The 72089-nt window shown below is 39.9% G+C and overlaps 1 protein-coding gene across 1 annotated transcript; it reads left to right on the top strand.

The window, feature by feature from the left end:
* Nucleotides 1-31367: 31367 nt before the first annotated feature.
* SLC44A5 (solute carrier family 44 member 5) lies at nt 31368-70191 on the top strand (the record flags this gene model as incomplete). The annotated part of the gene is made up of 22 exons (XM_082287415.1): nt 31368-31557; nt 33747-33795; nt 35236-35309; nt 37310-37394; nt 41299-41383; nt 43789-43917; nt 44694-44754; nt 46389-46512; nt 47407-47490; nt 50092-50204; nt 50632-50763; nt 53568-53667; nt 56397-56489; nt 57433-57520; nt 59189-59451; nt 60422-60516; nt 60883-60986; nt 62248-62321; nt 64263-64333; nt 65388-65476; nt 66103-66187; nt 68129-70191. 22 exons carry the CDS (start codon nt 31368-31370, stop codon nt 68239-68241), a joined length of 2301 nt encoding a protein of 766 aa, XP_082143541.1. The 3' UTR covers nt 68242-70191.
* Between the last annotated feature and the right edge of the window lie 1898 nt (nt 70192-72089).

Raw genomic sequence — 72089 nt, 5'->3', positions numbered from 1 at the left:
TATTTACTTCATGTCCATGTCCTGGAACACAGACAGGCATCTTGGGTAGCTAGGCTAGGTAGGTGGCCTAGATGATAGGGGGCTAGGTTAAAAAAGAACTCTTATCAAATTTGTAGACCACAAGCAGTGCACAGAATCATAAACCTCTGCCCAGGTAATACTCTGATGAAGTGAGATGACTGAAGGAAGCAAGTACTCATTTGAAAATACAGTATTTAAAAGTATAAATTCTAACAATTCAGTATATGGGGAGGGGGGAATAACTCCCCCCAGTATTTCCACTACTAGCAGACAAAATTACATATGTGAAATTCAGTAATTGTTGGAGCAATTGGCCTGAACTGAGACCTCTGGGAGGATGGATAAGGTCATACATATGCCTGATTTAGTTTTCTTGAAACTAGCCAAGGCAGCTAGCTCTACAAGACCTGATGATGCACGGACCATGTAAGAGTCATGTACCCTCACTAATGCACGGGTGATTGGTTTACGTTTTAATACAAGCATAGCAACAACGTCCATGATCTGTGGACATTAATTTACTCATAAATAAATGAGTTGTGCTTTTTAGGTCTTAGCCAATTTTTGAAAGGGTACCTTTATTTGCAAGCCTCAGAAAATAACTTTTCCTCTAAAGGTCATACCTGAAAATCTAAGTAATGGCCAACAGGTGCACTTCTGTCATTTCACAATGTTTTCTTTTACAAAATATTCTGTGTGTTGGACTTAGTGACAACAGACTAATAGCATTGTGACATCTGTGTATAGTGGCCTTTTGCTGTAGTGATGATTTGTGCTGTCACGACTGTAAAAGAATCTCAGCAATCAGACTAATGGCTCGTAAGTGTCCGTTGCCCCATTCAGATACAACGCAGGGAGGAGGATGTCAACTGAAGGAAAGTTGATGACCAGAATACTGTATTTCTCAGTATTGAGGATGTTTTTTGACTGAATCATGAAAATGCCCCAACCCAGAAGCAACAGAATTCCCCCCCGTCGGGAGACAGTCGCACTGTTGCCGGTGAGCACACAAGAGTGCTTCGCCCTCCTCCAGCCCCGGGAGCCCGTGCCGGCTGCTGGGCACGAGACCGCTGCCCGCGGGCGGCCTGGCCGGCCCGGCGCTCAGCACGGGCGGCACGGACAGCTCCGCCAAGGGAGGTGCTTCCCGCCGGGGCCCGGGCGGGAGGCGAGCGGCTTCAGGGCCGGCCGGCCGGCCGCTTCCCACCAGCGGCAACACCTCCGGGCTCTGCGCAGGGCAGGGGCACAGACGGGCAGCGCACCCGGCTGCGGGCAGCGGCGGTTGGCGCGGGAGGATGGAAACCGCCCTGCCAGGTACGGCCCCGCTGGGTCTGGCCCCGCTCTCACCGGATGCCGAAGTTGCCGCGGGGCCCAAGCGAAGTTGGCGACGCGCGGCCCATCCCCGTGCCCCTCGCCGGCCCTCGGCGCGGCCGCTCCGCCCGCACCCCCCTCCTCGCGACCCGGGCACCGGCACCGCCCCCGCGGGTCGGCGCAGGCGTCGCCGCGGAGCCGGCGGGACGGGAGGGTGGGCGCGGAGTGCGGGCGGTGCTGCGGGTGGCCGCGGCAGAGCGGAGCTGGAGACTGCCCGGCCGCCGCTGCCTCTCATGCCTTCACGGCAACAAAGAACGCGCTGAGCGGCGGGCGGAGGCGCCGAGCCCCTGGCTGTGCCCCGGCGGTGCCGGCGCGGAGGGCACCGAGAGACGATGGCGAGGAAGGGCGAAGCCTCCGCGCATCTCTACGGTGAGCGCGGGGCACGGCGGGGCGAGCGCCGGTGCTGGGGCGGGGGCCGCCGCCGCCTGCGCTGCCCTCCGGCCTGTTTACAGTGCGGATCCGCCCGGCGGGCGGCGGCGGCCAGAGGCAGACGGAGTTTGTTTCCCTTGACGAATGTGGGGGCGCGGTGGGCGCAGGGTCCCCCGTGTCGGAGGTAGACCCCGGGACGCCGGAGCACCTCGCCCGGCCTGGAGCAAGCAGGACGATCGGTTCAGGGAAAGAGCCGGTGGGCGCAGAGATGGGGGCGGGTAGACCTGGAGCTTCCGCCGCCGCCCCCGCCGCGGGAGCAGGTGCGTTGTAGCCGCTTTGTCCGTGTTCTGGGGCAGAGAGGGGCCAGGCGGCAGGTGCGCGAGCCGAGCCGAGCCGACTGTGGGGTGCCTGAAGCGGTGTGCGGGGCCGGGGGCCGTGGGGTGCCCGGAGCGGTGTGCGGGGGCGGAGCCCGCTGAGATGTGGTACCTGTGGGCTGCTGGTGTTTGGGGCGCGTGCAGCGGGAGCTTCCCCCTGGTCCTGCCAGCCGGCGCCGCGGGAAGGTCACAGGGGGCAGAACTTCATCTGCGTGATTGGGCTCTGCTTTAATTGCTCCTTGGAAGGCGATGTATTTGCGATGGGGGACATGGGGTTTGCAAAGCTGCTTAGGCTGTTTGAAGGTGTCGCTACAAAGCCGATTTCCTCTTCCAGTGTGCGCGAGATTTCCATGGCAAAACAAACGTGCAGAATGAGCAAACCCTCTTAGAACAAGTCTGCTGCTCCGGGAGCCCTGGAGGCCTCCAGCAATGAGCCGAATTACAGAAAAGGGTAAACGTGGCTTGGTAAAGCAGCCTTTGCCTCGGTGGCACAGGCATGCTATGTGACATGTTTACACCTTGGAAAAATCTGGCTTTTAATTCACTGCCATGGTCTGAACCTTGATCTGACTAAAGGAAAGATGGCTTGGCTTCCTTCGAAAAAGGGAAATGAAAAGAAACAAAAAAAAACCTTTAGAGAGGGAAGACAAGCCACAAAGCAAAGGTGAAATCAAAATTGGTGAGTCTGAAATAATTTAACTTCCGAGAGAACCTTTTTCTACTCCTATGGAATTCAAATGGTTTTGCAGGTTACTGCAGAGAGACTGTAGGCCTAGGATCATAGATATTCAGCACTGATGGTAGAAAGTGGAAGTATTATTCTGAAGGAAGAGCAGGAACACAGTATTCAGGAAGGGAAAAATAGCTTCCAAATAGAGTTCAGTAAGTGCTACGTATGCTTCCTCAATTGCCATTTGTAAGAAAGAACACTCTGGTAAAGTCATGGTGGGAGCTACCAAGTGTTTTACTATCATAATACAGTAATTTTTTAAACTTCATTTTGAAAGCATGTTACATGGGTAAGAAAGGGTGAATCTTTTTATTCAACTTTAGGGAGGAAGACAATATTCTGAAGAATTGTAGAATTTTTGCTATTTGAGCTGTTCCATCAGTGCATTTACTTCCTTTTAGTTTATCTACATGTATGGATATTAATAGGGGTAATGTTTATTGTGTTACTACATTTGTAAAAGTCTTGAGCAATTACTCTATTCTTGTGTTGGGAAGCAAGGTTTTTTCCCTTGTTAGATCCCATAATGTTAAGGACTTATAAAACAGAAAGTGCAGCATTTTCAAATTGAGCATAGATAATATGGTTTTCCTTTTAAATTAGGTTGTTGTAATAGTTATCCTCTTGACTTTGCTGTCTTTGCCAGCAACTGGTTATTTATTAGCTGGCACGTATATTTTTCAGAGGTATAGATGTCCTAAACTTCCCTCTTTGGAATCTCAAGAATTCCTCACAGCATTTATAAATGACAAAGGCAAATTCTTCTCAAAGTTTTTTAACTTGTGGCATCAGTCTGATTCTTTCGAAGAGATTACTCCAGTGCATGATTTATGAGTGTGGTCTTTATTTTTTAAGTGAAGTAGTACTTTTCTTTTATGTGACTGCAATATTAAATGCTGTCATATGAGTGTTGAAATTATTTTTTTCTTCATTGTAGAATCAGTGATTGTCCCATTAACAATTTCCTATAGCAGTGAACTGCAGTTCAGTTTTACCTTACAAATGGACACTGAAGGCCAAAGGGATGATGACATCTTTAAAAAAATCTTTTAATCATTATTTTAAGAAACATTGAGAAGGTTATGAAGTGCCCAATTTTATTACTCCCAACTCAAATTCATCTGGCTTTTTTATATCTGCATGTTTAGATCTTCTCTAGGAAAAACTACCTGCCTATGATTTTTTTGCCAGTAGTGGATGCAACCAAAATTTGAGTCTTATGATTTCCTAGTTACTGCTGTGAACTGATCATGTTAAGTTTCTCCTAAGAAGAATTCTATTTGTTTATGTTCCCAAGTTGGGGAAGTTCTGTTTCACTTGGGAGAGTTTTTGAGGAACTGTGTAACTTCTATCAAGATGTCATTCTTGTCACTTGGCCTGCATTTGCCATTCTTAATTTCCTCCAGTTACACGTATGTACCATGCAGGAAGGACATCCTCAATCTGAGGAAAATGGGCTATTTAGCCACAGCAGTGTCATATGATGTGGAAGCTATTGCCTGTGACACTACTGCAGATATAGCTTCCTTAGCTCCTGCTGGTAAATCCTTGTGCATGTGGTATGTAATTCATTTTGCCTTCTGAGGTTCAAATTTCATACCAGTGGGGTAGGTTCATGTCAAAAATGAAACTCAGTTTAACACTTTTTAAATATTTTAATATACTTAGAAGTATGGGAAATACGTGAATCGCAGATTCAAATGGCTTAAGCCTTTCTTTGACATAAATTTGGTCTGCTTCGTCTAGGCTTTGCAGTGCATGTTTTAGGCGGGATGGATCATTTACTCTTTGAGCAGATCTACTGAACCTAGTTACAGAGCTTCAGACATACCTGATTTTGCCAACATCCTAGTTTTACATAAAACAATTCACTATGGAATAAATTTGGGAGGCTGGGCAGAAAAACAGAGAAATAATTTTAAAAGCAACACTTCGTAATATTTTCTACGGGGTTTTTTTACTGCAGACAGGTCTTTTTGAGTGAAAACTTTCTCTCTTAGCATGCCGCTTCATTTTTCTGGTTCTGTGGTCCTCCACAACATCCTTGTCCCAGGAGTTATAGTGAGTTCAGTATCCAAGTGGGAACCAGTAATGAGTGGTGTTTGTACTGAAACCAATGCTATTTGGTATGTACATCAACAAAATAAATGAGATCAAGTGTACCCTCAGCACAATTGCAGATGACACCAAGGTGAGTGGTTCAGCTGATACACTAAAAGGAAGGGATGCCATTCAGGGGGGCCGTGACAGGCTTGAGGAGCTGCAAGCTGCTTGAAGTCAAGCACGGCCAAGTGCAAGGTCCTGCACTTGGGTCAGGTGATCCCCATTATCAGCACAAGCTGGGAGATGAATGGTTTGAGAGCAATGCTGCAGAAGAAGGACTTGGGGTACTGGTGGATGAAAAATTGGCCATAACCTGGCAATGCGCACTTGCAACCCAGAAAGCCAGTTGTGTCCTGGGCTCCATCAAAGGAAGTGGGACACCAGGTTGAGGGAGGTAATTCTGCCCCTCTACTCCACTGTGGTGAGACCCCACCTGAAGGTACTGCATCTGTCTCCAGCATTCCGAACACAGGCAAGACACGGATCTGTTTGAGCAGGTCCATAGGAGGGCCATGAAGATGATTAGCAGGCTGGAGCACCTCTCCTATGAGGAAAGACTAAAAGAGTTGAGATTGTTCAGCTTTTTGATATATATAAAGAGGTAAAGGGGGTTTGTAAGAAAGATGGAGAAAGACTTTTTTTTTTTTACCACCTCTTTTTTTTTTTTTTTTTTCCTTTTTGTTTCCCCCAAGGTTTCTATAGACAGGACAAGGGGCCATGGTTTTTAACTGAAAGAGGATTTAGGTTGGATGTAAGGAAGAAATTTTTTATCACAAGGGTGATTAGATGCTGAAACAGGTTGCCCAGAGAAGCTATGGCTGCACCATCCCTGGAAGTGTCCAAGGCCAGGTTGAACGGGACTCTGAGTAACCTGGTCTAGTGGAAGGTATCCATGCCCATGGCGTGGGGTTGGAATGAGATGAGCTTTAAGGTCCCTTCCAAGCCAAATCATATTGTGGTTCTATGAAAATATGAAAAGTACTGCATATCAGAGATGGTTTGGTCAGTAAGTGAATAGTGAACACAACTGGCAGGATTTAGGTAATACAATTTTTGCTCATCTAGTGGTCTAGTACTTCTTCATATTTCTCGAGCCAAATTAATTACTGCATTTTCCAGTCCAGTTAAGATTCTAGAGTATCTGAAAGCATCCAGGTTATCCATTTGTTATCCTTTAGCACTTGAGTGTTGTACATTTTTTAGCTTATTGACTTAAGCTGAGCCATTCTTGGTAGTAAGGTATTGCTCAGCCATGAACAAGGATGATATAATCAGAACATCTGTAAGTAAGGAGATTAATGTTATATGCTGTTGAGTGGGTTGTGTGTCACTGTCACTGAACATTATCTAGAAAGAGTTTAATAGGCTAGGCTTCTTGTTGACTAATTAAACTTTGTATTATCTTTTAACAAGTAGGATACTAATACACAGTTGAGGGGAAGTTCTCTCTACTACCATCCCAAACCTGTATAGTATATTATCATCCAGTCTTGCATCTCTGCTTCTCAGAGTCTCTCCTGTCCTACCAAGCCTGTATTTCTCTATGCTGTATCCTTATATTAGAGTCATAAATACCTCATTCTGCACAGGCTAATTAGTTGTTACATAACAAGCGAAAATAAAATAAATTGGACATGATCATCTGGTCAGAAGAAAAAATGCTGTTAAACACACAGAAATGTGGAGGTGATTTAGTAAATTCAGTAACTGAACTTCACTTAGATATGAGAAAATCTGTTTGCTCTGCATTCACTCCTGAAATGTAAAAGCACATCACATTCACAGTTGCTTAACTGTGTTTATTTGTGTTTCCTGTTGCTAGTATCTGGCTCAGAGGCAGGCTCAGAGGCGGTCAGATTTACAGAATCTGCTAATGTGTTTCCCAAGCATCTGGGTATTATGTCAGGAGGCAGTGTGTCATTAATGTCTATTAGTCTAATAAAATAGTACAGAAGCATCTAGCAGGATAGTGTAAATTATGTTAACTTAGGACTATTAAAGCACATAAACGTAAAAGCTTTCCTGGGAGGTTAGGAACAAGATGTGTTTTATGGAATACTACTCTGATTTGTTTAATACAGTGAAGATAAATACCCAAATTTGTTAACAATCTATCTTTGTTACAGTGAAGGCTAAGGAAAATGTGATGGCTGTGCACTGTACAACATATATGTGAACCTGGACATTTAGATTTCCATATGTCGTCTTTTCCTTCTGAACTTGTACTGATTAATTTGGGACTTTGAAGAAGGTGTTTCAGTCAGAGGTTGAGGAAACAGTGAAGAAGTATGCAAGAAATCCTGGAAGAAGACTAACAGAATAACCTCTCAAAGTTCTTTCCAACTTTATTTTCTGTGAGCACTTACTTGGGAGGTGGTGCGATACACAGGATTCAAAGTCCTTGAAGGTGTTGTGGGAAAGTGGTGACAAGTCTAATAAGTAACTACAGGGAAAAAGTAAGTTTATATGTAAACCTGTGTTTTATTTTTGCTAGGATGACAGGAAATAAATGCCTGGCAGCTGTTAGAGTTAGATGGATGTCTTAGATACCTAAGTATTCTTAGGCAACAGATCCCAACAGTGACTGAGTATAATTTTGGACAAAAGACCCGTGCAACTTAAACTTTATGTGAATGTTTCTGCTTTTTTTTTTTTTTGCCTTTTTTTTTTTTTTTTTTTTTTTTGCTTTTATGATACTGGAATTCCAGACTGTGGAATTCGCTTCTCTCCAGGTATAGATATAAATGGCTTTATACCTGTCATTCCAAATAATAGAGCTCCAATCCATATAAAAAATCTAGAGTGGGGGTTTTTTACTTACCACATTAATCTGCTGTGGCACTTCATAGCAGCTGGGCTGCTATAAGCACCCAGAAGGAAAAGTAGCCAGGAAGGACTCACTCTCGCTTGTGGGACAATCCCACAGAGCCTACTGCTGATGTAGAAGTTCAGTGCTGTCCACATGCCTGTACAAGTTAGGGGGAACTTGTCACAGGCAGAGATGGGATACATCTGACTGTTCCTTGTAACTAAGGGATATTAGCATTTTTCCAGCCTCATTCCATATAAATGAAGTCATCCTTTCCCTCCTAGACTGTGCTGAAGAGAGCTGCAGCAAGTGACTATACTCCTTGAAGGTACTCTGTTGAACAGTCACTTTGAAGTCAAAGGTCTTCTGTTTTACTAAAACCTGGAATGGTGCCTTTGATTGACCTCTGACATGTGCCAGGACAAGGAAGTTTTGCCTAAAGTGATACTCTCCCTAAAGTGGACCACTGATTAGAGTTCCCAAAAGATGTTTGGTGGGTTACTTCTTCAGCAGGAAGTCCCATGCTTGTACCTGTTTTTAACCCGTATCTGTTAAAATATATGATTTAGTGTGTACTTCTGATGTGATAAGGGTGGGAACCCATTTGTACCTTAGGAGTATATTTCACCAGAAAGAGGAGCTCTGACATGAGTGGACTGGGATACCACGTAATTACCTCTTTTGCACAGCTGATTGTATATAGAAGAAAGTGAGTATCTATTGCATGCAGATCATCTAGACTTGTACAAGCTGATGTGCTGTGAAATTTGGTAGCTGAATTAGTGTCCTTTATAATCAGTGTACTTCGAAATAAATGAACATGCGGAATAATACCTCTGGTATTTATTATATAAGATTATTTGTAGTGGATATTACATTAAAATTAACTGTTTTTTTCATCATTGATATTTTTCTACAAGAGTTATAATTTGTTGGGTATGATCAGGTTGCTAAAAACTAGCTAAGTGTAGCAAAATACGGTAGTTATTTTTAGATTTGCCCCCCACCCTGACAGAATGATAAGTAATTCCTATGCTGTTGCTTTACTCTGTCTGACAAAAGACAATAAGCTGTATCTGTGAATACGCCTTTTTGTTGGTTTCAGTACAATGCAATATCTGTGCTAGCATCTAGGCAACTGCTGTAAACAGGGAAATGATGTGCCCTGTGACCGATACTCTTGAACTCTTGTAATATTTACCCCATAAGTAATTTAAAGGTTTGAGTAGGATTTGTGAGGTAACAGAGTGCTTTCATACATATATATATATATATGCATGTGTGTATTTCAGTAAATATGTATATAGTATGTACATATGTATTTCCTTGTTAGTATTTTTCTGGTATCTGTGCAGGTCCCTGCTACACCTAGAGAAAGTATTGCTAACAGATTTGTAACTAGGAGTACATAATTTCATTTGGAAAGCAAGTAACATAATGTTACATTATATCATATTTCTAGTTGTGCAGTCCATGCAGAGCAGATCCTTGCTAATTTATGCTGATGGGCTCTTCACGAATGACCAAGTGTTGTGGCAAGAGCCACGTAACACCAGTCCACAAGCTTGAGGTTAGCCACCATTTTGGTCTCCAGTCTGAGGGAAAACAACTATCTTGGCAGCTGTGTGGAAGTTTATTTTGGAATTGTAGAGAAGATAATAGAGAGCTCAGATACTGGAAACTTGGCTTTTTCTTCTAATCCTTTTATAATGAAAGGTTTTCCTTTCAACTGAGGAAATCAAAAATCTGTAGGTAGTGAATGAGTGGTTTGGGATACTGACAAACAGAATAGGAAGATAAATCAGTGAAAGTTTCTCAACAAAGTGAAAGTTCAGCAAAAGTTTCTTAACAAAGTGAAAGTTATCCCAAATCAAGTGAATCTGTAACAGGATGGTGAACAAATAAACAAACAAGCCCACTAGAATTCTGAGCCAACGACTACCAATGAAGTTTTTTAGTGCACCTGGAAATGTGGCTCTGCAAGCAGAAGAACATAAACCCCCCAACTGCCAAGAGCTTTTTTCCAAGACTCTTCCCTGTTATGTACACTGTAACCACTGCCAGAAGAAGATATATGAGAAAACCTACAAATGTTGTTTATTTATGCTCTGTCTCACTCAAAAGTATAAGAAAAATATGGTAAGAAAGAATGGCATGGTAAAGGAACAATCTGGGGAAGTGTTTCTTTTTTTCCCCACAGACTGACTTCTGGGGGATGTGGATGGTCAATTAATGTATTTTTTGTCACCTGTTTTTTGACTTGTTTTAAGCTGTTGGGTCAGTTAGTGGGATCCCACAGTTAGTGGGATCAGTTAATGATAATATTACACTCAATGTGGGAATGAAAGTTTATTAGATTTGACTAGTCCTAATGGGCTTGTGCTAAACTATGTTGTCTCTAACCATTTTCTGTCGTACTTTAAGGTAAATTATCATAGTTTTGTGTCTGTACCAAAGATTTGTAATTATCTTTTAAAGGCATCCCGCAGTGAATTTGCTTTAAAGTATTGCATTTGCCTGTATTGATTTTGCCTTTAAAATAGTAAGCCATAGTTACCCAACTAAACAAGGGCAACTGAATGGCAGTGGTCCTTAATACAGACTGCAATGTATTTGGAAAGATTCTCTTGTTTATGGGTAAAATTCTGCTTGTAGCCTGCATAATAAAAGAAACTGAAATAGGAAGTGGATTCTGTTCTCACTGTGTGAGCCCAAGAGCCTTTCTGGAGCACTTGTGGAAGGATAGGACTGTAGTCTGTATAGCGGTGCATTTCTGGACCTTTGAAACATGCTTGTGCTGTCTTGGCCTGTCTGCTCATCCTCTCATGCAGACCCTTGGGATAGCTGGGCAGTATCTTAAAACATGTTTTCCTGATGTTACGGTATTTTAACTTTTATATCAGTCATGATTAGTGTAATGAAGGGCAAAGCCATATGTGTCTGCTTTCCCTTGCTTTGTCACTGTAGGATACGGTCTTGTACATGATTTCCACTTACAGCTGGGATTGGTTTGCTCTTCACCCATGTCCTTACCTTTTCGTTTTCAAAGATGGATGAAAGATAAATATTTGACTAGAAGATTAAATTATGTACTTACATTTTTGTGAGCTATGTTTACATTTGTTGACAACTACATATTATGTTGTCTTTCTCTGCTGCTTTGGCTGTACTACAAAAGCTGTGGTCAGTTACATTGTGGTTACTCACAGCTTCCTCCTGCCCATTTGACACAATCCCTCAACCAAATGCTGCTAATGTTACTAATATAGCTTCTAAGTAATTGTGAAGTTGCCTGCCTGCAAGGATAAAGAAAATTTATGCAAATTATTAGTACAGATGTCAAGTTCTTGTACAATAGTTGTTGTCATTACAGGCATCTATTTTGACATCGTCTGTGCATCTGGCATCTGGAGTATGTGCTTTGTCTTTCATTATTATCCGTCTCTGTTCTATCAATCTGTCTTTCTGTTACAAAATACAGTTTTAGTTTATCGCATCTTCCTTCATTGTTGTCCTCTGTTTTAGAGGAATTTTATGATTTTTTCCTCCCCATTCTCACTCTATTGGTTTCAATTCTACAGATCTGACCTACACCTAAATAAATATGAGCAAAAGGCAAGGAATTTGAAGCTTTTTTCTGTGTTACATTTGCAGTGTATTTCACCGTCAGAACTTTTTTTTTAAGGGTAATTGCTGATTGCCAAAATATAATTGTATTTAGAACACAAGATTTCTCTCAGGAGGAGTCTGTACTTGACTTCCAGCTGTGAATCCTCTGTAATGCATGATGGACCCCTGTAGGAAACCTGCCATTTTCTTTGCCAAAACCTCAGTAGTGATAAACATTGATCAGGAAGTTGTTGGAGGTGATTTTGTTCATTTGCTTTGCAGCTTTCATAGAACTAGGTAGAAAGTACTTTGCAGCAGATTTTCTATACAGCTGAAAGTTGTTTGCAAATCTTTTCCAAATCTTCTGATGAGTTAACGTGCTGAATCTGTAATAAAAGAAACATTTTGGCCATGAGAAAGTCTTCCTCTGGAAGTACTGAGTAAGAAGAATGTTGCCGTGTACTATCACATTAGAAAAAGATGAGGAAATGTTTATTTGGTAAAGGAAGCCTCTTGTTTGTTAGGTTTTAATGACTTGTGTGTTGCTCAAGATGGGAAACTTGCATAATGTGTGAGAAGTTGTTCATGCTTCAGGACCATTTCCCAGTAGCACTCAAAGCAATTGTAAATGTAATTGTATTGATACTGTGACAAAATAATACCTAATGATCAAGCTCTGGTTGGCTTGATGTATTTGTTCCTGGTGATGCACCATGCCAAACAATTGAAACACTTCTATTCTGGGAATACCAGTAGGATGGAATGTGCACTGTGGGACAGATTTTTGCTTGAATTCTCTAGTGGGTGGGAAGTATTTAAAGAGTGGGGGGCCAATCCACTGCCATCTTTTTTTTCTTTTTCTTAAGTCTGAATGATGGCTTTTATGTGTTCTGTGAAGACACATAGCTGCTTCAGTGTTCCAGCACAAGCTGCATAACAAAGTAGGACTTAGCAGGGTAGGTATCCAAATCACAGGGAGGGCAAGGGGGAACATGTCTTGGCATAAAATAATCAGCAAACACATAGAAGTGTTTTGCAAGACTATAGAGTCACTGGCAAACTGATTTAATTTTCCTATTTTGAGATTTTTGAGGATAGTAATCCACAACTCAAGCAGTTTTTTACTTTTTTTCCTAGTCTGTAGTGAAGCAGGAAGAGAGACTGAGGATAGTTATTGGTATGTCTAAAAAAGCCTGGGACTGAAAAGCAAAGGCTTCCATCCTTAGAATAGAACAGTAATTTGAAACAGCCTTCTGGCACGTGACATTAGAAAGTCAGTCTTCTGTGTCCTGGTATACCCAACTTGTCCCATTTAATCTATATTAATCCTTTCCATTTTTATAGAAGCTTTGATTAGGTTTAGTGATTAAGATCTCTCACAAAAGGTACTCTAAGAAGAAAACTCATTTGTTACCCTTCATTTTGTCTATTAATAATAGGAAAAGACATGGTTGTGTTTCAGGTAATTTTCCTTCAGTCAAGTTCCTTATTGCATTTCCTAAAGCATTCAGGATATATATGTACTATCACCTGATTCTGCATTTTACCAGTACATGCTCATTATCTTTATGGTTTTGTCTTTGTTGTAAGCATTCAGGAATCATTTCATTAGTGTATTATCCAGAACTCAAAATCAAGTAATAACATATTGTAACTATCAAATTCTCATTTATGCACAGTTTACTGCAGTTATGTTTGACTTACATGGATTCAATGGATGGGAGTGTACTGTTAGTTAGAAAATGTTTAGGTGCATTAAAAGAAATTATTGCTGATGGTTAGGATTCAAGAAACAATTACTTGTAAATCTTCATATGAATTGTATCTTGAAAACATGCTAGGATTTGAACTTCTTTCAGTTCACACACTTCCTAATTATGAAATGTCTGTGCTTTAGATTCAAAATTTTGATTCAGAAATTGATTTTTTGAATAGTTTATTCCATTTCGCAGCTGTCAGGATAACTGAAGTCCAATTTTAACTTAATGCCTTTAGGTTGCCTACTAAATACAACTTGTGGTGGACTTGTCTTTAGTGAAGGACACATGGATAATCTGCTGCTGTACTTGGATACCTGATCAGTCTTATAAACTCTCCTTCAATTATGCTACAGTTTGTTCTTCAATTTACCCTTCTGCATCATCTTGTTCCTGTTTCCCTTGCTTACCTGATTAAGTGTTTCCATTTCTACTTGCTTTCCATTCTGTTTTTCATTCCTTCCTTTTTTCCCCTCCAGATTTTTTGTTCCACATAATCATTAATCAAGCCCCATTAATTGCAGTTTAGATGGACATCTGGTATTGTGTCTTTTAAGCTGAAGAACAAATACTGCTGTTGCTTCATTGACAGGGAATGAAGTCTGGGAAGCCAAAAACATTAGCATTCTAAAACATTTGATCAGTCCTATTTTAAAACCCAACCAAACAAAAAACCCCACAGTCCTGCCATCCTGGGAGCAGCACTCATAAAAAAAAAAAACACTGCTATTGCACAGACCGCATATTTTCTTAGCAATAACATAAGTCTTGTTGAGGTGATTGGGGAATCTAAATAGGCAAACACTCGGAAGAGCTCTACTGCTGTAAAAATCTCAACAGAGTGGTTCCCGTATGAGGATGTTCTGGCTAAGAGGCCAAGGAAAGTCCTGAATAAAAGGATCTGTCTCTTCACCTTAGGTGAGCCCAAACTGGGTTACTCCTGTAGAGAAAACCTTCCAGAAAATAGTAAAAGGGCAGTCAAGAAACATCGCATACTTATCTTTGGCATCAGTTTCTCTAGCATAAGGTCTGCTGCTTAAAACATGAAAGAAATTCAAGATTTCTTGCTATTTTTAGTGCAAATGTTTGCAGCTTTTCTTGGAATTTCTGTAGTAATTGCCACACAAATTTAGATTGCTCTTTAAGAACTCCATCTGTCATATAGAAAGACAAATGAGAAGATACAATTTAGAAGCAGCAGAGAATGATGAAGTTTCTGAACCATTATTTCAGACTAGTTCAAGTCTTATTCTACTTACAGTAAAGACTTAACTTGGTCCCTTTCCTGTGGAACCTATAGAGATACCTGTCTTTTTAACTGAGCAAGTTAAAAAAGATTTGCAAGATTTAGAACATCAACTTTCAAATTCATAATGCTGAATTGCACCCAGGAAAGGAGTGTATATCAAAATCAGTATTTTTCTTCTTATAACATAAACATTCCTTTTTTTGACATTTCCTTTTATTAATCTCTCTGTCAACACAGGGTTGTTTCTACAAAACATCTCTTTCTTTTCAAATTAGTTTCTGGTTACCTCACATAATATACAATATTGTTGGAATGTTGATTTCACTCTTCACAGTTATTTTCTATGATAGGCTTCCAAACAGATTGACTCTTGACTGGCAGAATGTTTTAGGGGACATGAAGTGCTGCTTTTGTTTTTGATGGTGCAGTGTAAATGACACCAGTTCAGAGGAGACTACACAAATGCTGCTGCTCACTGAGATATTTAAGTAGTGCTATGCATTCTAAGGTATAGAAAGCAGATTTAGTATGCAGTAGTCCCTTTATTTGACTGGTCTTTGCGTACCTTCTTAGGTAGCCTTTTGATTTTTGGACCAGCTCTCCACATAAAAAAATGTACAAAACATTTTTATCTCTAAGGGTGAACAGAATGGAAACCTGTCATTCAGGAGCAGTCCTGTTTCATATATGGCAGCAGAATGGCAATAAAAATGTGGTTAGGAAGAGAAGGGAGAATAATTTGGGATTCAGGATGGAGAATTATTTAAGAATGTGAACTAGGAAATGAGCGTTGAAGGACATTGACAGTACAGAAGGAAACAGATTACAGGACCTGGAACATTGGAGATCACAGATAATGGAAATAGCACTTATCCTTGAATCCTTGAACATGGTCTTCTTACTTTTTAGCCAGAAGAATTCCATGAAGATCTCCCTATTACTAAGGGATTGCTCTTCTAGCAGAACAGTCACTTCTGCCCAACTGGAAAGGAAGTATGTAGTCTGCTAGCTAAATATAGGTGACAAAAAATGTTGTTATGCAATAACACTTGGACACATGTCACCCCGGAGTGTTAGAGTCTTGCATTTCAGAGTCACAGTGAAGAAAATTCTTCCAATTAAAATTTAAAATCTATGTGTATGCTCACAGACACACATGGAAACAAACAGTAGGTAAGATACAATTGCTGCAAAATTGCTAGTTAATAGTTTGGGGTGTTTTAGCTTCTCCAGAGATTTCAAATATTTAGTGAGTGCTGATAATAAATTCATGTATTTAGCATTTATACATAATATAGTACAGATATAATGTCTTTCTCCTCACTTTCCTTTCTTTAAAGAGATGAGTGGATTAACAGAATGTAAGGAAAAAGTAGGGTATAAGCATGCACTGTGAATTCTTCCCTCTATACCCTGACACTTCAGTTTTGCAATACCTTTTGTTTGCATCAACCAGAGGTTCATCAGAATGAATACTGTGGTGTGGTGGCTCACCGTAGAAGGCAGATTCAGACTGCACACCATAACATTTCTGTTGATGTGATATGCAATTCCCTCAAGGTATCAAGAGATGGGATTAGGTGTCCTGTGGTAATGCATTCTGTAGGCTCAGTCATAGTTTAAGCACAGTATCTAAAGGCTATAAAAACAGTGATGTGACCTGCACTGGCTCCAAGTACACATGTCCTGAGGACATTCGCTAAGAATACCATTGGGAAAGGCAGAGTAGAATTCTTCATGGCACCAGTAGCAGTTACTAGCCACAGAAACCTTACTGCTATAAATTCCATGTAGCAAAGCATGTTAGCAGCACCTTCATAGCTGAATGTTAGGCTTATGTGCTTTCAGTACACCTGTTTGGTATCTGTGTACTAGCAACTGGCTTCATACATTGCAGAGAAAAGTGTCACTAACTTGGGTGTTAATGTGTGCCACTTTAAAAAATAAAAAATGCAGTTTTAATGGGAATATGTAGCAACAATAACAGTAATAATAACAATGTAGTAGTTACTTATTAGTAGTATAATATTTCTTGACTATACTTTTCAGTGCCAGATAACCCTAAGTGAAAAGCACTGGAGTTGATTCAGTAGTAAAACTGTAATGCTAAAGGCTCAATTTTCAAAATTTACTTTGCTTCCAGCTCCTAGGATTTCACAGTTTTCAGAGGATATTACAACCTCATCACATATAAGAGCAGAAACTGGTTTCCAGTTACAATTTACATGATTATTAATATTTACCAAATACAAGACATCAATTTCCAGGAATAAATTGGAGATTAAACCAGAGATTAACTTTTAAGCATCTCGGCCTAATATTAAGCATTTTCAGCTGAGAAAATAGTACCAGAACTTCTAGTCAGCAAGTTCCTATATACATTATGATTTTATTGCTTACTGTTACTCTCAAAATGCTAAGGTACATCTGCACTGTATAAAGCTGAGTCTAGGACTGTAAAATGCTAGGTTTTTGTGACTTTTTGTAAGGAGGTAAAACTTGTTCTACTTCTGAGACTGGGAAGGAATTTTCTGATCTTTCATCAGAGTAAACCAAATTCTTATCATATAGCTTCCATCTTCTCATATTTTTCACAGCTCCCTAAAAGCCTTCTCGGTGTTGCTAAGATTAATACGTATTCTGGGAATCTCCCTAAATACCCCAAATCATATTTTGCCTCTTGTTTTGGTCTGTGTCTTTGAGATGTTTTTTCTACACAAGTTACTTGTCAGGCTGTTAAATATTCATGTGTTAAACATTCACATTAAACATTCACATCTACAGTGGGCTGCGATTTTCTCCTTCCTTCCTCCCTCTCCCTCCAGCAGCTGGAACACACTTTTCATGTCATTTATGTATAAGGAGTGTGTCATATTCTGGAGATGCTGCAAAGTCTGTAAGAATATCTCTTCCCTCTTAGAAAACAGTGAGGGTATGAGCTAGCTTTTGGATCCTGAACACTTTTTAAGATGCTACCAAGGCCCATAGCCCATTCCTATAATGAAGCAGATATTGGGCTGGGTTATCACTGAATACCCTTTCTTTTGAAGAACAAGAAGCATGGTGGAAACGTTCCCAGAGGGCTTTGTCTTTTGTAATCACGTCTTCATTAATTCCACATATAGCTGATACACATCTAATGATTAATAGATATCATTTTATATATATATATAATATATATATATAATATAGGTTTTAGTCCTATAATAATTTCAGTCTAGACTGAGCATTCAGGACTGTCATTTATGCCGCTGTGTCTTTGGATTTACATCTAGGATTATAGTTTTCAGTTGTTTGTTCTACATTGACACACCAACAGCAGTAGAAGACACGTTCCAAATTAGGGTTAGGTTACTGATCACAAACTGGAAAATCTGCAAACTAGTTATAATAAACCTAGTCTTACACATTGAGCATATCATGTATTTTTCTGTTGAAATGGAGGGGGAATCAGCCAGTTCTGTGCTTTAGACACTAACTTGACATCTGCTTCGGCAGAAACAGGTTGTTTCCTAGAAAGACTTTTCTTATGATGCACAGTGCTCGGTATAGTGGCATTGCAAGTCAGTCTGTGTATAGGTTTAGGAGTCACAGTGTATCAGTTTTTACAGATGCCTAGCTAACGTGAAATTTTCCAGACTTTGTCCTCTTACATCCAAAATTATTCAAATAGTTTTCAGATCACCATTCAAATAATAATTTTTTTTGTTGTAATACCTAACAGCGAAATGTATGGAGACATTGTTTTCTGCATTAGTGTGTAACAATATCGCATTAATTGTGTATGTTGGAAATGCCAACAAGTTCCTTTGAGGAATGAAAACCTGTTACTAATATTGGATTATTTTTTTGCTAACAGTCCTAGGAATAGAACCTGGCTCAAAGGATGCAGACCAACTTAGCATAATATATTGTTCCGTTAGAAGCCTATAGAAACAGAAAACATCAGTAGTCACAGTCCTCTTCTTTTGTCTAAGAACACATTTGGCTCTGTGTAAAGTCAAGCTTTTGATTCCAGATGATTTTTTTAATGAAGACAAAATAGAGAATACAGTGGAAGTCTGTTTTTATTAATAAGTGAAAAATCTTGGAATAAAGGGTGGCTTCTGACCATTTCTAAGCAACTGTATTTGCTCGAATAAATTCTTAAATAATACAGGCATCTGTCTGTATTATAATTTTGAGAATATATTCACTGTTCCAGATGCAGGGCCATTGTTGACACTGCTAAGACTACAGAGCGCATCCTACAGTAAGTGGCAGAAGTCTCAGAAATGAAGGCAAAATAAATGAAAATGTGCCTGCCTGTTAAAATACTGGATCTAATTAATATAGCCTTACAAACTCTTAATTGTCACTGTATATCTAATGGTTCAGAAAAAACCAGGGAGAGCTGGTGCTTTGTTCATTATACCAGAGAGTATGCTGTACAGAGACTGTACAGAAAGACAGGCATTGATAATAATGCATCTTATGTACAGTGTTCAATAGACATAAATTTTAACCTCTGTTAAAGCAGCAACAGTCATGATTCACCAAATCCCCATCTGAATGGTTTTATTTTTGTATTCTAATACCATACTGAATACTAGTAACCAAGTGCAAAAGTTGGTCACGCATGTGGGCAGCTGAAACTGTGGGTGCTTGGTTCAAAGCACGGGCTTTGTAAAGGCAAAATAAGACATTTTCTAGCTTTGGAAATGCCTTGAACTAGCCCATGTCATATGTTAAATTGTCCAGCTTTATGTAGTGTAATTTACCAGACACTGCTCTGCAGACATGATCTATTGGTATTCAGCAATGTTTGGGTGAAACCACCCTTCAGTTGCTGTGGAGGGTATTCTTTTGAGAGAAAATGTTTTACTAATGTTAAAGATGCTTGAACTTCTGTTACGTTGTTCTTTGAGAAAAATTAATTAGTCACTCTCTGTGTAACCATCCTGCTGCCAGATCAAAGTTTGCCTCGAGAGCTGGGCCACGCGTGCCGGGACTGGGCTGGCAGGCAGGGCCTGTTGGATGGCGCCCAGCGAGGCCAGCAGGTGAACGCGAGCCCGGGGCTGGGGTAGCCTGCGGCCGGGAGGCAGGGCTGGCGCAGGGCAGGGTAGAGCGGGACCACGGGCCCCGTGGGCTGAGTAGGGTCGGACGACTCCGTGGCCTCGGGCAGGAACGCGAAGGGGCCTGGGCTGTGCCTGGCGAGGGCACGGCCGAGCTGGGGCTTGGGCGGGGCTCCCGAAGGGGATCGGCCCCTGCTGAGGCGTCCTGGCGGCTCCGGAGCCTTTCCATAGACGGCTGACGGAGGACGTGTGGTGGCCGTGCTGAGCCCAGGCCTGGGGCAGAGCAGAGAGCTCACAGGGCTTGGCATTAGCACTTCTCTCACTCAGGTGTGCACCGAAAGGGGATGCCTGAGGCGTAGACCTGAACTAGGGCAGGAAAGGTCTTGCTTTGCCTCCAGTTTTTCAGTCTCTCTAAGCAAAAGAATGGTTTTATTTCAGATACAGAATGCAAGGAGAATGGTGATGACACCCACAGAAAACGTGTTGCAACAGCTTGTCGTACAATAATGGCATCCAAGGACTTGTTAAAGAAACTGATTAAAATTTTACTAATTCTCCAAGCTATAAAGGGATATTTTCTGGATGGTTTTCTGTCTCCTCTAGTAATCAACCATCATAGCTGGGTGTGGTTCCCATGCCAGATTCTCGTAGACTGTAGGGCTAAGAGTTTCTGGAAGCTGTGCATTTAATTACTAGCAACAATTTTTCCAGAGACTTTGTGCTACTTTGTAAGACCATACTTTATAGATTTGTGTCCCCTTTTCCCTCAAAGGACTGTGGGAGTGGATATTTGTATATTCTATTGAAAAACAAAGGGTGAGAGACAGTAGTTTATCTTGAGTGAATCAGGATGTCTGGCTTACAACTTTAATTTTTTTTTTGTAATTTCTTAATGTTATTTTAAAAAGCAGAACTTTATGTGTATATTTCTTTTGCAGAATAGTCTCACGTAATTTCTCTGGTTTTGAACTGACCAATGCTACAAAGTTCTTACTGAAATGCTTCTACTTCAATAGAAGGAAAATATAATTTGTAATGCCACTTCCAGTATTCTGTTTGCATTTAAAAGAAATTTTAAATTTGCTACAAAAGTTTTAAATGGAAGGTTCTAACTCGGTTATGATAGTTGTTTTCCAGTGGATACTTGTTAGTATAAAAATCAATAGGAAATAAAAGACAATTTAAAATTATTATGTGTTCTTAGTTCTTAATAGACAATTGTGAAAAATCTATGAATTGTCTACGTTTTGGAGTAACTAATCATGTAGGACCAAGCATCCATCTTGCAGAAAATTAAAGTAATTAGCAAAGGTTAGAGTCCACAAGATGTAAATGTTTTGTGGAATTTGAACCTTGTGCTATAAAGATTTAGTGGTATAAATTGTTAGTCCCAAAAATGAATTGTGAAAAGGTATTAATAGTCTGCTTTCCCCTTAACCATAAATCATAACTGGTTCTAGAGATAAAGGTTATCTTATTTATTTTACGCCTTCCATTTGATTTCAGTATCAGACTCATTTAATTTTGTAGTAATAGTGATGAGGGGTTTGTTGTTGTTGTCTGAAAAACCAGAAGACAAGCTAGAGGACTGTGCAGTCACCAACCATATGAAGTTCGACAAGGGAAAGTGCCAGATTCTGCACTTGGGATGGGCAACCCTGGATGTATGGACAGACTGGGGAATGAGAACCTGGAAAGCAGTGCTGTGGAAAGGGTCCTGGGAATCCTGGTTGACAGAAAGTTGAAGTACGAGTCAGCAGTGCCCTGGCAGCCAGGGGGGCCACCCATGTCCTGGGGTGCATCAGGCCCAGCAGCGCCAGCCAGGTAAGGGAAGGGATTGTACCGCTCTGCTCTGCACCGGCTCGGCCTCACCTGGAGTATTGTGTGCAGTTTTGGTCACCACAATGTGAGAAGGATATTAAGCTCTTAGAGAGCATCCAAAGAAGGGCAACAAAGATGGTGAAGGGCCTTGAGGGGAAGCCATGTGAAGAGCCACTGAGATCACTTGTCCTGGTCAGGCTGGAGAAGGGGAGACTGAGGGGAGACTTCATTGCATCTACAACTTCCTTGTGAGGGGAAGAGGAGGGACAGACCCATATCTCTTCTCTCTGGTGCCCAGTGCCAGGGCCTGAGGGAATGGCCTGAAGTTGTGTTAGGGGAGGTTTAGGTTGGATATTAGAAAAAGGTTCTTCCCAGAGGGTGGTTGGGCACTGGAATGGACTCCCCAGGGAAGTGGTGGCAGCACCAAGCCTGACAGAGTTCAAGAAGCATTTGGACAATACTCTTGGGCACATGATGTGACTCTTGGGGATGGTGCCATGCAGGGTTGGGTGCTGGACTCGATCCTTGAGGTTGATCCCTTCCAACTCAGTACATTCTGTAATTGTGTGAAGATTATTTTCAAATTCCTATGTTTACCTGCAGGAATACAGTTCCTCTTAAAAGTGGGGTCCTAATTGTAACAGTGAAGTCACCAGTTTCTGAATGTGCTCAGCAGGCACTTCCTGCTGAAGTGGAAGTGTAGTACATGTGCACTACATCAGGAACAGGGTAGTGCACACCAGGTACAGAGTCTCTGAGACATGAAGAACCACAAGAGGAGATAAAACAGAGGTAATTGTCTTTAAAATTTGGATGCCTGATTCGTTGTCTTCAGGACACAAGCTGCATTTCTAAATGTTTAAAAAGGCCATGCAGGGAGGAGGGGAGGGAAAGGATAGAACCTGATCTTATTATTCTGAGACTTGTGTAAGTAATACTGACTGACAAGTATTGGAATTATGGAACAACTTGAGACATATGATACCTATGTTCATTTTATATTGAACATTGTACCAACATGTTACATTAGGAATTTTGATGTCAAGCTTTCAAAAAAAAAAACTCAGCTCATTAAACAAATACAGGCAACCACTGACCATTCTTGGTTTAATACACAGCCATTTGAAAAGGCCTGATATACAGAGAAAGACAGATCTTCAAAATTTATGCATTGCAGTTAAGGCTCTGATTACTGCAGTTTCAACATGGCTTTTGTGAATTAGACACTAGTTTATTCATAAGGTTGTGAGTCTGACTGTTCTCTTGTTTTCAAAGTAATTGAATGCATTTGTACAAATAAAAATAGTGGCAGATAGATGATGTACACAAAATCCAGAATAATCCAGCTCTTGTTTCATCCACCTGGCATTTTTATATCTAAAAAATGTGTACAGTTGCACTTTTTTTCCCAGTAGCAACAGTGCTGTGTTGTGGTTATTAATAGTAGATGCTGAAGATAATACCCTCCCTCTGAGATTATGAAAGTGCTATTTTAATGACTTATAGAAAAGATCTTGGCAAGGTATCTGCATGCAGCATTTTACAGCATAAGAATAAGTAGAAAAGGTTGCAATGATATGTAATGGTATAAAGTATTTGGGGTTAGAGACTCTGCTAGGAGAAAAAAATCATTAGCTGTCATCTGTCATTCTAGGTCAGCTGGAGTAATGCAGCCTAGAAACAGAAAACTCTGGCATTTTCTGATCCTGGGTAGGAAGCATCTGATTATTTCAAAACATCCATTTTTCCGGGTAAAGCATTGTCAAAGACTGTATTTTAGATGCTTTTTTTTCTGAAGCATGAGAGTGTGTTTCAAGATGAAGAGCCCTTTCTAGCTGGATTAATACTTCAGAATTTGGGGAAAGGAAATATTTAACAAAACAGTTACATCAAACATAACTAATGAACAGAACTTGCTTTGTTCTAGAGTTCACCCAGTCTCCTGGGCCCAACCTCACTTGGAAAAAAAAGTCTTGTGGAATAGTTGAGTTTGCAGAGAAGTACTCTTCCCACACATCATACCATTTCAGAAGCATCTTGGTAGCTGTGTCTTTGCTTGGATATTCCATGAAACTTGTTGCTGCATTAGTCCCAGAGCAAGAATAAGAAATGGAAGCTGGGAAAAAAAGAACAGGCAATTTCAGCTGCAAAGAGGAATTTGGGGGAGCAGCTAATAAGCGCATTGAGATGGAAACGGTAATGAAGCTCTGTACGTGACCCAAACTGCTTGGAATGTTTTGTTTGTTGTTCAGAGAACTGTAAAACTTCCACTAACTATTGGTGACTTTGATTGCATGGCAGAATTGCAGTTCAGTGATAATTTGCTTGTAATACATTAACTGTATACATTTTCAGTTCCCTTTCTGAGGGTAGTTGTTTGACAACTGGTGTATTTCAATACCTGCCTAATAGCCTGTGCCATCGCTACTTTTAGGACAATGTTAGGTGTGGACCTTTGACATTTGATTATATCATGCTGGTGATGTTTTGTCTAATGTTAAGTGAACATGGACAGCATGTTAATTGTACAGTCCCCATCAGGGAAAAATATTGCAGTTTTTGGCTGATAGTCATCTGTAAGTATGATGTGTTGTCATTCACTTTGTCCTGTGGCTGTGACATGGAGTATATCATACTTCTTCAGATACATGACTAATTAGGAGAATGCAATGATAATAATTTCATTCTTAGAGTTTGATTTAGGGTTTTTTAACCACAGTAGAAAAACGGTCAGCCTTTTCCACTGAACTGTCACTGACCTCAGGATTCCTGGGCAATTCTCTTTATGTAGTGCACATGACCCGGACTGCTTGGGAAGCAAAGGAGTCTGAATGACGGGTCAAACTAAATAGCACATAGTAGTTTGGTCTGCTTGAGACCTTAAACCCTTGCCTTTCACTGTGTTGTGTTTTTTACCTCCTCTTCCTTTATTCTGTCCTTTGGTAAGACTTGCAGCAGTGGCACTTGGTCTGTGAGCAGTGCTGAATGCCCTCAGCTTCACTGTAAGTCAGCGATAGTCACTTTTGAAACTTGGACTAAGTGTGAGTAGGAAACTGACCTGCACATTAAGATCTGTGCCCTTGCAGCTGTGTAAAGAAAAGGACACTTAAGTGGCCAGGTGACTTGTCTCATCTATCACTTCTCTTCCCTCTTCACCCTTCCATTTTTTGCAAGTCATGAGCCAGTATCAACAGCATAATGGCAGTCCATAAAGACTTATACTGGCACATAAAACATATTTCAAAGGCAGCTACCATTTAGTATGGTTTATTACACAGGAAAGGAATCATAAGTGTATTTTATTATAATTGCAATTTATGTGTGCATGATCTTATAAGAAATAAGTTGTACCTGAATCTTTCAAAGAGGAAAAACCCCCAGCATGCCAGTAAACCTGGTACGAGACTTACTGAAAGAGTTGTTTTTCTATTAATGTCAACCTTTTGACTTACTAGACTGCTTCAACAAATTTGTGTCTTACAGTAGTAATGTATTATTTTACATTACTAGGATTATTAGGCTGTGTCCGCATAAGGAATATTACAGGTGGTTTAAAATATACCTTAAGTTTACCTAAAAAATCTTCTAAGTAAAATTAAATTGGCTACCACTAAACAGCAGTACATTTCAAACATTTATTTGGATTCTTTGCAAAATTAAGACTGTTAACCTTGGAAAGATTAGGCTTTTATATATGTTCAAGAAGTTGCTGCTTCTGAAAGGGGTAGATCAGTTGTGCAGGAACTTGTGTTGTTTTTTTTGTTTTGTTTTTTTTTTTTAATAATCCTGCCCAGAATAGATGGGCAGAAGCATCAAAATCTTAACGTGGTTTTTTAGACAAACATAACTGGGATGAACCTCTTTCAGTCCTACTACACCCCGTGCATTTGTTAGCAGCCTAGTTCATTGTCTTGTGCACTTGCATCTTTGAGCATCAATTAGCAGCTTGAGTACGGGGAGGCATTACTGTTGCTGAAGCCTTTTCTAGCAGTACTTTGAATTACTTGAACTGACTGATGTGCTCCAGTAGAGGGGAGCAGCGCCTGCACATGCAGCTCCAACGGCTTGCTAATAAAACCACTATTCTCTTTAAAAGCTGTACCTATTCTAGTCACTGGCACGTGTCATTGTTGACCAAACACCAGGAAAAAACATGAAGAAACTAATAGTTATCAAACTAGAAATAGCATTTTATTGGAGTTGAGTTACATATTGCTGACCAAATGCATGTTAGTTACTGTGCATTTTTGCTTAGCACTGTTTGTTCAGCACCTTCTGATCTTTTACTATATTGAGATTTATTGAAGCAGCCCTTCACAGAGGTGCAAACTTGAGTGGGAGCACAGTAAAATCAGTCATGTGGCTTCACTGCATTTCTGGTGCGTGGGTTTTTGTTTGTTTGTTTGTTTGTTTGTTTTTTCCTAAGAATGACGGGAAGTCTTGGGAGGTAGTTGAGTATGAGAGTTCAGTCCACCGTTAATGCTTTGCAGGAGATCAGCCTACGTCTTCAACGTGTTACTTTTACCTTGGTTGCCTGATACTGGTTATACTAAATATCTCATTCGGTAAACATTAGAGCATTGTTGCTAAGTTCTGTGATAACAAAATGGGCTGTGACTTCGTATCACAGGCGTCATTGGTTAAACTGTCATATGAGATTATTCTTCTGTGTCATTGCGTACTACACAGTGACAGGGCTGACTTAAAAATGTTGGTTTTTTCGTACCAGCATGTAGTTCAGCCCTGTCTTGTACATTATCATAGGAGTGCATATAGAAGTGTACACATTTCTCACTACAGAATTCTACAGTTGATGTTTTAATCATATTCCACAGAGAATGGAAATTTCATTCTGGTCAGGATCACCACATGTAGATTCTGTTCCTTTGTGGCTTCAAAGGAGAGATTGCCTCAGGCTTTCGGCTTCACAAATTGAGTATAATGCCTTGTACTTTGTTTCACTATAAAAACATTACAGTATCAATGTAACAATGCTGAGACCTTGTAGCGCTACCTCTTCTGTTTTGCACTTTTGTGCTGTGCAGAAATACAAAAAGTACATCTTAGTAAGGATATAATTTAGTAAATTATGACTACTTCTAGAGATAGATTTCCACTTGACAAGATCAGAAATTTGGTATACAGCAGACATACAGTTTACATTTTAGACTTACATGACTTGAACTTTGGGGTGCTAGTCATATGTATAGAGGAGGAAAGATGTGGCTACCTGTTGCATGTAAAGACTATTCACAGTAGCACAGGCTACAAAAAATGTAGCCAACAGTGCTATACCTTGTTTTCAGTAAGCAAATCATCAGAATTTTTTTTGGTTGTATTGACTTCCATATGTTTATTTCACAAATGGTGTTCAGGTGCAGCTGTTTCCCTTTTGCGTATACAGGGTAGGTTAATGCAAGCTGATAAGAGTAATTTCTCTTTGTTCAGACTGGCTTGGGTAGGTGGCCAAGGCACTGAGCGATAACTTTCTATTCACCGAAAGTCCTGCCTACTTTGTGAATGTCTGTTCTGGTTGGAGAAGTCCCTGACAATCAGCTTTATTTTTAAATCTATTTAAATAGCATTTTTTTGTATTTCTGCTTGCTGGGGAAAGTGTGCTAACTAGCAACACAGAAGTTCACAGTCAGTATCTCACACAGACAGCTTGCTTAACTGATCCAGGTACAGTAACATGGATAGAGAGGAAGAAAACTACTATGGAAAACATGGTAATTTACTTGCTTTCTTAGGACAATTCAAAACACCTGATCTAAATCTCACGTATTTCAGCTGTGTTATTTCAGTTGTCTTAAATGGGGCTGGATCTAGACTCAAATGGTTTTCTGTAACTTCTTCAATTATTAGCAATATTCTTATTTTTTCCTGCATGACATTTGCTAGTTTATTTAAATTGCACATCAAAGGTAAATTTTACATGCGTATATAGTTGATTTTTATTTTAGGTAAGTAATTTAGAGTTGTTTTTTAAAATTATTACAGTGATAAAGTGTAACAATCAACTTCATATGGTGTTTGGAGTCAGAATTGGTAAATATCTTGTGAGTTATTTCTTTTTATGATATTATACTTCAACATACACAAGTTCCATATTATAAGGCAGCCTGTAAAATAGATGTCTTATCTGCAAAGAACGAATATAATCCCAGTTTTTAACCTCAGCAAAAGGTGTCAGTCCCCCCTCACCGCCACTTTCTTCCTTATGCCTACCAAATTCCCAAAGCTTGGAATTTGCTTTCTAAATACATTTGGAGTTTTGCAGCTGGGGAAGTGGTTTGCTTTTACTAGGAACTGTGTAGATACTAGAAGCATAAGTAATTCACACCCAAAAAATCTTCTGAACTTTTAAAGAATAGTAGTAATTAAGTAGGGAATTTGAATTTAATTTAGAATTAAGTTAGAAAAATTAGATTAAACAAATGGCGTTTTTCTTTTTTTTTTTTTTTCTTCTGTTGTTCCATGAAACTGATCACAGTTGTGATCAGCTGTGTCATATGTTTTGGTAATGAGTGTTCCAGGGATCCAGACTACTTCTGACAGTGAATTCTAGTGTATTTTGGACTTAGACTGTTGTTACCATTTCCTACCATATTCTGTAATGAATTTATAGCAAGAGCTCAGTGGCAGAGAAGGCGGTTTGAGCCATGTTACTCTACACCATGCCGCCATAAGCATAGAGATTGCTGGTGTGAGGAACAGTTCTTTGAAGAAGTTTGCAGTACCACAATAATCTTACAGCTGTTAGTGGCTGTTACTATCTCACAGTGTCCATCTTCTTGCTTGTTGGAGAAGAGAATCTCCATTTGAATCAGAGCTCCCTTTCTGGAGTGCTTTGTTTTTATCCTCTTACTTTTACTAGATCCATTTGGCTGTCTCTGTGCTGAGATGTTACGTTTTCCTGTTCTCTTCCCAAGAGGTATTCGTGTAATCCTTTCTTAAAAGCTTAGGGTGATGAAAATTCCAGTGTATGTTCCAGTGTATAATTGTGTCCTGAAAGATTTCCTAATGCCTAATCTAAACCATCTTTGCCATAAATGAAGTTAGCTTCTCTAACTGGTAGAGAAAACAGAACTACTGATCATTGTCAGTTTTGTATGGTGATTGAAGACTGTTATTTTGTGCTGCTTTGCTTAATCACAGGCTTTGAAGTTGCATTCATTTACGGCTTTCTGTAAACCTCCCAGTATCTTCTTTTTAATTAGTCCCTCCACTCTCTCCAATTTGTATCTTCTGAAATTCTGGTGCCATGATCTAGACATAGTTGTTCATCTGAGGCCTCATGTGTTCCCAAGCACAAGGAACGGTGACTTTTTTTGCAGAGATTGCTTGGCTGGCTCATTCTCTCTTCGTAGTGTGCTGTAGTCCTTTAGGATTCTTCTCAATAGTGTTTTTGAATGCAATTATTCTGTATGGATTTCTGAATGGAGTTTGTCTTTATAACTTTTGTTACTTTGCAAAAATCACTTTGAAGTGTTGTTTATCAAAATCCATTTTGATAAATACTTCTGTCTCCAGAAGTATTTTAACACTTGTCACCTGCACAGTTTCAAAGTGTTCATTCTACTTCATTGTTCGAATTTTTAAGGAAAACACTGAATAACTTTGGAGAATAAGTTCCTCTAGTAGTGGGATTAAGCTAACTACTAAAATTCAAGAGTGAGAACTTGGAATTTTAATGGATGACTAAGTAAAAATGTTTGCCATTGAAGCAAATAGACTGTAAGAAAGAATTGTTAGGAATGGACGGGGGTCAGATAGAAAGAGTCATTATAGGATTATATAAATGACATCCCGTATTTGTGGTGAATATCCTGTGCTGTGCTGTTCTGGCCCCTCCTTTCCTAGTGATCTGTAGTAGCACTGTAAAAGGTAAGAAAAGGAATATAAGCATCACCAAAACTATGAAATGGCTTGTGTACAAGAAACATTTGAGCAGACCAGGACATTTAAGTGTAATAACTTGTAACATTTTTGGTAGCATAACATGCTGCCATGTTACAAAGTACAGTTATAAACTGACTGATTGCAAGCTTAAAACAGATAAAAGGAGGTAGCACTTCAATGCCTGATTAACTTGTAGTACTCTGGGATGTAGGGCATTGCAGATTGCTAAAGTATATGCAAGGTAAATAGAGATTCCTTGAATCTCAGTTTTTCAATGAATTAAAAAAAAATTCACTCACAGCTATTAAATGCAAATTGAGTACTTTTAGTTAAGAAAAATGCAGTTGCAAATCTCTGTAATATCAGTGTTAGGCAAATACTACAGTGTTTGCCTTGGCGTTGCATTCCTCCTCAGATATGGCTCCTTTTAAGATTCAGGGTGTGAGTTCAGTGGATTTTTTTGTGTGATCTGGTGTGGCTGTTCTTCTGTGCTAAACAGGTCCTGTATGAGCGATGAACAGAGGTTCAACTTCAATGTGCCTTAAGGCCAGAATTTGTCCATAGGCCATGATGTAACAGACAGATTTGTTCTGGTGGTAAATTATTTTGTAGTAGGAATATTTATTTTGTAGACATTTGTGTTCAAAAAGATTCATTCAATATACAGGTGTTGGCCCAACATTAGGTATTGTGTGTGGTACACTTGATTTCCCGATCATGTATCACGACATAGCTTCTTCCACTCCCCAGCATTGCTGTCATACATCACTTCTCTAAAGTTTTAATTTTTTGGTCTCTTCTGTGTTAAGATATTTCTGTTGTAGGAGCTTGCTAAGGTGGATGTGAATACCTCACATGAAGGGCAAATAGGATTTTATTAACTACTGTGTTTATTGTACCGGTCTGTGTGTATTTTGATAAAGTTTTTCTGATACAAACCAAGAACAAAGTCTGGCATTTAGTTAATAAGTAAATTCTGCTTTTGAGATGTTGCTGAAGAAATAGAAGTTCTCTAATTGATGAAAATAAGTATTTTTCTTTGGGGCGCAGGGGAGGAAATTTAGGCTGGTAACATCATGTAATACCAGGGATATTCAGAAGAGAAGATCCTTAAGAAAGCAGTGAAAATGAACTCTGAAGCAGTAATTTGTATTGTAGTGTTGACATTTGAATGAAGAAGTAATTTTTCATTGCACAGAGTTTTGTTCAGTAGGTCTTCATAATTACTGAACTTTGATAAGAAAAAGTCCCGTAAAGCTGGATAGATAGCTTCAAAAGGAAAAATCCTAATTTTGGTCTGATGAATGGAAAACTGCTTGTTTCTCTTCATACAGTAGCTCAAAACTTGAAAATTCAAATTTGACCGTAATCTTTTGTTACTCTTTACCAAGTGAAATCATACTGTAATTTCTCTTGTTCAGTTCCACATTGGGAGCACAGGTTGGTGGGTTAGTATTTGGTAGGTTTTTAGTATAGTTTTTTTTATGTGTAGAGTAAATCAGTTGGAACTATGCTAACCATGATAGCTACATTAAAAAGATGCATCATGTTTGATTCCTTCCATCTGTAAGCTGTGGCCAGATGTTACTGCCTGTTTCTACAAGGAACCTGGCTTCACCTTCTGATCATTCTGAGATTCATTGAAAGCAGCAACGATCTCACGGATGTATGCATAACCAACTTCAAAACCTGGTTTGCTTTCTGCACTGGGATATGTGGTGGGTACAGTCACTTGAGAGTTAGAGAAGGCACTTGAAGCATGTGCTCTTCTGCCTGCTTTGGAGCACTGTACCTCATCTCTGCCTTTGCAGAAGCTGATGCAGTTACACCACCTGTTAGAGGATAGTGTAGAGCAAAATCAGCATGGCATTTCTGCAGTCTCCAGTTGTGCTTTGTCATCTGATAAGCCCAATTCAAAATGGGGAAAACCTGCATCTCTGTGTCTATAAAGTCCTGTAACATAAGCAGTGGGAAATAAGAATAATTCTGAAAGACCTGTAAGTATAATGTTAAGTACAGACTGGGGAATGTGATGCTCCAAGGCAGCCTTGGCTCCAGTGACCATGAGGTGGTAGAGTTTGAGGTCCTCAGGGCAGTGAGGAGGGCATGCAGCGAGCTCGCTGCCCTGGACCTTAGGAGAGCAGATTTTGGCCTCTTCAAGGACCCATGGGATAGAGCCAGGAGGGCAGAGTGGTCCAAGAATGCTGACTGATTTTCAAGGATCACCTCCTCCAAGCTCAGGAGCAATGCATCCCAAGAAGGAGAAAATTGGGCAAAAATCACAGGAATGGGTGGATAAGGAGCTGCTGAGCAAACTCAGAGCAAAAAAGAAGCTTTCAAGAGGTGGAAATGGAGACAGGTGTTGTGAGAGGAATACAGGGATGTTACATGGTATGCTACAGACAAGTTTAGGGAAGTCAAGGCCCACTTAGAATTGAGTTTGGCCAGGGATGTTAGGGAGAACAGGAAAGGCTTCTATAGATGGGTTGCAAGCAAGAGAAATACTAGATATTATGTGGGCCCTCTCCAGAAGGAAATGGGAGACAACTTCTATGCCTCAGTCTTCAACAGCAAGTGCTGCAGCCACCCTGCCCAAGCTGGGAAATGCAAATGCAGGGACTGAGAGGATGAAGACCCTGAGCTCACTATAGAAGAGGATCAGATTTGAGACAATCTAAGGAACCTGAATGTGCTCAAGTTCATGAGACCTAATGAGATTCATCTGTGGGCCCAGAGGGAGCTGGCAGACAAAGTTCCTAAGCCACTGTCCATAATTTTTGAAAAATTGGGATAGGTGACGTTCCTGATGATTCGAAAAATGGAAATATAACCCCCATTTTTAAAAAGGGGAAAGCAGAAGACCTTGGAAACTACAGACCAGTCATTCTCACCTCTGTGCCAGGCAAGATTGTGGAGCAGATTGTCCTAGAAACTATGCAAAGGCACATGGAAAACAAAGAGGTGATTGCTAACAGCCAACACAGCTTTATGAAGGGGAAATTGTGCCTCACAATTTTGGTGACCTTCTCTGGTGGGGCTGCAGCATTGGTGGATGGGGCAGAGCAGCTGGCATTGTCTGCCTGAACTTGTGCAAAGCATTTGACAGTGTCCCTCCCGCATGATAGCCTGGTCCCCAAATCAGAGAGACATAGATTTGATGGATAGACCACTTGGTGGCTGGGTGGTCACATGCAAAAAGGTGTGGTCAACAGCTCATTGTCTGTGTGGAGACCTGTGACGAGTGGGGTCCCTCAGAGGTTGGTACTAGGGCTGATACTGTTCCACATCTTTGTCAGCAATGTGATTAGCAGGGTCAAGGCACCCTCAGCACATTCGCTGATGACACTGAACTGTGTGCTACAGTCATATGCTGAGGGAAGGGATGGATCCAGAGGGACTTGGACATGGTTGAGATGTGGCCAATGGAAACGTCATGAGTTCAGCAAAGCAAAGTACAAGGTCCTACACCTGGGTCATGGAAATCCCAGACACACTAACAGGTTGAGTGTAGAAATAAATGAGAGGAGCCCTGGGAGAAGGATGAAAAACTCAAAAGGAGCCAGCAGTGAGCACTTAGAGCCCAGAAACTGATGGAATCCTGGGCTGCATCCAAAGGAGCATGGTCAGCAGGTCGAAGGAGGTGATTCTCCTCCTTCTCCCTGCTCTTGTGACGTTCCACCTGGAGTACTGTGTACAGTTCTAGTGCACCCAAAATAAGAAGTATGTGGAACTGTTGAAGCAAGTCTAGAGGAAGCCATGAAGTCAGTAAGAATTGGAGGACCTCCCCTACAAAGGCTGAGAAAGTTGGGGCTGTTCAGCCTGGAGAGGAGATGGTTACATGAAGACCTCTTAGGAACCTTTCAGTATCTGAAGAGGTAGTACAAAGAAGCTGGAGAGGGATTTTTTTATCAGGAACTGTAGTGACAGGACAAGGAATAATATGTACAATTTGAAAGAGGAGAAATTTAGGTCAGATATTAAGAAGAAATGAGACATGAACAGATTGCCCATGGAGGCTGTGGATGCCTCAACCCTTGCAGTGTACAAGGTCAGGTTGGATGGGGCTCTGAGCAACCTAGTCTAGTGGGAGGTGTCCCTGCCCATGGCAGGAGGCGTTGGGACTAGATTGTATTTCAAGTCCCTTGCAACCCTTTAACATTCTATGATTCTAGAGAAAAATGAGAAGCACATAGCCTGTAACTGCGGAGAGGTAGGTTCATTTACTCACTGTCAAACACACTTAGCCTGTGACTGGGAGACATAATCCTTGTATCTCAAATAGATTGTGAACCTATGCATAGGCGTAGTCATAGGATGTATATTAAAGGTAATTTATCATGTGGTAAATGTGAGGCCCTCAATCTTTATATGTTAGAAAAAAAGCTTTAGTCTCATAGACAAAACCTAGGTCATTTTATTGGTGAGTTACTGGTATTGCCCGCATGAAATGATTTTAACAAAACTGATTAAATAGGAATATATGGAAGATGTTCTTCAAAGTCTGATGTTAACATCCCTCTCTGAACAGATTTTATTTTAAATAAGGACATGTTTTTATACTGTTTTATTTTTAAATGCAGGTGAACCAAGGAAATTTGACCCGAAGTTCAGAGGACCTATTCATAACAGGTAAATATTGTAACTCATTCTGTTAAATTCCTTTGGTGAACAGGGGGTAAAAAATTCTGTTAGCAAAACTTGTAAATTTGATTCTGCAAGTCTTCTAAATCCAGAACACCATCTTTACTACCCTTGAGGATGTATGATTAGTGGGGAGTATTAAGCTGTGTTCTCGTAAGTCCTTTTATTTTGTGTGGCTGGTATTGACTAGAATCTGCCATTTTACCTTGTGTAGTAGTTCTGATATACTTCTTTGTGACAGCCTCCTACCAGAACCACTTGGCTGGACTTCACTTAGTTTTATGAAATGCAGATGAAAGCATGTTATCACTTAGAAGGTTCATTAGTTTACAAGCAGAGCGAAATTGCTCAGAAAGCATCTAAGGAAATCATAGAATCACTAAGGTTGGAAAATGCCTCCAAGATCATCAAGTCCAACTTTTAATCATGGGCAATTTTTCAGTGTTTTTCCGGATTTAGAGAGCTAAGTTCTAAACTAGCATCTGCTGTCCTTATCTACTGAGAAGAATAAATTAGAGAACCACAAGTTACTTCAGTTTTATCATTCTCAAGAGAAAATTTATGACAGAGAAGAACACTGCAGTCTTGTCATACTATCATTTGAACACACATACTGTTCTTATCTATGCAGGATGTATTCCTTCCTTTCTGAAAGCTAATAATTTTAGAAATAAATAGAAATACTTGTTTAGGGAGTTCGTCCCAATTTGTGAAGTATCTTTATGATACTGCCAGTGTATCAAGCCAAGCTTGACCGGTGTTAGAACTGCTTCTGAACAGAGAATGGGAAAAAGAGAAGCATTGTTTTAGCATTGCTTCTTCAACTTTGAGCAGTTGTCCTATCTTCGATTACTGTCATATTGACCCTGGATCCTGTACCACCTTGGCCTCACCAAAAGTTTATTTCAGTGAGATGATAAAGCTGTGCCTCTCTAGAGAAGTGTCCACACTTGGAAACACATTTCAAGTTCTCCAACTGTTTAAAAAACCTGCTCTCTTTATCTCTTTTATGGTAAAAATGTTTCTCTGTAAGAGGAAACATAGATTGGAAAACAGAAAGAATGTCAGTTGCTAAAAATGACAGTTCTGAGGCAGGTGTCCTGTAGTACTTCTTGCCACTTACACGATCACTTATATGATAAGTGATCTCATGGGTTCAGTGTTGTAAGGTATTACTTGTTTCAACAGTATTTAAATCTGTTCCTCAATATGTTCTCATTGTCTACAGTGAAAAAAACATACACGTTTATTTGCTGGTCTTGTTGCAAAAACAGGACCTTACACCTCAAACATCAGTTTGTGACTAACACTTCTGCAAAGTGCTGGTGCAGACATCTTATTCAGATGTTAAAATACCCTATGACAATCAGTGGTTTTGGAGTCATATTAAACACGTTATTTCTACAAAGTGTTTCTTCTTGCCCCTAGGCACTGCACAGACATTATTTGCTGTGTGATCTTCATAGTTGTCATTCTGGGTTACATTGCATTAGGAGTTGTGGGTAAGTAAACACAGGTATAGTAACGCATTTTCCTATGGAGGGGAAGCAGCTTTGTGAATGTTAGAACTTTTAATTGAAATGTCCCTTTTGCTTATATTTGTGCAAAGCTTTCCAATCAATAAGTAATGCCTTTCATAGAAGCAAATAATAAATTAACATTCAGTATCTGTTGTAATTCACAGAATCACACACTGAGTAAGGCTGGAAGGGACCACAGTGGGTTATCTGGTCCAGTATCCTTGCTCAGAAGGGTCATCCAGAGTATATGGCACAGGATTGTGTGCAGCTGGTTCTGGAATATCCCCAGTGAGGGAGACTCCACACCCTCTCTGGACATTCTGTTCTAGTGCATGATCACTGCACAGGGAAGAACTTCTTCCTCATGTTCAGGTAGAACTTCCTGGGCATCAGTTTCTGCCTGTTCCTCTTGTGCCATTGTTGGGCATCACGGAGCACAGTCTGGTCCATGCTCTGCCCCTTCCCTGCAGATGCTGACAGACAGGGATGAGGGCCGCTCTCAGATGCGTCTCCTCTCAAGGCTGAACAGCCCCAAGCTCCCTCAGCCTTTCCTGGTCAGGGAGATGCTCCAGTCTGCCATCATCATCTCCACAGCCTCTGCTGAACCCGCTGCAGGAGCTCCATGTCCCTCTTGTCCTGAGGAGCCCAGACCTGGACACAGCACTCCAGAAGTGCCTCACAGGACTGAGCAGAGGGGCAGGATCACCTCCCTGACCTGCTGGAAATGCTCTTCCTGAAGCACCCTGGGATCCCATTGGCCTCTTGATCCCCAGGACAAACTGCTGGCTCAGGGACAGCCTGTTGTCCCCCAGGGCCCTCAGGTCTTTCTCTGAAAAGCTGCTTTTCTGCAGGTAGTTAGGGAGAAGTTCAAAGATTAAAAAACCCCTAAAAATCGAGTGTGTTCAAAAAGATGACATGGTTTGATAAGTTTGCAATCATAAAGCAACTGATGGAAAGTTTCAGGCAGCAAAAGCTAGAGAAAGACAGTTTGGGTTGAGAGCAGCCCTGAGGAGAAGTAATTGGCAATGCTGATTGATGAGGTTTGGGCATGAGCCAGCCATGTACACTTGCAGCCCAGAAAGCCAAACATATCCTGGGCTGTGTTGAAAGAAGTGTGGTCAGCAGATCGAAGGAGGGGACTCTTCCCTTCTGCTCCACTCTTGTCAGACCCCATCTGCAGTCCTGCATCCAGCTCTGGGGCCCCCAGCACAGGAAGGACATTGACCTGTTGGAGCAAGTCCAGAGGAGGCCATGGAAATGCTCTGAGGACTGGAGGACCTCTGCTATGGAGGCAGGCTGAGAAGTTGGGGTTGTTCAGTATGGAGAATGGAAGGCTGCAGGGAGTCCTTAGAGCCCTTTCCAGTGCCTAAATGGTCTCTAAGAGAGCTGGAGGGACTTTGCACAAGGACATGGAGTGACAGGACAAGGGGAAATGGCTTCTAAAACTGACAGAGGGCAGAGTTAGATTGGATATTGGGAAGAAATTCTTCCCTGTGAGGGTGGTGAGGCCCTGGCACAGGTTGCCCAGAGAAGCTGTGGCTGCCCCATCCCTGAAGTCTTTAAGGCCAGGCTGGAGGGGGCTTGGAGCAGCCTGGTCTAGTGGAAGGTTCCCATCAATGCCCTTGTCATTGTCTGTGAACACTCAGATTTGTATACATAGTTAGCTCCTCTTCTTTCATCTTGTAATAACCATTATTTTATAAGTCCATGACATCATATTTTGGATACCACCCAGATACGTGTGCTCCGAAGGTAAAAAGAGAACTGGATTGCTTTCTTACAGGTTAATCCATATCTTCATTCAGCTACTGTGCCTTGTATTTTAGTTTTTCATTAGGAAATCTACTCATCAGTGCTCTTCAGTGGTGATCAACAAAGTATAAAATGGTACTTTAGCAGTGATACATTTTCATGCTGGCTAGTTTTAATCATTAACTGTGTACACTTGACTAAAATGTTAAGAGGTACTGTATATTTTGCAGCTTGGGTGCACGGGGACCCCAGGAAAGTGATTTATCCAACTGACAGCTATGGGCAGTTCTGTGGTCAGAAAAATACCCTCAATAAGTGAGTATTAAATCCATTCACATACCTTTATTACTCGTGCACTGTGAATAAGATGCGACGTTTCAATTCTCTCTGTCGAAGAGACAGTGACACTCTTACTGTATTTATTCCAAATAAAGTTCAGAAATACATTGGTTTCTCAGTGCAAATCCAGATCCAAATTATTACTGTAATGCAGTTGTTTGTGTCATTTAGAGAATATTTTATAAGGTATCAATATAACTTGAAGATTGTGTGAGCAGTTGCGTAGAAAGTGACTAGCTGGCACAGCTTCTAACTGCCAAAGTTTGGGTAATTAATAACCTGTTGAGTAATTCTTCATCCACCTTGGGATAAGAGTAGTCCTAAGGCATTGTAGCCTGGTTTATAGTTTTTCTCAACATGCACCAAATAACAGAAAAGTCCGTAGTGAAAGGCTCTTGGTTTTTTTCTGGTGCTTATCCGGTGCCAGTAGAGAGAAGGCTGAGTAGTCTGGGAGATGGGCAACTGTAACCACACCCTCCTTGGATGAACAGGACATAAATAGAGCCAGATGGCTCTATTTACTTAACCTCTGTTTTCCAGTCTTTTTAGATTTTGAATTGTAAGAGTTAAATTAATTAGTTGATACCAACAGAGCACTTACACATGAAAATAGCTGCTCAGGGAAGAAAGATGTTGTATCAGTATTTTCTCTGAAAATCTTATGTGGTTTATGAAACAGAATTTTTAAAAAGGTTTGCTTTTTCACTCACCTTCTTCCTTTCAAAAGGTAAGTTTTAGGCACCCTTGTCATGCCCTTGTCATTCTCAAGAAGCTGGATGTTACGCTAGTGTTTCATAACAACTCTTTGCATCTTCTTTCTTTCCCCATTTTGTTTTCTGTGGAAAAAAATGATGAAGCCACTGTCCAAAGAGCAGTTCAGAAGGGGAGGAGCAGGAAATAGAGACTGGAACAGAAGCAGAGCTAGGACTACATATCTTCTCAAGTTTTTTTTACAGAGGAAACAGGCTAGTGCAAGAAAACCTGTTCCACTCTTTGACTGTCCTTCACAGCAATTGTTGAGAGTCAAACTTCCTGAAGAGGAAAAACAAGAAGAAAAAGTTGTAGTGATGTGTGTTCCCCTCACTACACCCCTTCTCTGCTCCCTGCTTTGCTGCCAATTTGTCCTTGTCCCCTCTGTCGCCAGTAGGAAGTAGTGGACAAATGGCTTTTGGAGTCTCAGACACATAGCTTCAATATCCTGTGTGATGTGGACCCAGGTGCTTCTTTCTGATTCTTACCATTCACTCCCATTCCCTCTTTCTCTTTGTTACTTGAGTCTTCTCTTCAGTTATTTCTTACACTGTGGTTTTTGGTTTGTATTTACAAATGACCCTCCCTATATAGGATTGCTGGAGAATAGTACAGCTGGTGAGACTGCACTTTGGCATTTATTTGGTACATTGAGGAGATTCTTATAAAAATAAAAAACCAGAAGGCACATAATACAACCTACTGGAAAAGTGAGTGTTTATGCCAGTAGGCCAGGACACCCCTCTGAATGAGTCCCTCTAGTCCCTGGAGTTGGGCTGTGGATGGACTTGTGAGGCTTTCGTCAATACCGTTGTTTTTCAGATTCCCTGAAAGTAAGCAGTGTGAAAGGCTAACCCAGTACTATCATTTTCCAAAGTCCCCAAGGGTTTATTCTGAGACATTTTTCTTGGAAAGTAATCACAGTCTTCATGTTTTGAATCTTGTCCTTGTAACAAGTATTTTCAACAATCTCACTGAGGGGTAGAAAAGACAACCTAGAAACCAAACCAACACTCACAGCTTATGCAAAAACCCATTTGAACTCCAGTGAATGCCGTGCAGTCAAATAAATTCTTTTCGTATTGCCATGAAAGTCTCTGTTAAATCTCTTCATGTCTTCTTGTAATCTGTCCATTAGTTGCCATGTAATCTCTAAACTTGTTTTTGCCTTCTACAGAGCATAATGTACTAATGGAATACAACACAGTTTCATTATACAGAATACAGACCTAATTCTCAGTGGCTGTTTTCATGTGTTGTGTATATGTTTAAACTTTCTTTTCTGCTGTCAATACCAGCAAGTGGGCTAAGAAAAAGAAAAAGACTTCATTAATGATTTTGAGCAGCTCACAGATCATAAATACCATCAAGAAACTATTGAAGAATGATTATGTTTCAGTCCAAAATTGTGTTCTACTAATTTGAAGAAATAGCAGCTAATGGTATTGAACTGGTTTTGCCAGGATGCATCTTTTCTTAAACAGTGCATAGCAGAATATACTTCAGTGAAAACAAGTTAATCTTGTAAAATGTCAGGCAGTTGAGTTAATTCCAGTCTTAAAGGGAGCTTGAATGTGCAGTGGTGCTATTTAATGGCTTTGAAGGCATAGCCATATTCAGCAGTTGGTGGGAGTCACGTGCTGGTGGGAGAGCAGAGGATATGTCCTGGACTGGGGGATACAATGAGATGTAGAAGCAGGACAGATAGAAGAGGGGCAGCCTTGTTAGCCCAAGCACCCTATTACTGCCATCCTGCTCACAAGACTGAGCTCCCACTGTGCTGCATTGCCATGGTGAAGGGCAGTGGGGGCTCATACACTGCTTTGTGGGGTCTCTTCACATCACAGAAGTGTAGAATAGCCTGAGTTGGAAGGGATCTTAAAGCTCATCTCGTTCCAACCCTCATGCCATGGCCAGGGACACCTTCCACTAGACCAGGTTGCTCTGCTCAACCTGATCTTGAACACTTCCAGGGATAGGGCAGCCACAGCTGCTCTGGACAACCTGTGCCAGGGCCTCAGCACCCTCACAGCTGAGAATTTCTTCCCAATATCCCATCTATACCTACTCTCTGTCAGTGGGAAGCCATTCCCCCTTGTCCTGTCACTCCAGGCCCCCATGTAAATAGCCCCTCCATGTTTTTTTGTAGTCTCCCATCAGGTACAAGAGAGCTACAGTTAGGTCACCCCTGAAGCCTTCTCTTCTCCAGGATGAACAATCCCAATTCTCTCAGCCATTCCTCATGGGAGGGGTGGTCCATCTCTCTGATCAACTTGGTGGCCCTTCCTAGTCCATAGGTGGGCATATGCACCATTATTTCTTACAGGGACACTGCATAACCCTGACTAGCTGGCTTTGAAGTCTTGTTTGAAAAGGGCAGGACTACTGCCATATTATCTTCACTAGAGCTGTCTGATAATTTCGTGACATAGTGAAGATTAGCAGCACATTTTGCTGTCTTCCAGACCCAAGTCTTTAAATCAAGAGATCTTGGGGTCCTCAGTTTCCAACAAATCCAGACTGAAGTGACAGCTACCACAAGGCCGCAAGTTCAAGTAGATGTCAAGTATGTGGGACTGACAGATTGACCCTTATTTATATCAAAGGGGATCTTGTCAGTGTTATTAGTAGATGCTATTATCATTCTGTTTTCTGGGCAACCGCTTTTGGTTTCCAGGCATAAAAAGCTTCTAATTGATTTTGGTGCCACCTTCTGATCAATAAAAATGAGGCAGCTTTTACAGTGAAGCATTTGCTGATGGTGAGTTTGCGTGCAGTGCATACACAGAATATTTGTGGCACAGTGACTATGGTGTTTTTGCAGGGTTATTTTACAGACCTCACCCTTTCAAGGCAGGACTACAGATACATGGATTATTTCAGCTTAAAATCTTGCTGCCGAAAAAAGCTTGTCAAGATTAGCGTTCTTTAGAACAAATACTTCTGGTTTCATAGATGTCTTAATGTGAAACATTCAGGGTCTGCTTGGGATTTTTTTTGGTCTTATGTTTGCAGTATGGATGTTCACAGCAGTAGGATTAAATAGCAATGTATGCTGTAAGTTTTGGAATGGTAGGATGTATGAGCACCGATATTTATGATGATAATTATATTATATCCAATTCCATAGGAACAAGACCATTTTGTTTTACTTCAACATTCTGAAGTGTGCCAGCCCCGTTGTGTTAATAAACCTACAGTGCCCTACAACACAGGTAAGCGAAAATGTAGAGGTATAATACTTTCCCTGCACCCTGGTCATGGTGCTTAAAAATGAGACATCTATTTGTTTGGATTTAAAAATTGTTGCTCATGTCCTTCAGAATATAACATGATTGTTTTATAGATGACTTGTAGTACACACTCTGTGTAGCCTGTGACAGTCAGAAAAATGAAATTGAAATGCACAAGATTGTGTATTTTGGATAAGAGTAGACAAAAAAAGTCTGCTGACTTGAGTACAGCAATTTGTTACTTCTGAATTCATCGCAGGCAACTATCCAGTAGTATTCAGTGCATGCAGAAAATATTGATTGATACCTAAGATTTTCAAAGCTAGACATGTTCAAGAAACTGCACAGTGCCAGTGACAGGAGTATCTGGGTGTGGTTGGAGCCTATAGCACTTTCAAAAGCAAAGATTTTTGAAAGCTTCTTCTTGCCTTATGCCATAATTTGTACTCCCTTTCTTCTGCTGTGACTCCTTATGAAGTTGTGAAATAAACCCAGTCACTGTATTTGTGGGGGTTAAAATTAACGTCCTGATCTTTCTTACAAGACCGTTTTCCTGACCATAAAACATGGAAATCTCCAACAAGAAAGAGCAAGAACCCTCTTAACACTGGCTAGTTGCTTTCAGAATGAAAACTTGCTCCATCAGCTGCAGATTGCTTCAAGAAACTGTCCACATGCAGACACTGACACTCTTACCCTGCAGTCTTTAGACTCTCTTACTAGAATAATTCAGTCTGTTCAGAAATACAAGGTCATTGTGTGGGATTTGACTGGTGCGGTGGCCAAGTTGGCGATGGCCATGAATCAAATAGGGTGAAATACTTGTTGAAGAAGAGTTTTTGGGAGCAGTGTAATTATTTTGTTGATTTTCAAATATGCAACAACTCCAAAACTAAGAATGTTTTTGAATGCTGTTTGTTACTGTGGATGGTTAAATTCCTGGTCTTTTTGGAAAATGATGAAGAAATGTTTGTTTGATAATTCGTCTTTTGAGCTGCAAACAGGGTCCTTCATACCTGTCCTATCCATATAAATAGCAGGAGAAAAAAACCCCAAGAACTAACATGAGAAGAGCTTCAGTTCTCGAATAAGACTGGATTTGCAAACTGTTATTACAGTCCATTGGATCCATAGACAGCACATTTCACTGCCTGTTTCATGGATAGGAAACAGTTCATATTAAAGTGTGTACTTTAACATTAGTCACCTGTTGTCCCAACAAGGACAAAACTCTTCTTTCTTTGTTCTTTGGCCTGTGAGTAGTCCGTAGGACTGAAATACTCATCTAGAAAGACCCTCTTGCAGCATCTGCCCTGTACTAAGGATTAGTACAAGATCTTTTCCCAAAATTCCTTTAGGTGAATTACATATGGCGGAATGTCCTTGACATGAAAGACCATTCTGTGCATGATGTCTCTCTGGTACTTGGACAGCAGAGCTTTGCAAAGGGTGTTTGGATACTACAGCTTTGGAAACAAACTGCCTTCTAGAAAGGGCTGAAACTTGCTGTGAAGATGGAATTCAAACCACCTCACAGTCTTTAATGCTGAGGAGTCAGAATGTCTATCCACTTCTGTGATTCCAGTGAGCAGCAGAGCAGAGTCTGTTTATTGAGGCAGCCACTTCTCCATATCCTAAATCTAAATCACAGCTTCTGAGTGGATGCATTCAATAAACCCCAGTAATCACCTGATTTCTCACAGAAATCCAGCTTATAATGGCTGTACCTTGAGTCATGGGAACTTCATTCTTGACATGTGCATCCCCTGGCTTTGTAACTAGGGGAGATCCATTCTTAGTCAGCAGTTAAAAGTCACTTTTGAGTGATTTACACCTAACTGACTTGACAATATTTGTAGAGATGTATTTGACTGAAGAGGTTGTGTAGAAGGGTGGAATAACATTACCTAAGACTTTTGATTTTATTGAGACTTTCTTTAAAGAAAGTTCTCCTTACACATGTAATAGAAAGGAATTGCATGTATCCTGTGAAAGTAGCTGTCACACCACCTTGCTCATATACACTGCTGCTGATAGGTGTAGAGAAGGACCTGACAGGTTTTTTCTTGCTGTCCAAAAAAATAAATAATACTCTTTTCAGCAGACTGAAAGCTCTTCTTATCTACCAGAATGTGTAGAACCTAAGAAGATACAGAGAGGGGCTTGGTATGCCAGATATGAGGAGAATGCACTTTGAAAGTGTTTTCTATCAAAGAATTCTAGAAATATTCATTTAGGGAATCAAAAGGACAACATATGTCCCTTTCTAAATCCTGCAGTAAATATTACTGAAGGCAGTGGGATTTTCCTTGCTTTTTCGTTACACCAACTTTCCTTACCCTTCTCTACCCAGAGTGTATCTTTACTTACTTTTTTCTTTCTTGCAGCTTTGTGTCTCAAAGTGCCCAGACAGGTTTGCAACCTACATTGATGTTCAGGCTTCCTACAGATATAGACCAGATCAGTGGAATTACTTCAGGCAGTTCTGCAAACCTGGTTTTAACAATCCTCGCAAGGTGTGTATGTATCAGTAGATGATAAGGTACATTTTTTCTTCAAGCAGTATGTAATATGCATGATTTTATTGAGCTGCATCAAAGATTCGAATTATTCTGTTTTCAGCATATAAGGAGATGTCCCATTTATGGCATTTGACAGTTGTTTAATCCGGGGTGAAGGTCTTGAATGCACACTAAAGCTCCCACTCTTTAAATGATTGCTGTTTGCTTAATAGACTATCTGCAGCTACTCGTGTAATTGCAGTACTGTGGCAAGCAGTATCCTTTAGCACTTAGGTACCCCACGGCAGTAGAGTGGAGTGTCTCAAACCAATTCTTAAGGCTCCTAAATCATCTATAGCTACTTAGAAAGTTAGCTAAGAAAATTAATCTATCCTTCATGTAATTGATTTTGCATTCAAATGTACTGCATTACTTCTCCCATCTCTAAAATGCCTTGAAATTCAGCTATATTAATTGGGTTAAATTCTTACTTTTCTTTGAGAGAAAAGGTGAAGGGCAGGCAAGGAACAATTGCCCAGTCAGTTCCAGCTTAGATGCTGATCCAAAGGTCTTTTCTTTTTTGTCAATAGAAAAGAAGAATAGTCTTTTCCCAAATCACAATGACAATTTGGATTCTCACTTAGATATAAATGTATCTTGCAGCTCCACCAGTGAAATTTAGGGAGGAGGCTACAAAGCCCAGTTTGGGGCATTCCCTCAGACTGGGTGAGAAACAAAAAACAGTAGTTACACTGCTATGTATTCAGCATTCCTATTTTTCCCCTTTTTAGTCTGTTGCTCAAGTCCTACGTGATGAAGATTGTCCTTCGATGATCATTCCAAGCAGGCCTTGTGAGTGGTTCTACTTCTTACACACATCTTAGCAGATTGTGAGCATTCATATTAAAGCACAACTCCAGTCTGAAATATGTTTTGTGGCAACATTGCTAGGAGCTGTCTGTTATCTGACACTGACATCCATTCAGTTTTAAAGTATAAATCAATTCAATTTAAATGTATAAATATTTATTAATATTTTTTCTGACAGTCATCTGGGAACATTCAGTGTGTGATCAGGTCAAGCTGAGCTCTTTCTTGCTCTTGAATCATCACTGATAGCAAAAGCTCTTCAGCTCAAATTGTGCCTTCCAAAATGAGAACAAGCAATGCCATTGGCATAAAGAAAATGCTACCAATGTTGGAAGGATCATATGGCCAGCTGTTCAAGTTCAAATGATACTTCAGCTCAGTTACAATGCAGCTCTCTTTTCAGTGCAATGCTGGCTATGCAGGGCATACAGAGGAATTAAGGGGATACAGAAAATTAAGGGTGTCACTATGGTCGGCAAGTGTCTTTGAGTAGATTACCACTGATCTCAGAGGTCATCTCAGCTGCACAAGTGTAGTACTGACACAGAATCTTACAGAAATAAGAAATTGCTGTTTATTTTTGCCATACTTTAAAGTAGGGATCATGTAAACCCGGAGCAGGTCATTAAAAGGAGAAAATATGGATTAAATTTTTAAAACAGAGTATGAATTTGTATGAAAACTGAAGTACTGATCCAAAACACATAAAATAATTTGCAAAGAAGCTCTTACATTCTTTTAGACTACATCAAGGGGCAAAGATTACAGAGGGAGGAAAAGATATGTTAAGATGTGTTGCTTAATCATTTAGTCAGAATAATTGCTGGGGGAGATACACCAGACTGAATATTGAACCCTGGCATCGGTATTTATTGGAATCTGGTAAGGAAAGCACTGAATGGTTATATGAAGTACAGCTGTGAAGGAGGACTCACCTGCTCTTCTCTTTGGAATGAAACCAAGGATGTTTTGCAGCAAAGAACAGGGCAGCATAAATGAGTATGCAAACATCTCTCCTTTTCTCACTTTTTTATAACCTCCTTCTCCCTCTCTCTAACCAGTAGTTTCTTTCTTTTTTCCATTGCTTCATCTCCAAGAGTATCTAGTGATAGTGACTGGAGCTCATCTGGCATATAAGGAAACTGACACTTGCTGTTATGTATTGTTTTGGGTGCTAGTATGATTTGTGACCAGTGAAGCTGAATCTGTCCCTGGGGGCTGGTCTGATTATTACCATAAAATGGTGTATTTGAGAAGCTGCAGTTTTTATAAGCTGCCCAGATGCTGACAGAGAGTAAGTTCCACATGTATTATAAATTCTTAAACGCCTACATATAGTACTGTTGTTATTTGGTAGGACCTAGAACCTCTAAATGAAATCTATGATCCCACCCTGCCTGAGCTTAGACAAAAATGCCCCAGAGCATAAAAACCATAATCTTGAATGTAATGGCTCTTCCAAGCTCTGTCAAGGTCAACATATTGTTAGATAATCAGTTGAAAAACAATTGACTGTGAATCTGTAATTATTTAAATATTTTACAAAACACACATGATAAAAGCAGAGCTTGACATGAAATGTAATATGCAGGCTTTGTTTTTGATATTTTGAATAGTTTTGAAGAGATGCTTCCCAGACTTCTCCACAAAGAATGGTGTGTTGACCGTGGCAAATCAGACTACATTCAAAGATGGAAGAGGGAAAACGAGAAATGTAACTGATCTCAGGGAAGCTGCAAAGTAGGTTTTACCCTTCTTCAGTGTCTGTTGAATTCTGAGATTGTGCAATAATTTAGTAATGGAAAAATAATCAGAATCTGTTGTAGCAAATGACTGAGGGTACCCAAGCAAGACTTGGTAGTAAATGGTCTCTCTGTGCCTGAGCACTTCCAAAGTTCCATCAAGGAAATCCAGCACTGTGGTGTGCAGAAAAGAGCCAAAAGTGCGAAAAGTTTTAGTCTGATTGTCTCAGTCATTTGTTGAAATGATTCTTGTTTTTCTTAGCAAAAATTAGTTTTGCTAGGAGGGTTTAATGAGGTTCAAGATGCAATCCTCATGCTGCAGGATGCAGGCCAGTCAGTAGTGGCCTTGGCTATCCTGTTATGTGATGACCTTTCCACTATCATGGGCTGGCCTAGTACTTTGGGCATCTCACCTCATCAGAGTGGTCCTGCTTTTGGTAAGAAGTAATTAATGTATTGGGCTATTCTTCAGAAAACAATTACATGGGCAAGCACTCTGCAGGATAGGAAAACAGTTCCATGAAGTTGCTTCACTGACCTGCTTTCTGGTTCTGTGCTATTAGCAGTTCTAGATCACAAGTGTTTGTCCCTTGGTACATTGCAGATATTGATAGTATACACTTGTCTTGTGACATAATAAGCAATTCTGACAATAAAGCCTTTTTAATAAATTTTTTTTCAGGACTGATAGAGACATTCTTATGCAGTTTTTTTCTTTGCTGTAAATGTGATTGATGTTGGCTCAGTGACAGAACTGGAGCTAAAAAATTGTAATATACTCTTATCGCTAGCAAAGATATTTCAAATTCTTTCACTGATCCTATTTGTTGTCTAAATAAATTCTCCTTTTCTTTTTCTGAAGCAACCTTTTCTTTGATTTGTCTTTTCTCAGTGGCATCAATAATGTCCTGGATGCAAGATCAGTTGGAATGAAAATTTTTGAAGACTATGCCATTTCTTGGTATTGGATTTTAATGTAAGGGGTTTTTTTTTGTATTTTTAGTGTTTCCAAACTCCTTTTGGAGTGTGCAGGGAATAAAAACATAGATCATGTATGTGTTTGGTACAAGTTCTACTTAAAAACTCAAGGAGGAACTGTAATTTCCTTTTATCGCATGATAGTAAGGTTGTTATGGTTCTGTGTGTGAGGTAAGGATAGTACAGCATACATACACAGAGTGTCAGTTGATCTGGAATAGCTTTTTAATGTCCTGCCAGACAGAATAGATGGTGCTGTGTTCCTTTGCAGGACCCATGTGTGTGGTAATTCCAAAACTGAAAAATCTTAATTAAGTGACTTTCAAGCCAGTCGCAGTGTCACTAGTATATATATATATAAAACAGATAGTTTCTGAATTTGTGCAAGAAATATACAGTTAAATCCATTCAAATCCCAAAGGCCAATATAAATCCACAAATCCAATGCAGCAGGCATCAAGAACCAAAATTACTGAACAGTATTAACCTTATATTGCAATTGATATTCATTAATCACCACTTAATTAAAATGCAGCACTGAAACAGAAGAAGTAGCTACTTTGCTGAAGCGAATATGTAAGTATTTGTGAATTCCTGGCCCATTAATATTGGTTTTAATGGCCCAGGGTGTTGATCTGTTTAAACAGGAGCAGAAGTCGTCTCCAGGTGAGAACCTGTGACATGCACATGTTAAGCATACTACATTAGTCAATCCTGAATGCAAATCCATGACTATTAATACATACGTTAGATAATAATTTGGAGATTTAGTCAGTTCAGAAACGCAAGTTGTCATCTTTTAAAGGTATTCAGTCACTGGTGGAAAGACAGCTTTCTCATAGTCTGATACTCTGCTCACAATGTTTAGTGGCAGGAGACTGACAGATACTCAGCACGCTTGGGTCTCCCTGTCTCTTACTGAAACCAGGCTTATGGTACAGATTCTTTCAAAGGAGATACCACTGAACACATAGGACAGGGAACTGACAATTTTTTTGAACAGCAATTCTAAATATTGAAGCAAGTTTCCACATTTCAAATATGATATTTTTTTTGTAAGGAAGCGTTGCTACTTTAAAGTAGTTGGATAGAATTTTCTTCTCACTTTTCACCAAATGATAGCATAGATCAAATTATTTCTGGACAAATATATTTAAGTTCCAGAATTTGGGTGATGACAGTGAAGGCTTAACAGTGAAGGGAGGCTGGATTAAAATTTTAATATGGAATTGCTGTAGTCTTTTTAGCATACCCCAAAAGAACTACGGCTTCAAGCCTCAGTTTAAGGGAACTAGTCTGTTGAAGACAGTTGCTACTGTGTACTCAGTTTTGGTGTTACTAGGACTCACATATAGCTGAAGATAACTTTAGATAAAGATAATTTACTGCTTTCAAGATGGAACTCCAAAACAACAACTTTTCTTGAGGAATACATCCTGAATTTCAGTAAGTCATTCAGACAGGGAAAGTACATCAGGTTAGGAAGCCTTTAAAGGGGTAGGACTTAAGGCAAGCTTACAAAGGTTTAACTAAATAAGCTGATGTTATTTTTTTATTGTCCTTCTGCACATCTGGCTTAGTTTGCCCAAAACATCTGCTTTTGATTTTTTATGATCAGGCTGTCCCATTTTTTAGCTTTGGTTATTGGCTAAATAAGCTGGGAACATTTAGAAGAAAAGTTACTGAGCACAGGCAAGAAGGGGGTTTAAATTTTTTTGAGTCTGTACTAATAAAAAATTCTGATGTAACACCTGCTACAAATAGTGAGACATTAAATGTTCTTTGAAGCACCTGAGCTGGATATTGGTTTGATGGGATTAATATTCATTTTGCTTTATTCATAATGGTTTAGAAAGCCTTATGGAGTAAAAAAGCCTTTTGCAGTAATTTTTTCCTTTCTGACTTGCTTTCTAGGAGTGAAATGAAAACAAATATATTATTATATTATATTATATTATATTAATGAAGAGAAGGCACTGTAGATGTCTTTCCTAGGAGCTCTATAGAAAGGCTTTTAACAGTTTCTTTCCATGCATCGTAATGCCCTGGTCATTTCCTCTTCTGATTAGTAGAAGCGGTGATGAGTAGAAATTATGTCCTACTAACCTCTTCATGGTTTTCCTCCTAAATTTAATTATTTTTTCTTTCTAGAAAGCTCCTAGAATGTTGTTTACTAACATTGTTTCTTTTCAAGCAGGGATTTTCAGTGGAGGGCTTAAACCAGCAACTTCCCCACACATAGGTATTCCTCCTATTTAACTTTCTGTACTGTAGATTAGACCATGGCCTGAAAAAGACAGTGAGTTTTTCAGCTGGTGTAAGGGACAAAAAAGGCATTATATTAATCCCATTCAATCAGCCTGAGAACCTAGTGCACATAAACATTTCAGGCTCTGCCCTGTGAGATCATCATATATAAGCCGTTTGTTTGTAATGGCAGATAACAGCCATGAGAATGTATTTCATAATGAAGATTTTGAAATACATTTTTACAAATCATTCTCTTACGTGAGATGAAGTGACCCTCATTTGGAGTAACAGGAAAGTGAATAGATTTTCACACTTGTTTTCCCTGTGTTTCTGTTTCTTCACTTTCTAGTGGGCTGTTCATTGCAATGATGCTGAGTCTGCTCTTCCTTGTGCTATTGAGGTTCACAGCTGGGGTTCTCTTCTGGATTTTCATCTTTGGTGTGATTGGAATTATAGGTTATGGTAGGTGTAATTTTCTAACCTCTGAGACTATTTTTTCTTATTGCTTAAGTTTGGGCAAGGAAAATCGGTAGTTACTTCAATTAAATGCTACAATTGGGTGAATTAATGCCTAGTTTTAGCCACAGTTAAGTGAGGACATAAACGGCAGCAAAATATAGTAAGAATCCAGCTGTGCTGATACTTAGCAGTGAATGTAGTAACCTGCATTATCTATGCACAGTATGCTTAGTCTGTAATCACCTGTACTGGTATTTCTTTCTCATGTATGTGATATCATGACTGACTAGTCTCATAGTGATGCATTTTTGGGTTTTGCTTACCTGACAGGCTTATACAAAAGCAAAACACTTGGCTTGTAAGACTTTTTTTTTAATTTGTCTTTGCATTCTTCAGACACACTCCTGTTATATTGATTGTTTTTTAAAAGGCATCTGGCATTGTTACTGGGAGTATGATCATCTTAAAGGAATACCTGGATCTGACCTCACTGTTTATGATATTGGATTCCAGACAGACTTCAAAGTGTACCTGCAACTGAGGCAAACATGGTTAGCATTTAGTAAGTGCCCTTTAAATTTGGTATCTGTTAATGGATATTCAGGAAAATCAATCAGTGTCTTGATACACTTTCTGCCTTGGTAAATCTCCTCCTCTACACATGTTGCTCAGAGAAAAAAGCAGAATTCCCTTCCTTTGTATTGTGTAAAAATGTGCTTTTTTCAAGGAGACTACTATATTTGTAAAGGGAAATAATGCAATTACACTAGTGGTAAGAGTGAAAAAATCTTTTGTTATTAGCATTCTACTTCCTGTGTGTTCAGTCTTCATCATGGGGAAAGCAGAAGGTGATAATTAAGTTAGTCATGGTGAAGTTGCATAAGGAAGGGTACTTTTCTCTCAGATTATTTTTCCCCCCTATTGAGAGCCCCAGAAATGACATTAATAAGTCACATTAATAACTGCACTTCCTTGTATCTTAGAACCATAAAGTATGCTGAGTTGGAAGTGGCCCTTCAGAATCATCAAGTCCAGTTCCTAGCCCTGCACAGGACACCCCAACAATCCCACCTTGTGCCTGAGAGTATTGTCCAAACGTTCCTTGAGCTCTGGCAGCCTCGGGGCCATGATCATGCCCTGGGGAGCCTGTTCAGTGCCTGACTCTGGGGGAAGAACCTTCTCCTGATCTCGCACCTAAACCCCCCGACCCAGCTCCAGCTGTTCCCTCAAGTCCTGTCACTGGTCACAAGAATGAAGAGATCAGTACCTGCCCCTCTACTTCCCCTTGTGAGGATATTGAAGACCACAGTGAGGTCTCCCGTCAGTTTACATTCATGTCACTGAATTTTCTTGGAGTCTGATCTAAGACTGTGGAATAAACTGTAGCAAATTTCATGACCTTTATTTTCAGAAATGCTCCATTGCCTTCTCTTACAAGGACAGTGTATTTTAAACAAAATCCTACCGGAACAAGACAGCCTGCAGCATACACATTCCTCCCCAATAAAGGAGGGGCAGAAGAGAGAAGAAATACCTGTCAAATATTACTTGCACTCCCATTACTGCTCTATTAGAAGACCTGCAGACTCTTAACTGGTGATGAATGGGTCATAACCGAAAACACTGCCTCTCCCTATTGGTAGCTAAATTATTAGAACAGTAGTTTGCTGCTTAAATCTCGTTTATTTTCTTTGTGCCTTCGTTCACCTCTGTGTTGGATCATTGAGCTTAGGAGGCATCTTCTATATATTGTTGGGGCAGAGCTTTTTAGTGTGCTCTCCCTAGAGAATATTAGGACTTTATTATGTTTTTTTTTCTTGTGACTCTTCAAGCTCTTCCCCTGCCTGATTCTTAGCAGCCAGTATATAGTTTATCTAGAGTTTAGTGTCACTTTCACATGAATAAATTGAGGTACTCAGGAATTAAATTGCTTTTCTAAAATCACCCAGCAAAGTAAATCGTTATATATCCTTGAAGAAAACATAGAGTCCTAGTCTAGAACTCACCATGTACTGATGTTGCTTGCCTTTTTCTTAATGTTTCGGACAAGTACATTTACCTAAGAGCCAAGCTGGAATGAGACCAACTTTAAAGAAACCTGTTTGTATATTCCTTCTTGGGAAAATGGGATTGAAATGTGTTTAACGAAAACTTCGTTCTGAACAAGGTCTATGGCTCTGAGCACCACAGTAGTCACTTGCCACCTGCAGTTCTGTTGCCAAGGGTAATACTTGGGACTGCAATTCAACATCATCTGTGACTATTGGGTCTGATACTCTGAGACTGTGTCTAAGCTGTGGGACCTAAAGCCAAATCTCATGTTCCTTTGCAAACCTTAATATAAATTTTGGGATTCTTAAGGGTACTGTCCCTTCTGTCTTTCTCTCCCTCCACAGAACTTCTTGGTTTCAGCTGGAGGAGATAGGTCCTGCTGCATACCACAACCTGCCCCTACTGGGCTGGTTTAAGTGTTGTCTAATGATCTGAAGCACCAAAAATAAACGGGTATGTCTCAGAGTCAGAGGATGTGTGCTTCAGGCATTAAAGACTCCGTCTTCTCTAGATGAAGTTCACAGAATTTTCTTACTTTCTACCACAGAAGTAGGTGTTGAACCAACACAAATAGGAATCAGACAGACGCAGACTCTACTGACATCAGAGTTATGATTTAAATACTGCTTATAACTAAGAGCTCTCAGCTCTCTAATATCAGAGCATGATTCCAGCAGCACAACAGGAAAGTGAAAGTAGTTTGTCTAGAACTGTCCTTACTCTCTCTTTTTTTTTTTTTTTTAAACTCAAATGAGTTGAAAGGAGCTCATGCCAGGTTAATACTCAGACAAACCTATTGATTTTGGTACATCTAAATTTTAGAACAATATAGATCTGAAAAATGCACTCTCCATGAAAAACTTGACTCTTCGTCTCCTATTTTTTATTATCTAAATACTACAAATGAACAACAGTATAGTATGAACAAATGCTTGTAGTACGAGCAAAATGCTTTTTTATGAAAAGTAGAATATGTAAAGGATGAACTGTATCTAAGGCTAGATACCGCAGTTACATTGAAGTAAACTTTTATCTTTGTCTGAGAATTATATGTTCTATTTTTCTGTTAAAAATATAAATGCTAATATCAGGGTTGTACACATTCTGACTAACTCTGCATACAGAATATTTTTACAATTGGACTTAGAAACCTATGAAATGGGATTAAGTTTGGCAGGTGCAGTTGGAGAAAGAACTGCTCAAGCAGAGAATTTTACAGAGTTCATGAACAATGGTTCAAATTACAAGGAAAAAAATTACAGAGGCAGCATATTGGTTTGGTACTTGATAATTTCTTTATTTGTTTATTTACAGTGATAATACTTTGTGGTGTTGAGGTCATAATCATACTGATGCTGATCTTCCTAAGAAATCGGATCCGGATTGCTATTGCACTGCTGAAGGAAGGTAGTAGGTATGTTTGCCTGATTTTAATATATGTTGAATTTTGTTAAATGATCCCTAGAGTACACTCTTCTTGAGCTCCGTCTTGCACTACCAAGAGCAGAAAGTTGGGGGTTAAAATACAACACTGCATTTGTTAAACCAAACAGGTAATATAAGGAATGCCAGTTACCTCTTAATGAGGTTGTGCTTAAAAGAGCTTTCTCTTTTAAGTAAGGTATTTCTTATCTCTCCACTTCTTGCCTTAAGAATACATACACTGTTGATATTACCATATATCCTCAGTGCAAGAAGGTGTCTCAGCAGAAAAGCTAAGTGTGATATACTGTTAACAGGAGCTTGGGACCTATAAGTGCCAACTTCACTCTATCGTTGGATTGTCTCTGGAGTCATATACTAGTGGTAGAGGATTGGTGGTGTTTTGGCTGTGGCTTCTATTTAGGAAAGACTAGGAGATTCTACTGGCTTCAATCAAACTTCTGTGTGGATAGGCATAAATCTGCAGAGAGAAAAGGAGACTTCTGTGACCAGACATTGTAAGAGGGTGCAGTCTAAGATATTTCTTTTCAGCTCTCAGTAAAGAAGAAAGCAGAGCAGGATATGAGAGTTGAAGGCCTAAGGGACCTCTTCATTGTGTGTTTCCTGAAATCTGCATAGGCTTTGTTCACAGTGGTTCCTGTTTTACAGAGTGTGAACACTTAGGTTTTTTTGTTTTTTTTTTTTTTTCCTTATGGGAACATTACAAAAGAGAAATGGATTTAAAACTGACTGACTTAAAACATCAGGCCCTTGGATTTCATTGCAAATAGGCTACAGTCTCATAGGCCATGAAAGCAAGGCTCTGTTCTTAGGGCACATAGAGTTAGCTCTGAGTTCATCCACATGCACTTGCTTGTGGTTTTCTGCCATCTCTGTTGACATTGTGGTTCCTGGGAATCAGGATTTGGGATTTTTGTGATGGGATTAAGAAATACTGAAGTTCTGCATTTAGCCAGGTATCTATTTTCTGTCTTATGCTACTGTGCAATTAGAGCATAGCAATTAATTTAGGCAGCACTAAATTATACTCTTTAATTCCTGTTCATTAAAATCCAGGAACACTTTTAACATTCTTCGAAACCTTTGTTCACAAGCTTGACAGGTGGAAGGATTTTAGAAAGTTCATAAACTTCTTGCTGAGTAGTCACTTGAAGATGAACTTTTTGCTCTCATGCGGAAAGGGCGAGATGAAACACTGTATGTAATTACTGTAAACCTAACAGACCATGCCCTGTATTTAGGTAGATGAAAAGTAAGGTGCTAATGACTGGAAATAAAATTATGTTTTTCAATACCTTTTAGCTACATTTTCAAAAATATTACAGTTATAATGCCAGTAATTGACTTGAAATCCATAGTTAGAAACAACAGTTGTTAATCAGTTTGTTGGAATAATAGGTCATGGTCGTAGTGGTAACTAAGAGGCCTACCAATAATTGCTGAACACAGCTAATTTGTTGTGATTATTTCTCAGACAGCATAAGGCTGTGTCCTCCTGTCTGACTCGTAATGGACTTTTTTGTCTCTGGACTCAGACAAGAATCGATGTTTTGCTCATAACCTCTGCATTGCAGAGTTTCCTTGCATTCCCCCCAGCATTTACTACTTTGCCCTTAGAAACTGACTAAATTCTCCTCCTTTTGCATTCTGGGAACTGCATCCTATAAAACCAATAGCATAAGAAGTGCCATAAGTCATAGGAAATAGTACTAGACAAAAAGGCTTGTGATAAGCTTACAGAACCACAGAAAATTTAGAATACCAGGAAGATGTAGCTTACAGGCATGTAAAGAGAGCCAACCTGTACGCTTCAGTGAACAAAGCACGTACTCTCTGAATTCCCATCCAGTGAGACACCCAGCTGGAGGTGTTCACTTGCGGGATAGCAGCAGCCAGTTTACCAAGAGGGGTGGTATCAACTCCCACTTACATAGAAGGAGCCCCTGCCAGGGTGGGAACTGGCATGCTCAAGTTCCTGCTCACTAGTCACATTCTAGCCACAAGGATTAGCAGTAGAATATTAGTCTACATACTCCTTGATATTAAAAGAAGGTCTCTAAGCTGTCAACAGAAAAAGGCAATTACTCGTTTTGCCTGCCAGTAGTCCAAGGTGAGCACCTCTTATCTATGGCACATGCAAGGAAAGTCATATAGTGGCAGGAAGGTGTAAGTCTGTCCTGGCATTGCAAAGACAAGTTGACTATCTCTGCCCCCAAATAGCTAGCACTTAAGACAGGAAAGTTGCTGGGAACAGAGTTGTCAAATACAAAATAGAACAAGGTAGTTTCAGGTCTGTAGGAGTGAAGGAAGAATGCAGGATGAGCAGAGTGGGATAAGGACATAAAGGGTAATGTCTGCTGCAGTCAGCAAGGAGATGTCATGGAAATCAGTTAATAACCTGGAAAGAGATGGATCTCTGAAGCAGTCATGAAGAAGGAGAAAGTAGAAGAGAGGCTGGAACATGGCAAATTAATAAAGTCCACTGTAGTAGCATTGATAAAAGTGGAGTGGTAGAAATGGCAAAGTGAAGGTTTGAAGACATAAGAAAAAAAAAAATCCTGCAGTATTCTGAGATCCCAGCACTAGCTTATGCTATGACTGTCAACAAGGATCTCAACGTAAAATTGCTAGAAGAGGGCTGATAAAATCCTTGTTTCTGAAATTGTTGTGGCTTATTGATATGTTTTGTTTCTTTTATAGGGCAATTGGCTATATAATGTCTACACTGTTCTACCCAATCGTCACCTTCTTACTCATTGCAATTTGTATTTCCTACTGGGCTGTGACAGCTGTGTATCCTTCTGTCTGTGTACCTATCTGGAGCAAGTCTTCTGGTTTGCAAGACTAGATGATTTTCTGCTATTTCACGTTAATTAAACCAATATTAAGAGGGCTGTTTGGTCACTTAGCATTTACTCTTCTGATGCAGTCTTCCGCGCTGCACATCTACGTGTGATGTACAAATCGGACAGTGCTTTTATTCAAATTAGAAAGACCTGGACTAAAATTCAGGCCAAGGCATGGGGATCATACAAGGCCTCGTGTACTGCATGAGGTTGACTCTGGGGGATGAAAAGGGCCCTCAGCAAAAAGTGAATATGGTCTTTAATGTGCTGTGTGCTCTATAGGCCTGATGTTAATGGTTTCTTAGTTAACTGGAGGTGGAGTGGGTTCTGTGTGTGTTTTGTTCAGAAACATGAGAAAGGAGTGAGAGAATATACAGTGCACTATCTTCTCTGAATTGCCTAACAGCAACCACTGTTTGCTCCTGAACAGCAAGGATCTGGTAAGGATTTAAAAAAGGGAAAACTGCTATTTGAAAACCAGTTGTTATTTCATATGCAAAGAGAATCAGTTGTTGCTGTTCAGGACAGTGTTAATTCATCCTTACATTCTGTATCTATTTCTGCTAAAATACAAGAACTACTGCATAGTCTGCCTTGTGAAAGATAGATGTGGAGGAGAAATGGGGACAGTTTTCAAGATTATGCCCCCTGCCCCTTCCAGCTCCAGGTATGAGTTTGCCTTAGTTCTCTAAGTAATGAGAGTACTCAGTCTTGTCTGTCAACCCTTCAGATAACATCTCTGCAGAGCAAGAGCAGTTTTTCTGTTATCTACACAATTTCTTTAGAGTTGAAGTTCTTTAGAGTTGAGTTCTGCAGAGTAACCCACTGCAGAATCCTAAGTTGCTCAAAACCCACAGTTCTGTGATTCCTCCTTAAAATACTTCATTCAGTTTTCTGGCCACATCAGGAGAACCTGTGTATAAAGTAATGGCTAATCAAACACTGTGCAAGTATGCAAACCTGACTTGTGACCCGGAGGTAAGTGTCACAAATATTTACCTATAGTGAGAGCTATACAAATTGCATTTCTTAATCACTGTTAAATGCTATGCTAGTAAAAAATGTGCGTATTTTACATAATGAGTCCCTGTGTTAAATCTGATAATATTACCTAGTGATCAGGTAACACTCCTTTGTTTTACAGACATAAACTAGTTTTTTTGTGAAACTGTTCTGTAACTGTTAACTAATTTACAGGATGAGAAAGGAAGAGACAGAAATACAATTTTATTGGAAAGGTGTTCTTGAATTTGTGAGGAGTCTGTTTTTGGTCTTGTAAAGGCAGTGGTAAACTTTGAAAGCTGCGCCTCAGACTTGCTCAGGACTAGTCATGATTTGAAGCAGAAGCTTAGCTTCTTCTGGCACAGTAATTACCTTTATGAAGCTCCAAAAAAATGGTTTTTTGAGTTTTGTATTTTTTTTTTTTTTAATTTTGCCTTTGGTCAAATGTTTTTACTCAACTGTGGGTTTGAATTGAAGGATTCTTTAAAAACTAGAAATATTTATCGAAGGTTATGCACCAGGGGAAAAATAACCCCATGCACCAGCACAGGCTGCAGGTGACCTGCTGGAGGGCAGGTCTGGGGAGAAGGACCTGGGGATCCTGGTAGACAACAAGCTGTCCCTGAGCCGGCAGTTTGTGCTGAGGGCCAAGAGGTGCTTCAGGAAGAGCATTTCCAGCAGGTCAGGGAGGTGATCCTGCCCCTCTGCTCAGTCCTGTGAGGCACTTCTGGAGTGCTGTGTCCAGGTCTGGGCTCCTCAGGACAAGAGGGACATGGAGCTCCTGCAGCGGGTTCAGCAGAGGCTGTGGAGATGATGATGGCAGACTGGAGCATCTCCCTGACCAGGAAAGGCTGAGGGAGCTTGGGGCTGTTCAGCCTTGAGAGGAGACACATCTGAGAGCGGCCCTCATCCCTGTCTGTCAGCATCTGCAGGGAAGGGGCAGAGCATGGACCAGACTCTGCTTTGTGGGACAAGAGGCAATGAGCAGAAACTGATGCCCAGGAAATTCCATTGTACTGCAGTGGTGATGCACACCCTGCTGATGTTTAAACACTACAAAAGAAAGGAATTAGAATTGATCTGGTTTCATTTCATGTCCAAACCAAGCAAATACATGAAATGAACACTAGAAATAGGGAAAAGTAATTCAATGTAAAGATTAATCCTTTTTTTAATAGTCTGAGATACATAAGCTAAGTTGTGTCCACATCCACAGTTTGTGTTAAATTGTATAGCTCAGTTTTTCATTTCAACTGTAGCGATTTACCTGAACATCTGATTTGGCCTCTGGTTTTCAAATAAATATATATATATTTTTAATTGAGCAGATTTTCTCTAACAAAGCATTTATATGTCTTAAAAGTAGATTCCTGAAATTCAAATTCCATTTATTCAGGTTTCAGATATGTGGTGAACAGCCCCATTTGCCGACACCTACTTTAAAGTTAAGTCTTTGCATAAGACTGCATAAGTCTTTGATATGAATCCTTAAATATGTAAACAGGTTACATAGTGTTGCAGTTTTGAATGAGCTAATGAAACATCAAGCAGAGTTGTTATTTGTATTAACCTGCTAAACTTCAGAGGCTGTGTACATAGAATTCATTGCTTATGATTGTGTTGTTTATTTTTCTTTCTATTTAGACTTTTAACACAACCAACGTGACTAAATTCTGCCCAGGTGCTCAGTGTACTTTTGCTTTTTATGGAGGAGAAAGCCTGTACCATAAGTACATCTTCATCTTCCAGTTAGCCAATGCCTTTGTCTTTCTCTGGCTGGTGAACTTTGCAATTGCACTGGGTCAGTGTACCCTTGCTGGTGCCTTTGCCTCTTATTACTGGGCCTATCGAAAACCAGCTGATATTCCACTGTGGCCACTCTTCTCTTCATTTGGACGAGCAATACGGTAAGACTGGGGAGCTGGATGTGAGCCTTGTCATGTATATAGGGAAGCCAGTCTTAGAATATCAGATGAAAATGATTAGTCAGCATTATGGTTTAATCTTGGCTGACACGGGGGCTGAGATGAAGACAGTTTAATAGGTAAAAGAAAGCTGCATGCACAAGAAAAGCAAAGCAAGGAATTCATTCCCCATTTCCCACAGGCAGGCATGTGTTCAACTATCCCCAGTACGGCAGGGCTTCTTCATGTATAGCAGTGACTTGAGAAGACAAACTCCGCAACTCCAAATGCTCTCTTCTTACCCCTTCTTCCACCAGCTGGTCCTGCTGAGCACCACACGCTGTGGTGTGAGGTATCCCTGGGGTCATTTGGGGTCAGCTATCCTGGCCATGTCCCCTCCCAGCTCCTCATGTACCCCCAAACTGCTCACCAGTGGGGCAGGGTGAGGAGCAGAGCAGCCCTTGGTGCTGTACAAGTGCTGCTCAACAGTGGCTAAAACATGGGTGTGTTATCATCACTGTCCCGGTCAAAAATCCAAAACATAGCACAAGCTACTATGAAAAAAACTTACTCTAGTCCATCCAAAACCAGCACAATCGGGAAGATGTAGTTATTAGGGGAAGGCTGAATCCTGTAGCCCTACAGCACCAAAGCTGCTGCAGCTCCCTGCCTCTACGTCAAACCAGTTGTAACGCTGAGCAAGTACTCCAGCAGACACACACACACACTAAATACATGTATACAACACATGTGTACAGAGACAGACACAGCGCTCACAAACACCAACAGCACCAATGGCTTCATCCTGTTCCTCTGTGGTGGATCAGGATGAAGGTCTATTAGTTTTATGTAATTCCCACTAATGGACCTTCCTCCACTTCTGGTTTTATTTGTATATACATACATATGTGCATACATATATCCGTGTACATATGCCTACGTGTGACATAACAATCAAATATTTTGGTTTTAGATACCATACAGGTTCGCTGGCATTTGGAGCCTTAATTCTTGCAATTGTCCAGCTTATTAGAGTAATACTGGAGTACCTGGATCACAAACTGAAAGGTGAGATTTATGAATCTGCTCTGAGTTGTTAAGACTTTCCTTGCTAAATTATTTTCTTACTTTCCCAAGCTGTTTTTTAGCAATGAAAAGAGATTAATTCCACATTATCCATTGTAGTTTCTTTTGAAGCCAGTAAATTTGTGTTGATTCAAACTGAGTGTATGTTTTTGGGAACTTAATGCAAAGTTCAGATGGGATAGAGTCTGATCTAATTGAAAGCTAGTGAGCTAAATTTAGTTGAGAGAGTCCATACCTATAAATAAAGAAATAATGTCACAATTTAAGACCTTCCTCTGAATAGCTTTCTACATTCTGAAGACTGTGCATGAGTTCTACGTATGATGTACTCTCTCCTGCTCTTTTCAGGTACTCAGAACTCCTTCACTAGATTTCTGCTCTGCTGCCTCAAGTGCTGTTTCTGGTGTTTGGAAAAATTCTTAAAATTTATAAACAGAAATGCCTACATCATGGTATGTGCCATGTCTGCATGTGGTCTCCCCTATCTAGGACACTAAAATATCCTAGACACTACTAGTTGATCAGAAGCCAGCAGTACTTGAATCTGCTGAATAAATAATGGGATTTGTGGGAGTTTTCAGTACATGCATGTGGTTCTACCATGAAAAAGTAAAATTTTTTTTCCCTTCTAATTTCAGCCTCTTTTTATTCCTGTCTTTGTCTATCACCCTCACCCCCAAAATAAGTGGGAAGGGATGGCATAACTGGTTAACTCCACCTGTAATTCAATAACTGACATCCTGATTTCAACAGGAGTATTAGCTTATTTCATTATTGCATGTTGATGACACTTCTGTTTGGAGTTGATATTTGAATAAGGAGGTCAGAAGGCATGTGATAATTGTATTTCCACCTGGAAGTTAAAAGCACAAATTCTACTAGCAGCAGCAGTGGTACTTCTCTCAAATAAGCCTCCTTAGCTTCCAGATAAGAGAAGTTTGAAATCTTAATATAAATTCCATACACAGATTTCAGCCTTGGATGTTTTGGCTTGAAGCAATTTCAGTGATTGAATGGTATGGTCACAGACTTCTTGTCTCAAAGGAGGTGGCTGTAATGGGTCCATTACAACCTGTGTAGATGCAATTGATGTTTCAAATTATTGGCATCTTGAAGAGGAAGTGGGTTTTTTTACAATCTTCTTTACAGTCTATAAACTGTCTGAGCTGAGAGCTGTTCTAGTGTATCTTACCCTAGTGGACACTATTCCAGGAAGAAATGGTTTTGTTCCTGAATAACTTTAGCTGCTTTACTTTATGCCGATTTCTTCTTCGGTGAAAGCAGCATCAGGTCCAAGGAGATAGCTACAGGGGTCAGCTCACTTCAGTTCTACAAGTGCCTATTTTTTTCCACTCAGTATAAATCTAGTGTAAGTAACTAGCAAAGGTAGAAGAATCCCTCAACAAGTACCTTTTTTGCTCTGCTTGGCAGACTAAGTACTGAGTCTACTGCCTGTGAGATCACAAGGGGTAGCATGCTCATCTATTCATCATTCAAATCAAGGTGATTTGAAGGGGAAAGATGGATAATATTCTGTCCCAGCCTGATGGGAAGCATTGATAAGTAGCAGGTGACAGAGGAAAGTGTTTTATGTTCATCTGAGTTTCAAGGCCGCATATTAGGGAGAACTATGCATTGCATGCAGTAAGATCCTGGCATATGAGGAGGTATCCTAATTATTTAAAATACTTAACAGCTACTATTACTTTGCAGATTGCCATATATGGTAAAAACTTCTGCACCTCGGCAAAGGAAGCATTCTTTTTGCTCATGCGGAATGTGGTGAGGTAAGGGACTGTCTCCCAGTCCTTGGAAATGTCGGGAGTTCCTGCTGTTGCACTCTGTGGACACACTTCTTTCCTCTCCCATATCTCTTCCAAATATTGATTGCTACTTGTGTCCTCAGACATGGCCCTCACTTCTTACACTCAGTGTGTAACAGCAGGCTGGCCAGTACAGTAACCTCCTAGGCAGAGTTGATGTAATCTCATGGTTTTGTTGTGATTGCTCCTGTAAATTCCTAAGTAATACCTAAGTACATTGTAATAATGCCTCCAAGAAACAAGTGGAGCCTCTGAGAGGAGATCTGCGGATACGTGGGAGTGGGGTGCTCATCATCTGCCATATGTTTGTTTTTTGAGCTTTGGTCCACTTGGTCTGGGAAAAGGAAAGTAGAAAAACCTAATTTTTCAGATTCATTCAGAAATCTTAGGAGGTATTGGAGAGTGGAAGTAAAGAAGGCAGAATACTTTCCTTTCAAAAAGATTGTCTTTAACATACCCAGATCACCTCTGATGCTTGGAAATTTCCTCGCCCTTTTCTCCACTACCAAGTGTGCTGCCAAACTCCCGGTTCTCATCAGTACTTTCCTTCATTGCTCCTGGCTCCTCCTTTGCTACTGTAAGACCAAAAACTAATGGGAGAATAACTTAGGAGCAGGCCATATTGATGCAATAGCACAGAGAATCACAGAATTAACTAGGTTGGAAAAGACCTTTAAGATCATCTAGTCCAACCGATGACGTAAAATCTAATTACCAAGCAAGAGACCCAGTAAAACTGGTTAGATGGTTGAAATCATTACGTGAAGGACTGGAAGGAGAAGAGAAATGGAGGGAAAGGCTGAAAGAGGAAAATAGAAATAATGCTTAAGAAAGAAGAGGAAAGAATTGGAGGTGGGAGAATGGAATACCTTCACTGTGTTACCCTGCACTAATATCAGGACAGTGATGTCCCTACTGTGTAATGCCTGTGCAGTAGAAAAGAGAAGCTGCCTTTTTTTCTTACAGAATATCGCCTCTCTGCCCTTTATGATTTTGCTCTTAATCAGTAAGAACAATAGTTAAAAGCTAGGCATATAATTCTGTTGTTTCAAATAAAGATGTTTTTATCTTGTGTATTTTGCTGAATCTGAATTCTGACAGGTTAATGATGATTTATCTCTTTAGTAGTTCTTAACGTTTATTTTTTGCAGTAGGCAGTACTGTATAGTACCATATCCATAATGGTAATGTGGCCTTCAGTTCTGTCAAGAGGTTGATGATGCAAAGTTCATTTTTCATCCCATTATTTACCTGCAGTTTCTGATTAGGCAGTCTGGAGGACATTGAGCAGGAACTCGCTGCTGTGCTTTCAATGAAAGCTGCAGATTTGTTGTCAGCTTTTCTGTCTGCTTTCTTTCATCTGTGATTATCTTCCTGCTTTGACGTCTTCTGCCTTCAGTGTTGTACCATGATATCTTAAAATAGTAGATTTGGCACGTTATGGGGTCATGAAAGGTGGCTGGATAGGACCAAGTGAAAAGGAGGCCTACCAGCAATCTACATAAATACTGCTTTTTGTTTTGATGTGTACTTCACCTGTTCTGGCCTGGCTTATCTGTGCCCCTAGAAGAAAGGCTGAAATAAAACTATTTTGAAGTTTTGGGTTGGTCGATTTTTTTTTATTTAAATCATCTTGAGCAACAAACAGTCTTCATGTCAGTCTTGTAGCAGCATTGCTACATTAAGGCCTTACTCAACAAAGGCTCAGTGCTTTTTTGCCTCCTGAGATTACGCTGTAGCAACACCCATCTCAGCACTGCCTATCTGTGGTGCTGTGTTGTCAGCCTGTAAAACCAGCAGAAGACAGCTTCTGGTCATGTTTTGCAATGATCCATAGGTTTAAGGAGAAAGAATACAAATGTCTGGTTTGTGATGATTATGTATCATTTGTCCTTTGATAAACAGGGTTGCAGTTCTGGACAAAGTTACAGACTTTCTTCTATTCCTGGGGAAAATCCTTGTTGCTGGTGGTGTAGGTAAGCTAGTAGATTTTTTTTCTGAATTGTATGTTCTATATTCTGGTATACAAAAGCATGCCTGCCATATTAATATATGCTTAGTTAGCAGCTGGAGGTTCTCATTGGGCTAACTATTTGGAAATCTGTTCCTGTGTTTCTGGTGCTAGATTGAACTAAAACCTTTTTTCTTTTTTTTTCCACCCCCCCTGCCCAGCACCTGGTTTGCCTTGACAGTATCTTTTCCATAATTGCTTTTACAGCTCTTGCATGTGTGGCTGTTGCAAGGACTTCTGCGGCCACAGCATTATAGTTGAATCAAACCAAATTCACATCCAATAAGTCAGCCACAGTCAGTTCTCCTTTCAGAAGAACTGAACAAAATTGCAGATGAGATTCACCTGGTAACAGACAACTGCCTACAAGATGTGGTGGTACAGGTCTGCCAGAATGGTCCTGAAGCTCTGCTGTATTCAAGCCCATTATAGCTATAAGCTATAGTAAAAGAAATAGAATATTTCTAGCATCCTTATAGGGTTTTCTTAGTTATCAGTAAATATTAAGTAGATTATTCATGGTTTTCTGTGACAGAAAAGTGTTCTTTTTTTTAAATTAAAGCACTTCCAGAAATTCAAGTTGGCAGTGTTCTGTTGAGGTTTTTCCAAATGGCAGCAGTTTCAAAAAACTATTTTACAAATAACTGTATTTTGCATTCTGTATACTTTCAAAGTTAACTAATTCATTATATTTTAATCAAAGGTAAAACTAGTACCAAGAGCTGATCTAAAATATTTTGTCATCACTGTAGAATTACATTATTTATTAATTTTGCTGTTAAATTCAGTAGAATGGTGAAACAAAACAGCTCATTAAAGTAGTTCTGGGCCCATGAATATCTTTATGGTAATTTATTAATTTACATATCTGTTCTGATAGATAATCAGTATTGGAGAATGTATTGTTTACAAACTTTTATTGAAACTAGCCTTGGATCTGTTGTCTGTCTTACCCGTTCTTTGGATCCTGGGAAACCAGAGCTAGCATGGGAATCACTAATTGCCTGTGCTTCTTGCAGGTGTTCTTGCGTTCTTTTTCTTCACACAGAGAATACCAGTCTTTGCACAGGAAGTACCAATGTTAAATTACTACTGGGTACCATTGTTGGTAAGGCAACCATTTAATCTCCTGAATACTTGGGGCAGTTTGAGGTGCTCAGAAAACTCAGGACATGGTCTGGTAACAGCTTCTTTGGTCAGCTTCCCAGTGGCATAGTATCCACTCAAGTGAGGACTGATCAGCTGCACTCCAGTCCTTGGGATCCTTCAGGCAAAAGTCACACTGCAGTGACTCTGAATCTTCAGAAAAATTAGGTTTCACATCTCAGACTTCCCAGACACCAAGACACTGATGACAGTATGGCTTCTAATGGAAGAGACTTGCAATGCATCTCTTCCTCCTTTTGTAGAAACCCCTTAAACTTCAGAACATCCCCAGGCTGAGTGGTTCTTGAAGGAGTTCAGAATATTCTTGGCATATATTCTCTTCAGAGGTTGAAATAGTTGCAGTTCGGAACTATTTCCTGCTGGAAGACTAGCAGCTACTACATGTTAGAATGCAGTGTCTTGAACCTGTGATCCCTGTCCACAGCAGTAGTAATCTTTGGTAGAAATACTGAGCTGACATTAAATTCTTCTAAATTTGCTTAGCAGACTAGGCTTCTGAGTTGTGTTAATACTACCACACTGGTGCCGAAAAAAATTTGGGGGTTTATTGTGGTTTGTTTTTTGTAGACAGTCATCATTGGCTCCTACCTAGTTGCACACGGGTTCTTCAGCGTCTATGCAATGTGTGTCGACACGCTTTTCCTCTGCTTTTGTAAGTACTACGTTTTCTTTCAGTAATACCTGCAAATCATGGAAAGAGGAGTAGAAAATCACCTTATCCATTCCTTACAGATGTCTGGTGACATACTAGCAGACTGTATGAAAAATTAACAACTTCTTCTTTTCATATTGGCTCTGTGATAGGGTCTTCTGTGCTTTAGTATTCAAATTTAATTACTTTGAGAAGTGTAAGGTAGCTTTAAGGTTCATGGAGATAGCTAGCTTTTGTTTTTCCGATGTTCTTTAAATTTCATTAAGTTTACTTCTGGGTGCTTTGTGAAGAGCCCTGTACAGTATTGATTTCCTTAAGCATCTTGATAATAACAAATACATTTTTTGGTATATAGGTGGCACTTTGTTTTCAGTTTAATAACCCTGAACAAAGTATTATGTTGCATTACCTCGAAGATTCTGTAAAATACCACTTGAAACTGTCTGTCTCTTGGAGTCACAATGGCAAACAATCGGGGGCCCTATCAAAGGAGACTACTGTTCAGACTGTCCAATCAGAGAACATTAAAATCAAAAAAGAAATCTGTTGGTCTTGAATTACGATATGTTTATAAGAAGCAGGTGTCCTTAGCATGTAGTACCTTCCATGTGCTGTATTTTTCTATAGTGAAAGTCATTCTGGTAGGTCTAAGTAGAAGTTAGTTACATGGTAGTGATTGTTCTTGCAATTGGCAAATTATTTGATAATACTAAGGGAAGTAGTCATAGGCTTGATCTTTCTTATATATGCACTGTGGATTGCTGAAGTGAGGTAAACATGGTAATACTGATTCTTTAAATACTCACTTTAACCTCGCTTCCCTAGAAACTAGGGTAAGCAGGGATTCTGGAAAAATGATGTTGCCGAAGAATCACAGGAACAAGATCAGTTAGAAAACTCAAAATTGGTATCTAGTTGAGAGCTACATCCTATTTTTCTCATGCTTTGGACTTCGGTTCTAAGCAAACATGAGCACAGACAGATAGCACTAATAAAACTCAAAGAAATAAGCTAAACCACAAATAAATAAATAAATACTGTTACTTATTTTTTTATTTTGTTATTTAGAAGGAAATGGACTGTAGCGAGTTTGTTGGTGCACTCAAAAACGAAGAGATTTTCTTAGTTTATTCCAAAGACACAAAGTATATATTGCCACAGAGATACACTAAGATTTGCCTTCTCTAATTTCTTTGGCCACTCCTTACAAGTCATACTCTCGTTTTGGCTCTGCAGATCCAGCTGTCTGCAGGGTTGCAGTTGCAGTGACTGTGCTTCACTGACACCCCCTCCCGATTGCCTGTTGGTGTGTAATTGTTCACTGGTCTGTCACTGCTGCGTGGCACCAACTGGGCTGAACCCTGACTAGTGATTTAGTCATGACCTTCTGTAGGAAAAAAAGTAATGTCTGCCTTGTTTTAAATTAATATTCTATTCTGCTTCCCATGCTTCTATTCAGTAATGAACAGTATATTAGATAGAATATTATTCATTCATGGCAACAGGTTTTCAAATGAACTTTATCTTAGGTGGTGAAAAATGGTCCAGTTTTAGAAAGTGCTTAAATCCATGGCTGTCTTTCTGACACATTTTCTAGCAAGAGGTTTCCAAAATGCCAGGGTTCAGTGGAGGAATGAGAGTTTCTGAAAATTTCCACCTATGCTGCCAAACTAAAGATCTGAAGAATAAAAAGGATATATTGCTATCATTTAAAAATGGCAAGACATTTGTGTCTCTGCATCATGTAAAACCTCTTGTGATTTGAGAAAATTTGAGAAACTTTATAATGTCCTTCATCAACTTAATAATACAGCTAAATTACCTTGAGTTTTTTTTAATGTTGGGTCTTTTGCTCTCTCCTTTTTTCAATTCTGTTTGTCTCCATGTGTGTGGTTGTATTGCTGTTTTCCTTTTTTGACTGCTTTTGCTGTGTAAATTCAGGTGAAGACCTAGAAAGAAATGATGGATCTACAGCAAAACCCTACTTCATGTCAGCTAGTCTCCACCGAATTCTAGGGAAGAAGAAACTAAGCCCTAAAAAGGCAGTGGGATAACAAACGCTAAACCTCAACATCAAAAAGTGTCACTTTTAAGCAAAACGTGTATACAGTAGGCAAAAGTAAAAACTGTAAACGATGCTTCTGGTTAATGGGTGATTCTTTTTTCCTTTTGCTTATTTAAAAAAAAAAAAAGAGCAACACTGGTAACATTTAACTAGTTTAAATGCTTAAACTAACAGCTGTGAAAACAAGGCCACATTTTAGTTTATAGAGTGCCTATGAAAAGGAAAATGTAAATTTGAAACTTTTATAAGTATATAATGATGTTTTAATAACTTTTGTAATACAACTTGCTGCCTTAGATGACAGCAGTTTTGATAATGTTTCTTCTTATAAGTGTGTATATTTGTAAAAGAAATTCAGGCAATTTTTTGAAAGCACTAACGTATAACCTACTTAGCCATAAAAAAAAGATAGTTTGAGACTCTAATGAGGAGATGGTACTAAATTTGTAAATATGGTGCTACGATTGTATTTTTTTGTACAAGCTGCTTCACAGCTATTTAAACTGTGATTATACATGCGTTAATGATTCCCTACACTGAAAAATGTAGTGATATTTTAATCACATCTGCAACTGCATCTTTTAAGACGTAATGGTACCCTGCAGGTCCCAAAGAAGGTAGTCAGAAAAGACTAGTTGATACTGCTTAAAGTGAAGTTTTCTGGGAGTTGTGCTTAAAAGATGATACAACTGAGAGAAGGTCCCACTGCAGTTGAAGTGATTTGTGGTTCACACAAATGAGGTTTCATCTGGTACAAGATGGTGAATGTATAATTTTTAGCTGATGTCTAAGAGAGATGCACATGGGTTAATATCTTCCTATCTCTGACAAATCTCTGATTGTGTTCTTTTACAAGGAAGTTGAGCTTCACTGGAAGGAAAACTAAATGCAGTCTTTTTTTTCATTGAAAGAAAGTCTTTGCTCTGTGTGTGTGCACAAGGAGTTCCATTGCCTCTGCCTAGCTTAGAAGGGCTCCTGCCAAGCCATTGGAATGACTGTGCAGTTGCAGAGGGCCAGGGCTGTGCTTCCCACACGTCTCCATGCTCCCAGTGGCTCACACAGTAAGGTACTAGGACATTGAACTCAAGTCATCTCATTATACAGGATGAATTCTCAACTACTGAGAGATGCTCTGAAAGATTCCGTTTGCTTTTTGATTGTTAAATTTGCCCAGTCATTAGTACAAAGTCATTAATACACCTGTTGGTAGAAAGCACATTAACATTAGATGTGGTTTATGACCCTCCCAGTAGTGGAACTGTCACTGTGGTTAAGTAACAGCTCTGCTGATGGAAAAGGTCTTTACACTGGAGAGTTTCTCACGTCTGTTACTGCCAAGACTGAGCTAAAAAGATTTTAATTTATTAGTCTCCTGTGGGAGCCAAGGACCCAGCCATACTGAGGCCTGCCTCTAGTTTTCATGGATTCCAGTGTACTGAAGAAGTTACTCCAGTACTGTCCCCTTTCCAGGAGTGGCATGTGCCATACATTTGCCAGTTCTGTGACAGGAGTTCAGCACCTGGAAATATTTTTCTAACTCTAGGAGTCCATTGGTGTCACAAAAAGAAATGCAAATTCTTTTCCAGATGATTTGAAGGCAAGTTTCTGGGGAAAATTTACTGACCATCCACATCCCAATGGGATTTTGCTCCCCAACTTACAGCTCTGGTTTGTGATGACTGTGATCACTGCAAAGGCAGTAACACTGTCCTTCATGCCATAGGTCTGGGGTCATATTTATGCGCAAGTGACCACCATCCACACGCTTGTAGTCGTGGGCATGGTAAGATATTGAAATTCGGTGACCGGAGGTGCAGGTGGCAATGTGTCCTTGTAAGCTTTCTCTGTGGTCCAGTGGGCACTGGAGCCCTTTTCCCTGAAGCAAAAATGAGGGGTTCAGTTTAGGACTCAAATAATGTAAAATAAAGGCATACGGTTTCAAATGTAACTACTGATTGTAGGCACCTTTAGATTTTGGTAACCACTCCTGAGATACCCTAGAGTAAACTTGACTTTCAGAAAGGAATCCTACCTTTGGGGAAAAAGACTCCTGAGGGATGAAGTTTTTCATTATCATCCTCATTATCATCATCAGCAGCAGCAGCATTCCTTTCTCATTACATGCATGGCATGGAATACACAGCCCCCCCATGATTCTAATCTTTTCTGAGAATTAAGTCAGTAACTTTTGGGGCTATGTGTAACCATTTTGTGATTAAAGAAGCTGTTGGTCTCATTACAATCCATGTTCTTCAGCTTTTTTTTTTTTTTTTTAATTGTACTGATTAATTTTCAGCTAAAGAAACTGCATTACATAATCTATATTTCTACTGGACTTGAGTGTCTTACTGGGAGCTCAACTGAAAAAGCATATTTCTGAATAGAGCTTGCTTTTTTATCATATGAATGTAACCACAGAGTTTACTTGGATTAAAACATAATAGAAATAGTATACAGTTATTTGATTAGAAAACTTTTGTAACAAGCCTATGCATTTACTAAAGGAATTTCTAAAAGTGAAAGTTTAAAATTGTATTATTATTTATATATGGTTAAAAAATATATATGTGTAAATTTGCTCCTCTTCCTGTTTTGTGAAAGTATTTAGAATGTAAGTGATCATCATTTCTGAGAAGAAAATTTAAAAGCCATTTTCTTATGATATAATTATGAGAACTGTGAAAATACAAAGCAATATCATGTAGATTTTTGTAATCAATAAATCCAGTAAGTAAATAGCAATTATTTAATATTAAAATTGGCTTTCTAAAAATAAATTGCTAATAATTACTAAGTCAAAATTAATGCAAGTATTTACTTGGGAAAGATTCACCCAAGATGTTTCAAGACTATCTTCTTATAACAGTTCCTAATTAATCCTGGGGGCCAGAGTCTGCAGATGTGTGCCGCAGAGGAGGTACTAGTATTGACATTTATGGATTTGGACATTTGCTTTGTTGCTTGGTTTAGTATAAAATTCAAAATTCCATTTTTTACTTTAGAGAGGAACATGGTAAATACATTATGTGCTTTGCTGCTGAGCCCCCCGGGGCTGATGACACAGTGCCCACCGTGCCACCCGCTGGTGCTGGTCCTGTGCTTGCAGTGCTGGATGGAGGGGATGGAGAACTCAGAACTAGCAGGCTCCCGAAGTGCCGAGGGCCATGCCAGGGTCGGGGTCGTGAGTCAGGGTCATGCCAGGCACCTTCTCCCTGGGAGGAGCTTTGGAAGAGCAGGTGGCTTTGAAGAAAGACCCTTTTACATGAGTGGAAAAAAGAACATTCTCAGGATCACAAACAAACAGAATGTGGAAACCAAGACAGTAGAAAACATCTGCTATCACATCCATGTAATCACGTTTGTTTAGTTCAGTTTAGATTAATTAATATGCTCTCCCTAGAGCATATTACTGGATGTCTTTCATTTACATGTTTTATACCAAAGTTCTAATGTCAAGCCTTCACATTTTGTAAAAAAACAAAAACAAACAAAAAAACCCCACGGAAACAAAACACAGAAACAAGAAGATAGGATCGTTTCTTCTGCTGAGGGGTTTTTTTTTCCAAACAGTATTCAGCAGATGATTCTTGGGTGATCCAAGGATGCTGAATATTCTTTTAAATGTTAGTATTTAATGAAATATTTTACTATTGCATGTTCTGCTGTAGAACGGGAAAAATATTTTGGTGGATGCAATGTCAGGCTGATTCTAGAATAGTCAGTAAGTGTTCTTCCACAAATGGGCTGTCAGAGAAGTGATTATGAAGAATAAACTGACTGTTTTTTAATAACACAGAATGTCTCCCTTTGACCAGTTGCTCAGCCTGGACAGCTGTG

Source organism: Coloeus monedula, assembly GCF_965178545.1.
Source record: "Coloeus monedula genome assembly, chromosome: 9".
NCBI lineage: Eukaryota > Metazoa > Chordata > Aves > Passeriformes > Corvidae > Coloeus > Coloeus monedula.
The sequence above is the reverse complement of the archived record's forward strand: the minus strand, read 5'-3'. Positions and strand labels throughout refer to the sequence as shown.